Genomic DNA, 59,253 nt, shown 5'->3' with positions numbered 1-59,253 from the left:
CCGGAGGCATGCATTGCTTATTTTCAAATATTATTATTATTATATCTTTATTTCAACAAGGAACACAGACTGAGATCAAGGTCTCTTTTACAGCTGGGCCCTGCGTATACATGTTTACACATACAGTTTAGGTACAATGATTAAGAAACTACATAAGACAAACAAAACGATCACAGATAACACAAAAAAATACAGCAGCAGATTATTACATTTACACATAGGTTATTCCCCTAACAGCACAAGAACTTGCATTACCCGAAACAGTTACAAGCAATACAAAAATAAAAACCCACCAATAAATATTTAAAATGGGCAACAGGGGAACAAGAGTCTCATGTTTAAGTTTAGTCTGCAGGCTATTCCATAGAATTGTCAACATAGCACCATATTAAGGTGTGGGATGTTCATTCTATTACAAGGAACAACTAGCAGGTCAATTTCGCCCCAGCAGCATAATCTGTCCATTCACAATTCACCTGTGGGAATGAAACTCAGGGCGAAAGTTCACCTTCCAACAGGACAACGACCCTAAGCACACAGCCAAGACAATGCAGCGGTGGCTTCAGGACAAGTCTCTGAATGTCCTTGAGTGGCCCAGCCAGAGCCCAGACTTGACACCCGATCGAACAAAGGTGCTTCAGCAAAGTACTGAGTAAAGGGTCTGAATATTTATGTGAATGTGATATTTCCGTTTTTTTTTCTAAAAACTTGATTTTGCTTTGCCGTTATGGGGTATTGTGTGTAGATTGATGGGGACAAAAAACTATCGAATCCATTTTAGAATAAGGCTGTAACGTAACAAAATGTGGAAAAAGTGAAGGCGTCTGAATAATTTCCTGAATGCACTGTAACTGTTTGGGCAGGAGAAGCTGGGTCCCATGCCGCTGATTAACATTGCGCACCGCACGGGTCCTCTCTGCAACGGATCCCGGTGTATGATTGTACGAATCTAAAGTTTTGAGGTCAAAGAGGAAATTCTTCTCCTCGCAGCAGAAACGGAGGCTCTGAACTGTGCTGAGAAAACTATCAGCATCTACCCAGATCTGTGTGCCGAGCTGCTGAAACAGACCTACAACGAGGTGAGACCCCAGCAACGCAAGCTAACCCTGAGATGCGGCTTCATACACCCGGCAAAGCTCATCTTGAACTTCCAGAATGCAACACAGATTTTCCACTGTAAAGGAGGCTTCTTCGCGAAACACATCAAGCCCAACACACAAGGGGAGGAGCCGACAGATCTAGACTAACCCCAATTTGACTGGCTTAATATTCAGGTATGCTGTCCATGCACAATCACGAAGCCTATGGCTGTGATGCTGCTCTCAGCATAAGACAATGATGAGGACAACCCTTCAATGGGGTTAAAGGAACACAGTTATTACTATTATTGAACACTGGACTTTGTTATTATTATATTGCCTATGGTCACTGACATTTAGACAATGATGACACAACGAATTCATGAACAATGGACACTTATGTTGAAGTGTCATACAGACTGGGGCTGCTTCCTCGTGGGGATACAATGCATTGCATCCCTATATGGCTTAAATATGGCAATATAAATTGGAAGCTATTCCCCTACAATTTTCTATTATACTACTGTTTAGGATAGATGGGCAGTCTCATATGGGCTATCACACAATTCAATTTTCTTTTTTAATAATCTATGGCGGTCCCCCTCTGTTATAGGACATGGCCTACAGGTCATGGTGAATTATTGTGAAGATTATAGACTGCATTTGTTGCACATACCCTCTTCTTTTTTCTTGTATTTAGTAATAGAGCACCTAAAAGCTTAATACAAATTGATGATACATTTATGTTTAAGGAATTTAAACTATATTGCTGATAATAATGAATGGTTTGAAAAGGACGCACATAGAATAGAGAACCATTTGTACAAACTGTCTGCTATTTCATCAGCCCCAAACAAAACTAAAGGTGTAAAGGCAAAGACCAAGAAGGCAGAATCAATTTCCTTAAATGTACAGTGCTTTCAATGTATTCTACATTTTTTATGTTACAGCCTGAATTCAAATTATTTTTTATTTTTTTTAATGTCTCACTCATTTACACACAATACCCCCCATAATGACAAAGTGAAAACATGTTTTTAGACATTTTTGCTAATGTATTGGAAATTAAATACAGAAATATCTCAATACATATTAGAATCATATCATCTTTGGCAGTGATTACAGCTGCGGGTCTTTCTGGGTAAGTCTAAGAGCTTTGCACACCTGGATTATACAATATTTGCACATTATTATTTTTTTATTCTTCAAGCTGTCCAATTGGTTGTTGATCATTGCTAGACAGCCATTTCAAGTCTTGCCATGGATTTTCAAGACAAAAGTCAAAACTGTAACTAGTCTACTCAGGAACATTCAATGGGATCTTGGTAAGCCACTCCAGTGTAGATTTGGCCTTGTGTTTTAGGTTATTGTGCTGCTGAAAAGAGAATTTCTCTCCCGGTGTCTGTTGGAAAGCAGACTGTACCAGTTTTGCATCTATGATCTTGCCTACGCTTAGTTCTATTCTGTTGATTTTTATCATAAAAAAACTCCCTAGTCCTTGCCGGTGATAAGCATACCCATAACATGATGCAGCCACCACCATGCTTGAAAATATGAAGAGTGGTTCTCAGTGATGTGTTGTGTTGAATTTGCCCCAAACATAATGCTTTGTATTTCTTTGCCACATTTTTGCAGTTTTACTTTTGTGCCTCATTGCAAACAGGATGCATGTTTTGGAATATTTGTATTATGTCTAGGCTTCCTTCTTTCACTCTGTCATTTAGACTAGTTATCACGTTCGTTCTCCTCCTCGTCTCAGGAGGAGCATGGATCGGACCAAAACGCAGAGTGATATGAATACATCTTCTTTTATTAGAGACGAAAATGAAACGAACACTATACAAAAACAATAAACCACGAACGTGAAGCTACAAACGAAAGTGCACACACAGCTACTAACGTTAGACATAGACAATTACCCACAATCACCTAAAGCCTATGGCTGCCTTAAATATGGTTCCCAATCAGAGACAACAATAAACAGCTGTCTCTGATTGAGAACCAAACCAGGCAACCATAGACTTTCCTAAACCTCTCTACTGAACACAACCCCATACACTATACAAAACCCCCTAAACAATACACACACCCTAAACTAGACAAAACACACAAACATCCCATGTCACACCCTGACCTAACTAAACTAATAAAGAAAATCAATATAACAGAGGCCAGGGTGTGACACTAGTATTATGGAGTAACTACAATGTTGTTGATCCATCCTCAGTTTTCTCCTATCACAGCCATTAAACTCTGTAATTGTTTTAAAGTCACCACTGGCCTCATGGTGAATTCCCTGAGCGGTTTCCTTTCTCTCCGGCAACTGAGTTAGGACGCCTGTATCTTTGTAGTGACTGGGTGTATTGATACACCATCCAAAGTGTAATTAATAACTTCACCATGCTCAAAGGGATATTCAATGTCTGCTTTATTTAAAACATTTTTTTACCCATCTACAAATTGGTGCCCTTCTTTGCGAGGCATTGGACAACTTCCTTGGTCTTTGTGGTTGAATCTGTGTTTGAAATTCACTGCACGACTGAGTGACCTTACAGATAATGGTATGTGTGGGGAGATGAGATGAGGTAGTCATTCAAAAATCATGTTAAACACTATTCTGTCCATGCAACTTTTTATGTGACTTGCACATTTTTACTCCTGAATGTATTTATGCTTGCCATAACAAAGGGGTTGGATACTAACTGACACAAGACACTTCAGCTTGTCATTTTTTATTCATTTGTGAAAATTCCCCAAAACATAATTTCACTTTGACATTATATGGGTGTAGGCCAGTGACACAAAATCCGGATTCAATACATTTTACATTCAGGCTTTAACACAACAAAATGTGGAAAAAGTCAAAGGGTGTGAATACTTTCTGAAGGTATTGTGTGTATATATACAGTGCCTTTGGAAAGTATTCAGACTGTTGATGTTTTCCACATTGTGTTACGTTACAGCCTTGTTCTAAAATTGATTCAATAGTTTTTTGTCCTCATCAATCTACACACAATACCCCATAATGACAAAGCGAAAACAGGTTTTTAGAAATTGTTGCAAATTTCTTAAAAATAAAAAAATGGAAATATCTTATTTACTTAAGTATTCAGATCCTTTTCTATGAGACCCAAAATTGAGCTCAGGTGCATCCTGTTTCCATTGATCATCCTTGAGATGTTGCTATAACTTGATTGGAGTCCACCTGTGGTAAAATAAATTGGACATGATTTGGAAAGGCACACACCTCTCTCTAATGCTCTCTTTCTTTCTCTCTCTCTCAGAGGACCTGAGCCCTAGGACCATGCCTCAGGACTACCTGGCATGATGACTCCTTGCTGTCCCCAGTCCACCTGGCCGTGCTGCTGCTCCAGTTTCAACTGTTCTGCCTGCGGCTATGGAACCCTGACCTGTTCACCGGACGTGCTACCTGTCTCAGACCTGCTGTTTTCAACTCTCTTGAGACAGCAGGAGCGGTAGAGATACTCTGAATGATTGGCTATGAAAAAACAAATGACATTTACTCCTGAGGTACTGACCTGTTGCACCCTCTACAACTACTGTGATTATTATTACTTGACCCTGCTGGTCATCTATGAACATTTGAACATCTTGGCCATGCTCTGTTATAATCTCCACCCGGCACAGCCAGAAGAGGACTGGCCACCCCTCATAGCCTGGTTCCTCTCTAGGTTTCTTCCTAGGTTTTGGCCTTTCTAGGGAGTTTTTCTTTGCCATCGTGCTTCTACACCTGCATAGCTTGCTGTTTGGGGTTTTGGGCTGGGTTTCTGGTGCAGCACTTTGAGATATCAGCTAATGTAAGAAGGGCTATATAAATACATTTGATTTGATTCGATCTATATAAGGTCCCACAGTTGACGGTGCATGTCAGAGCAAAAATCAAGCTATGAGGTTCAAGAAATTGTCCGTAGAGCGCCGAGACAGGTTTGTGTCGAGGCACAGACTAGAAATCACTGGCCACTTTAAGGAATGGAACACTAGTCACTTTAATAATATTTACATATCTGGCGTTACTCATCTCATATGTATGTACTGTATTCTATACTATTCTACAGTATCTTGGACACTTAATGTTTACATATCTGGCATTACTCATCTCATATGTATATACTGTATTCTATACTATTCTACAGTATATTGGACACTTAATATTTACATATCTGGCATTACTCATCTCATATGTATATACTGTATTCTATACTATTCTACAGTATCTTGGACACTTAATATTTACATATCTGGCATTACTCATCTCATATGTATATACTGTTTTCTATACTATTCTACTGTATCTTAGTCCGTTCCGTTCTGACATCGCTCGTCCATGTGTATATAGTCTTAATTCATTCCTACTTAGATTTGTGTGTATTGGGTATGTGATGTGTACTTTGTTAGATATTACTGCACTGTCGGAGCTAGAAGCACAAGCATTTCACTACACCCGCAATAACATCTGCTAATCACGTGTATGTGACCAGTACAATTTGATGGGGAGGGTTTTCTCTGGTCGCCGGGAGGGGGTTTGGGGGAATGAGATTGGAGGTTGGGCCCACTTTTTTTTTTTTTTTTTTTTACTTCAACTCCGTATGTTATTTTCCTTTTGAGTGGCAGCCTTATATGTTGTATAAACTTATACATTGAAATTAATAATGTACTTGCAACCCCCCCCTGACAAAAATGACAAAACAAATAAAACATCATGATGTTCTCAGTGTCTGGACAAAATGTTCCTCTCTTTCATACATTTTAACAAGACACTAGTCATAAAAACAAGCTCCCACAAGGGGACTAACACACATTATTTTACATGATATATTATAGAGTTTTAGAACTTACAAACTCTGGACCTGGATATTGAACCCAAAATTCTGTTTGTTATTCATAAAAGAAATATTATTATCCTGGTCTTTGTTCTGCATTGGTGGGATAGTTTTGAAATGCATAGCTTCCTGTTACATTGAATGAGATAGTTGGAGATCACTTAACTGTCACGTGTCCATTATATGACAGCATGATCAAAAATCAGGTGTGGATTACACATACACACTGAGCTTGAAGTTTGCCCTCTGTGGATGATCTTTGGTTAGTTCTTTGCTCTGTATGCAACATCACACCCAAGTCATCCCACGGTCAGTATTTCGAAATAGTTCTCTCCCCAATTCTTATCTATCTAACCTGGAGAGTTTGCTATCTTCTATTCCAATATTGATTGGGTAAACTTTCACTGTAAATGTCTTCATTTTCACTGTAAATTACTCAATTTTCAGATGATGCAAGGCAGAGCAACAATCTTTTGGATCCTTTCAGTTTCATGTGGATAGCAGGGCAGAGTGACCATTCTGATGCTAAAGAAGTAACAGTCTAGTCTGTCTAACTCAGGTGTGTCAAACTCATTTCACGGAGGGCCGAGTTTGCGCAGGTTTTTCTTTTTTTCTTTCAATGAAGACCTAGATAACCAGGTGAGGTGAGTTCCTTACTAATTAGTGACCTTAATTCATCCATCAAGTATAAGGGTGGAGCAAAAAACCTGCAGACACTTTGCCCTCCGTGGAATGAGTTTGACACGTGGTCTAGTTGCATGCTAACTGCTCCTGTAGACTTCCAGTCATTACATTAACACTAGTTAGCGATGGCTCCAGAAACCACCTTCAACTTCCTTCATATTGCACACAGTTAATCTGCCTCTGGTGAGTAGAAGAAAGAGGGCTTCATTGGCAAAATCTTGAACTATCCCTTTAAAGGTTGATCCATCCTACAGTATAGCAGTCAAGGCCTCTGTCGTCTCTATGGGACCATGGGTGGTGACCTTTGCTAGCACTTCACTGTTTGTTTGCAAGTCTTGGCTGTCTGACATCAAATTGCAAGATAAAGACAGAAACCATTGAGGCTGACAAAGTGCACTGAAAAGTACATGCACATTGAGCCCTCACTTAAGCCAGGCCACGTGCCATGAGGGCATTTAACACACCAGAATGGCCCAAAGATATTTAAAGTGTGATTCTTTTTTGGGATCTTCCTGAAATAAAGGGTAATTTTGGGGAAGGATGTTTGGCATACCTTACAAATCTGTATCCAAAACGATTATTTCAAAATAACTAATAACATTTGGGAAATTTGTGACATTTTGGCCTTACCCATGCCTTCATTAAAACCCATAAGAGTCTAAACCGGGTACTACTAAGATATATGAAATTGTTTTAAGGTCATACCAAGGATAATATAAAGACCCCTTGATGTATCAAAAAAATATAGTCAGTAGCTATCAGTAAAGTCATTGCTTGAAGGGGGGGTCAAGTGTTGATCTGATTATTGTTTTATAATTATTTTTTTGTTGGGGGGGTTGAGGTGAGGGATTATTTAAGACACTCTTCGAAGAGGTAGGGTTTCCACATCACTACAGTGCCTTTCAAAAGTATTCATCCCCCTTGGCGTTTTTTCCTATTTTGTTGCATTACAACCTGCAATTTAAATTGATTTTTATTTGGATTTCATGTAATGGACAAAATAGTCCAAATTGGTGAAGTGAAATGAAAAAAATAACATGTTTCAAAATAAATGTTAAACGGAAAAGTGGTGCGTGCATATGTCACGTTCGTTATAGCGATGAGACCAAAGCGCAGTGTGATTTGAATATATCCTCTTTTTTTTGTTCTTTATCCCCCTTTTCGTGGTATCCAATTGCTAGTAATTACTATCTTGTCTCATCGCTACAACTCCCGTACGGGCTCGGGAGAGACGAAGGTCGAAAGCCATGCGTCCTCCGAAACACAACCCAACCAAGCCGCACTGCTTCTTAACACAGCGCGCCTCCAACCCGGAAGCCAGCCGCATCAATGTGTCACCGTGCACCTGGCTCCCTTGGTTAGCACACACTGCGCCCGGCCCGTCACAGGAGTCGCTGTGCGCGATGAGACAAGGATATCACATTGGTGCGGCTGGCTTCCGGGTTGGATGTGCATTGTGTCAAGAAGCAGTGTTGCTTGGTTGGGTTGTGTTTCGGAGGATGCATGGCTCTCGACATTCGCCTCTCCCGAGTCCGTGCGGGAGTTGCAGCGATGGGACAAGACTGTAACTACTACCAATTGGGGAGAAAAAAAAGGGGTAAAAAATAGAAAGAATACGGCACCACAACAAACCTGCCAAGAGAGGGCCGTCCACCAAAACTCACGGACAAGGCAAGGAGGGCATTAATCAGAGAGGCAACAAAGAGACCAAAGATAACTCTGAAGGAGCTGCAAAGCTCCACAGCGGAGATTGGAGTATCTGTCCATAGGACCACTTCAAGCTGTACACTCCACAGAGCTGGGCTTTCAAACAACATTTTTTTTTAACCTTTATTTAACTAGGCAAGTCAGTTAAGAACAAATTCTTATTTTCAATGACGGCCTAGGAACAGTGGGTTAACTGCCTTTTTCAGGGGCAGAACGACAGATTTTTACCTTGTCAGCTTTGGGATTTGATTTTGCAACTTTTCCTTTACTAGTCCAACACTCTAACCACTAGGCTACCTGCTGCACAGCTGGGCTTTATGGAAGAGTGGCCAGAAAAAAAACATTGCTTAAAGAAAAAAATCAGCAAATACGTTTAGTGTTCGCCAAAAGGCATGGGGGAGACTCCCCAAGCATATGGAAGATGCTACTCAGGTCAAATGAGACTAAAATTGAGTTTTTATGCCATCAAAGAAAACGCTATGTTGGCGCAAACCCAACACCTCATCAACCCGAGAACACCATCCCCACAGTGAAGCATGGGGGTGGCAGCATCATGCTGTGGGGATGCTTTTCATCGGCAGGGACTGGGAAACTTGTCAGAATTGAAGGAATGATGGATGGCGCTAAATACAGGGACATTCTTGAGGGTAACCAGAAATTTGAGACTGGGACGGATGTTCACCTTCCAGCAGGACAATGACCCCAAGCATACTGCTAAAGCAAGATTTGAGTGGTTTAAGTTGAAACATTTATTAAATGTCTTGGTATGGCCTAGTCAATATAATTGAGAATCTGTGGTGTGACTTAAAGATTGCTGTACACCAGTGGAACCCATCCAACTTGAAGGCGCTGGAGCAGTTTTGCCTTGAAGAATGGAAAAAATTCCAGTGGCTAGATGTGCCAAGTTTATAGAGACATACCCCAAGAGACTTGCAGCTGTAATTACTGCAAAATGTGGCTCTACAAAGTATTGACTTTGGGGGGTGAATAGTTATGCACGCTCAAGCTCTGTTTTTTGTCTTATTTCTTGTTTGTTTCACAAAACATATTTTGCATCTTCAAAATGGTAGGCATGTTGTGTAAATCAAATGATACAACCACCCCAAATATCTATTTTAATTCCAGGTTGTAAGGCAACAAAATAGGAAAAATGCCAAGGGGTGTGAATACTTTCGTAAGCCAGTCTAAAGACATAACATGAAGTCATGAAGAGATAACAAAAGAGCCTCTTCCCCTTCAGGAGTCTGAAAAGATTTGGCATGGGTGGGCCCTCAGATCCTCAAAGTTATTCAGCTGCACTATCCAGAGCATCTTGACTAGCTGCATCACCGCTTGTTATGGCAAATGCACAGCCCTCGAACACAAAGTGCTACAGAGGGTGGTGAGGATGACTCAGTACATCACTGGTGCTGTGCTCTCTGTCATCCAGGACCTCTATATCAGAGGAAGTCCCAATAAATTACCAAGACTTCAGCCACCCAAGTCCAGTACCGAAGCATCGGCTCTTGGACTAACAGGCTCTTTGACAGCTTCTACATCCAAGCAACAAGCCTGGTAATTAGCAATAAGACTACTAAATAGTAAATTAAATAGTTGCCTGGACTATCTGCATTGACCATATCTTTCACTGACTCTATGCACACTCACAAGACTATATTCAGTATATAAACACTATATAGGCCTACACACTCATCCACACACTATACTCACACTAGAGTACGTACATACATACAGTACATACATAACAGATTCACTACATGAAACAATAGATAGATAGCCCCCCAAACATTTTTTTTAAAGGAAGTTTGTTCTGAAGTGTCTATCCTATCTGAGAGATACAAGAAAGATCAGTAAATATATGTATATATTTTTTTACATCTATTTAACCCCTTATTTTTGTCATTAAACAGTCTCCAAATACTTCCATATTAGTGTGTAGCCCAAACTGTTGGGATGCTACAGACAGAAGATCAAATACATTTTTATTCGTCACATGCGCTGAATACAACCGTGAAATGCTTTCTTACAAACCCTTAATCAACAATGCAGTTCAATAAATAGAAACCTTTTTGGGCTAGGTGTGTCGCTAGTGTCCCACCACGACAACTTCCTGTGAAATTGCAGAGCGCGAAATTCAAAATACAAAAATCGTAATATTAAATGTTGATGAAAATACAAGTGTCTTACATCGTTTAAAAGCTTAACTTCTTGTTAATCCAACCATGTTGTCAGATTTCAAAAAGACTTTAAGGTGAATGCATTCCATGTGATTATGTGAGGACAGCACCCACACCAAAATACTTTTCCAAACCAGCACAGGCTGTCACGATCGTGTGGCGGATTGACGGACCAAAATGCAGCAGTTGGAAAATAAGCCATCTTCTTTTATTTTAAAAGATGACAAACAATAAACACGAAACACTTTAACAAAATAACAAAACGACCGTGAAGCTACAAACGTTGTGCACATACATACACAGGCTACAAACGTTCTGACATAGACAACTACTCACCCCAAATGAAAGCCTATGGCTACCCTAAATAAGGCTCCCAATCAGAGACAACCGAAATCAGCTGTCTCTAATTGGGAACTCATTCAGGTAACCATAGACTCTCCTAGACAACTAAACATACATAGACAACGCTAGACACATGTACTCAACACAAACCCATATACTACACCCAACAACCCCTTTACCATAGAATCACCCAAAAACAACAAAACACAAACATTCCCCATGTCACACCCTGACCTAACTAAAATAATAAAGAAAACAAAGAATACTAAGGCCAGGGCGTGACATAACCCCCCCCTTAAGGTGCGAACTCCGGGCGCACCATTAACCAGTCTAGGGGAGGGTCTGGGTGGGCTTCCATCCACGGTGGCGGCTCCGGCTCTGGTCGTAGTCCCCACGTCACCACAGTCCCTAACCGCCTCCTTAGCTTCCTCCAAAAGACCCCCCTCCACATTAACCCCACTGCATTAAGGGGCAGTTCCGGACTAAGGGGCAGCTCCGGACTAAGGGGCAGTACCAGGGTAAGGGGCAGTACCAGGGTCAGGGGCAGTACCAGGGTCAGGGGCAGCTCCGAACTAAGGGGCAGTACCAGGGTAAGGGACAGTACCAGGGTCAGGGACAGTACCAGGGTAAGGGGCAGTACCAGGGTAAGGGGCAGTACCAGGGTAAGGGGCAGCACCAGGGTAAGGGGCAGCACCAGGGTAAGGGGCAGCTCCGGACTGAGGAATGGCAGCTCCGGACTGAGGAATGGCAGCTCCGGACTGAGGGACTGCAGCTCCGGACTGAGGGACTGCAGCTCCGGACTGAGGGACTGCAGCTCCGGACTGAGGGACTGCAGCTCCAGACTGAGGGACGGCCCATGGCTGGCTGACGGATCTGGCTGCTCATGGCTAGCTGACGGATCTGGCTGCTCATGGCTGGCTGACGGATCTGGCTGCTCATGGCTGGCTGACGGATCTGGCTGCTCATGGCTGGCTGACGGATCTGGCTGCTCATGGCTAGCTGACGGATCTGGCTGCTCATGGCTAGCTGACGGATCTGGCTGCTCATGGCTAGCTGACGGATCTGGCTGCTCATGGCTAGCTGACGGATCTGGCTGCTCATGGCTAGCTGACGGATCTGGCTGCTCATGGCTAGCTGACGGATCTGGCTGCTCATGGCTGGCTGACGGATCTGGCTGCTCATGGCTGGCTGACTGATCTGGCTGCTCATGGCTGGCTGACTGATCTGGCTGCTCATGGCTGGCTGACTGATCTGGCAGATCCTGTCTGGTTGGCGGCTCTGGCAGATCCTGTCTGGTTGGCGGCTCTGGCAGATCCTGTCTGGTTGGCGGCTCTGGCAGATCCTGTCTGACGGACGGCTCTAGCGGCTCCTGTCTGGCTGGCGGCTCTAGCGGCTCCTGTCTGGCTGGCGGCTCTAGCGGCTCCTGTCTGGCGGACGGCTCAGTGGGCTCATGGCAGACGGGCGGCTTTGCAGGCTCATGGCAGACGGGCGGCTTTGCAGGCTCATTGCAGACGGATGGCTCAGATGGCGCTGGGGAGACGGATGGCTCAGATGGCGCTGGGGAGACGGATGGCTCAGATGGCGCTTGGCAGACGGGCAGTTCAGTCATCGCTGTGCAGACGGCAGACTCCTGCCGGCTGAGGCGCACTGTAGGCCTGGTGCGTGGTGCCGGGACTGGTAGCACCGGGCTGGGGACACGCATCTCAGGGCTAGTGCGGGGAGCAGCAACAGGACGCACAGGACTCTGGGGACACACAGGAGGCTTGGTGCGTGGTTTAGGCACTGGTGGTAAAGGGCTGGAGACACGCACCATATAGCTAGTGCGTGGAGGAGGCACTGGTGGTACTGGGTTGGGGCGGGGAGGTGGCGCCGGAAATACCGGACCGTGCAGGCGTACTGGCTCCCTTGAACGCCGAGCCTGCCCAACCTTACCTGGTTGTATGCTCCCCGTCGCCTATGTAGGCGAACCGGGGACACCATGCGTAAGGCTGGTGCCATGTACGCCGGCCCGAGGAGACGCACTGGTGACCAGATGCGTTGGGCCGGCTTCATGACATACGGCTCAACGCTCAGTCTAGCCCGGCCGATACGTGGAGCTGAAATGTACCGAACCGGGCTATGCACGCATACAGGAGACACCGTGCGCTCTACTGCGTAACACGGTGTCTGCCCGTACTCTCGCTCTCCACGGTAAGTACAGGGAGTAGGCGCAGGTTTCCTACCTGACTCCGCCACACTCCCTTTAAGGCCCCCCCCAAGAAATTTTTGGGTTGTACTCACGGGCTTCCAGCCTTGTCTCCGTGCTGCCTCCTCATATCGCCTCCTCTCGGCTTTAGCTGCCTCCAGCTCTTCACGAGGAAGGCGATATTCTCCCGGTTGTGCCCACGGCCCCTTACCATCCAGTATCTCCTCCCATGTCCACGAATCCTGTGTAGGTAGGTCCTGTTGCCGCTTTCCATGCCGCTTGGTCCTGTAATGGTGAGTAGTTCTGTCACGATCGTGTGGAGGATTGACGGACCAAAACGCAGCTTTAGGAAAATAAGCCATCTCCTTTTATTGGTGAAGAAGGCAAACGAAACAAAAACACTTGAACACTAAACAAAACAAGAAAACGATCGTGAAGCTAAACAACGATGTGCACACACTGGCTACAAACGTATCACATAGACAACTACTCACAACCAATGAGAGCCTATGGCTACCCTAAATAAGGCTCCCAATCAGAGACAACCGAAATCAGCTGTCTCTAATTGGGAACTCATTCAGGTAACCATAGACTCTCCTAGACAACTAAACATACATAGACAACACTAGACACATGTACTCAACACAAACCCATATACTATACCCAACAACCCCTTTACCATAAAAACACCCAAAACCAACAAAACACAAACATTCCCCATGTCACACCCTGACCTAACTAAAATAATAAAGAAAACAAAGAATACTAAGGCCAGGGCGTGACACAGGCGTCACAAATAGCGATTAAATAAATCACTTACCTTTGAAGAGCTTCCTCTGTTTGCAATCCCAACGGTCTCAGCTACACAATAAATTATTGTTTGTTCGATAAAGTCCTTCTTTATATCCCAAAAATGTCAGTTTAGTTGGCGCGCTTGATTCAGTAATCCACTCGTTCAACATGTATACAAACGAATCCAAAAAGTTACCAGTAAAGTTTGTCCAAACAAGTCTAACGAAGTTTCTAATTAATCCTCGGGTACTCTAATATCTAAATAAATGATCAAATTTAAGACTCAGAATAGTATTTTCAATAGGGAAGATAAATAATGAAGAGCGCGGACCTCAATCACGCACGCAACAAGACTACTTTTCTAATGGAGACACCTTGGAAAAACCTTGGAAGAACTTTTTGAGGATCTGTTGGCAGATCGGCTGTACCAACTTCAGACGACGCTTGTTGGGGTCGTAGAGCAAAACACCATTGTGTTCGTGAGAGTCTCATCTTTCCATAGAGGGGTCATAATACTTTGTCGGCCGAGCCGTTCGGACGCTACAGAAAATTGTGAGAAGACCGATTTTTAGGATGTCTCATGGTCGGACAAACACTGCTCTAGCTCTGTCACCATTCACTGCAGATGCGGAAGTGTGACAGGCGGATGTGGTGGATTGAGACTCATCCAATGCAAAAACAAACATATCTCTAGCTTAAACTGATGGATTTTTCCCTTCTGTAATAAGCAGCCAATGAGGTATTTTCCTTTATTCATGTGTTTAATCTGATACTGTTATCTCAGGCTAAACTGTTTTTATGTTCTGTATGTAAGCACTTCAGAGTTATATCAAGCTAATAAGTCACTCATAAGACAAAGATGTAAGAGTGTGCTTAACTTTATTTTCATTTACTTTATAGTTCTCACGGAAGGTGATAATTCTGACTAAAACACTTACTGTGTGCTCTGAAATATGAGTAGTGTTTAGAATAAGAATACAAATTCTTTACATCAATCTATGAATAATTACAAAAATTAACATAAATATCTAAAAAGTAACCTTTTTGCTTTTGTAATTTTAGCTTTTTTTTTTGCATATTATTTTAAACAATATACTCTACATGTACATCACATTTCCAGAGGACATTTCTATGGTTTTTATTTCCAGAAGATCCAAAACATCATAAATATCTTTGGGCCATCCTGGCATGGTTTTGCCCACGAGTCCAGATCACTTGACTGTTCCTTTTTCTACTGGCCCCTGATAGGAAAAGCTCAATCAAAGGAGATCTTGTCTCAGCGGAATCATGCATTCAACACAAAAATGAAAGATATAAACAGCAACCACATATTGTGTTCCTACATTTTGCTGTAAATCTTCACATAATCTTTTGGTGGAGCACTGGCGGGGGAGGGATTTACTTGAATAAAAAATCGAATCAAATTTTATTTGTCACATGCTTCGTAAACAACAGGAGTAGACTAACAGTGAAATTATTACCTACGGGTCCTTTTCTAACAATGCAGAGTTAAATATAAAGATAAGCAGCTTACAGATCATTGCACCTGTACATAGCCCATCTGTAAATAGCCCACCCAACTACCTCATCCCCATATTACATTGCTATATACAGTACAGGGAGTACCAGTACCGAGTCAATGTGAACTAAGAATAAGGGTTGTGTCATGCAGCTTCCACCCATTAAATAGTCATAAATATTTATAATAGCCTCAGGACACAAAACAATGTAACCAAAGGGATTGAAAACTATCCACAGTGGGACTTATAAAGAGGATCTAATTCATGAACCGTGTTTTGTCTCACAAACTGGGTCCATTACATTTTGGGATGTTTTTAGGTCATCATGCTAACAATAGGCTTTCATATCATGCTTAATCATACACAGTACCCCAGACCAATTCTGTAGAACAGCCTATTTCAATTGACTTAGGTGGCTATCTCTCCATGTAGCTGTGAAAGTATTGAACTGATGAATTCACTTATCATATTGTTTTCACTTCATCCTTTGACCTCATTGGTTCAGATGAAACAGAGGTGCCAATGAGAGGTCACTAGAATACAGATGCACTGCTGACAAAGTCTGACTTGTTCTGCTGAGAAATAGGGTACACTAGGATTGTAACTATCACCATTGTCTGTTCACTGTTTCTCTTTGAGCAAACAAGGACTCTAAAAATAGGTTGTTGGTTTTGAGGAGTCATTGAACCCTCTATGCTTGCTGAGAGTACATGTTTGAAGAAATAAAAAACTTACTGCCATTGCTGAACTTTTTTGGGAGTGTAGTTTGATACACTGTCATCTGCATACATGGACCCATTCCATTATAACCCAGTTTTAAACATACAGTTGAAGTCGGAAGTTTACATACACCTTAACCAAATACATTTAAACTCCGTTTTTCACAATACCTGACATTTAATCAGAGTGAAATTTCCCTGTCTTAGGTTAGTTAGGATCACCACTTTATTTTAAGAATGTGAAATGTCAGAATAATAGTAGAGAATTATTTATTTCAGAATTTATTTATTTCATCACATTCCCAGTGGGTCAGAAGTTCACATACACTCAATTAGTATTTGGTAGCATTGCATTTTAAATTGTTTAACTTGGGTCAAATGTTTCGGGTAGCCTTCCACAAGCTTCCCACAATAAGTTGGGTGAATTTTGGCCCATTCCTCCTGACAGAGCTGGTGTAACTGAGTCAGGATTGTAAGCCTCCTTGCTCGCACACGCTTTTTCAGTTCTGCCCACAAATTTTCTATATGATTTAGGTCAGGGCTTTGTGATGGCCACTCCAATACCTTGACTTTGTTGTCCTTATGCCATTTTGACAACTTTGGAAGTATGCTTGGGGTCATTGTCCATTTGGAAGACCCATTTGCGACCAAGCTTTAACTTCCTGACTGATGTCTTGAGATGTTGCTTCAATACATCCACATAATTTTCCCTTCCTCGTGATGCCATCTATTTTGTGAAGTGCACCAGTCCCTCCTGCAGCAAAGCACCCCACAACATGATGCTGCCACCTCCGTGCTTCATGGTTGGGATGGTGTTCTTTGGCTTGCGAGCCTCCCCCTTTTCCCTCCAAACATAACGATGGTCATTATGGCCAAACAGTTCTATTTTTGTTTCATCAGACCAGAGGACATTTCTCCAAAAAGTACGATCTTTGTCCCCATGTGCAGTTGCAAACCGTAGTCTGGCTTTTTTATGGAGGTTTTGGAGCAGTGGCGTCTTCCTTGCTAGCGGCTTTCAGGTTATGTCGATATAGGACTCGTTTTACTGTGGATATAGATACTTTGTATCTGTTTCCTCCAGCATCTTCACAAGGTCCTTTGCTGTTGTTCTGGGATTGATTTGCACTTTTCGCACCAAAGTGCGTTCCTCTCTAGGAGAGAGAACGGGTCTCCTTCCTGAGCGGTATGACGCTGCGTGGTCCCATGGTGTTTATACTTGCGTACTATTGTTTGTACAGATGAACATGGTACCTTCAGGTGTTTGGAAATTGCCCCCAAGGATGAACCAGACTTGTGGAGGTCTAAAAAAAATTCTGGGGTTTTGGCTGATTTCTTTTGATTTTCCCATGATGTCAAGCAAAGAGACACAGAGTTTGAAGGTCGGCCTTGACATACATCCATAGGTACAGCTCCAATTGACTCAAATTATGTCAATTAGCCTATCAGAAGCTTTTAAAGCCATGACATCATTTTCTGGAATTTTCCAAGCTGTTTAAAGGCACTGTCAACTTAGTTTATGTAAACTTCTAACCCACTGGAATTGTGATATAATGTGATATAATTGTGAAATAATCTGTCTGTAAACAATTGTTGGAAACATTACTTGTGTCATGCACAAAGTAGATGTCCTAACCGACTTGCCAAAACTATAGTTTGTTAACAAGAAATTTGTGGAGTAGTTGAAAAACGAGTTTTAATGACTCCAACCTAAGTGTATGTAAACTTCCGACTTCAACTGTACCTGTTTGGGGACGAGCAGTAGCATGTCATAGCCACCAGAGGGTAACCTTGTCTAATTTAGCTACACCTCTACATCTGTTGGAAACACAAAACAAATGTCAATATTTTAACATCCTTTTTTTAAACATCCTTGTTTGCTACACTGATGGGTTAAATAATTACTTTAAAACTATTATCTCCATTTTGACGGGTTACCAAAGTATTAACCAGAGTCTTTGGGAAAATAAAGGAATAATCAATCACCAATTAACTGATCAGCATTACGCAGACCAGCTGGCAAGTGTCTTCACTGACATTTTCAATCTCTTCTTGTCCCAGTCTGTAATCCCAACATGTTTCAAGCTGACCGCCATTGTCCCTGTTCCCAAGACCTCCAAGGTAACCTGCCTAAAGGACTACCACCCTGTAGCACTCACATCTGTAATTATGAAGTGCTTTAAAAGGCTAATCATGACACACATCAACACCATCATCCCAGACATCCTGGACCCACTCCAATTCATATACTGCGCCAACAGATCTACAGGAGACACAATCTCAGTTCCACTTCACACTGCCCTCTCCCACCTGGACAAAAGCGGAAATAACTATGTGAGAATGATGTGCATAGACTACAGCTCAGCGTTCAACATCATAGTCCCTTCCAAGATCATCCCCAAGCTCGGGAGCCTTGGACTGAACACCTCCCTCTGAATCCTGGACTTGCTGACCGGCCGGCCTCTGGTGTTGAGGGGTTTAGTCCCTCGGGTGCATGCTTAGCCCCCATCTGTACTCCCTGATCAACCACGACTATTTGGCCACGCACGACTCCAACACCATCGTCAAGTTTGATGATGACGGTGGTAGGCCTGATCACCGACGATGATGAGACCGCCTACACGGAGGAGATCAGAGACCTGGTGCCATGACAAAAAACTCTCCCTCAATGTCAGTAAGACAAAGAAGCTGATCGTGGACTACAGGAGAAAGAGAGCACAGCACGTCCCCATCCACATCGACAGGGCTGTAGACGAGTGGGTGATGGGTTTAAGTTCGTTACAAATTTAGTAATTTAGCAGACCCTCTTATCCAGAGCAACTTACAGTTTGTGCATTCATCTTTTGATGGCTAGGTGGGACAGTCACATTTCACAGGCACAGTAAGTACACTTCTCCTCAATAAAGTAGCTATCAGCAAAGTCAGAGCTAGAAGGGGGAGGGCAAGTGTTGGATCAGGATTTTATTTTTGTATTTTGTGTGAGGGGGATTATTTAAGACGCTCTTTGAAGAGGTAGGGTTTCCTTGGCGTCCACATCACTAAGGACTTAGCAAGAAGATATGAAGAGGGAACGACAGCGCCTCTTCCCCCTCAAGAGGCTGAAAAGATTTGGCATGGGTAGGCCCTCGGATCCTCAAAGTTCTTCAGCTGCACCATCAAGAGCATCTTGACTAGCTGCATCAACGCTTGGTATGGCAAATGCACAGCCCTCAACCTCAAAGCGCTACAGAGGGTGGTGCGTACGACCCAGTACATCACTGGGGCTGAGCTCCCTGTCATCCAGGACCTCCTATATCAGGCGGTTTCAGTGGAAGGTCTGGAAACATTACCAAAGACTTCAGTCACCCAAGCCATGAACTGTTCATTCTGATACCATCCAGCAAACGGTACTGGAGATTCGATTTTCAGACAGCTTCTACCTCCAAGCAACTAGCCTGCAAATTAGCCATAAGACTACTAAATGGTCAATTAAATGGTTGCCTGGGCTATCTGCATTGACCTTATCTTGTACTAACTCTATGCAGTCACGAGACTATATATAAACACTGTATAGGCCTTCACACACACTACACTGACACACAAAATCACACATTCATCATGGTTGCTGCTGTTGCTACTCTGTTCTGTTCTCTTACTCTTATTAGTATCTATCTGATGCCTTGACACTTCATCTACCTTAATTACCTCACACCCCTGCAAATTGGTACTGGTACTCCCACTATGTAGATTAATTGTGTATATTATTCCTCTTTCTATTACTATTTTTGTTATCATTAATAGATTCTGCATTGTTGAGAGGCTGTATAAGCAAGCATTTCATAGTAAAAGTCGGCACTTGTTGTATTTTGCGCATGTGACAAATAAAACATTATTTTATTTGATTAGCATCTGGTTGGGGAGGGGGTGTGGAAGGGTTTTGTGTTTAATTTATTTATTTTCGTGAAGAAGATGATCACCTGGGATCAGCTCTCAATGTATGTCGCAACAGGAAGTTGTTGGCATTCGGGTCAGACAACAACAATAACATTAGCAGAACAGCAGAGTTCTCAGTCGAAGTCCATCCGACAAAGTAATAACGACTTTTATATTAATATGATGTCAGTAATATGATCTTGCATATGAACCTCTCGGGTTTCTCTGGCTAATGTTAATCTTGCTTGCAATTGTTATGTGAGTGTGGCTGCGCTTTGTGCTAACTTGTTAGTTAGCAAGTTAGCTAACGCGTTAGCTGCCTTGGTTGGAGACACTATTGTCGATGTCAGTCGGTAGCTAACGCTAGCTAACCACAAAAGCCAGTCGAATATGATAACACATTTAAAAACAAACAGAGCTAGCTAACTAGCCAATGTTAGTCCGATTTATTATCTAACTAACGTTAGCTCACATAGCTAGGGCCCCGAGAACATTAGTGTAGCTATCCAGTTAACGTTAGGTGGATGATTCCTTTGCTTTGAACTCTTTGCTTTTGGACCATGACCTCATTCTGTGTGTGTGTGTTCCTTCAGTATTATCGATGGATAACACCGGATATTGCAACGATAGCTTCAATAGCATACGAAGTAGCACAAGTGACGAGGACATGGTGGAGATAGCAGGGTCGACATTAGACTTCTCTAACACGGAGGATGTACCACCCTTGGACCGAGACTATGGTTCTGGTAAGACCAAGGCCCATGTCTCTGTTGTAGTGTTTACGCGCGCACACACAAATCATGGATTTGTTAATGTGTGTCTTGTTTTGATAGGTGTGTTGTCTGCTCAAATGTCTATTAGTTGTGAGTAAACGGTAACATATTAATCTAGGCCAGCCTACATTGCTGGGATTTAATATAAGTGAGAACAAAGTCCTCTGCATTTCTTCCTTTGTTTTGATTTGGTTTCATTTGACACCAATTGCATTTGGAATATGCAGTTATTAGGCCTAAACTATTCTGATCGCATCCCAAACCTCACACTCAGTGAGGTGCCACTGTTTTTCATCAATATTTTCCAGCAATTTTATCTGTAACACATTGTTCCCTTTAGGTATGTGTTATTGATATGCAAGTAAAACCTTTGTTATTAGATAAACACTAAGGGGTAGTTTCCCAGACACTGATTAAGCCCAGTCCTGGACCAATGGATATTCTCCATTAAAAAAAAATATATATATTATTAGTCGAAGACTAGGTTTAGCCTAATCTGTGTCTGGGGAAACTGCCCTTCAAGCAATGCCAGCTCTAGAATGTGTTTTCCCTCTGTCCTTTGAATCTCTTCAATTCCTCACATCTCTTCTTCCTCCCTTCTCCTCCAGGGGATAACCCAGGTATGGAGGAGGTGAACGGGGTTCCTAAACTGATGGACCTGCTTGATGAGCCTGTGCCTGGGGTGGGCACCTATGAGGACTTTAACACCATAGACTGGGTGCGGGAGAAGTCCAAAGACCGTGACCGGCACAGAGAGGTGACCCACATCCTATTTATCTCCTTGTCCTTTTAATTCTTAGTCTTAACCCACTTCTCAACCCATAACAAAACGCGTGTCTCAAACAGGCTTCAGATCAGTATCCATGTATACTTGTCATCATTATTAGGTGTAATAGCAACACCTGTATACGTTACATGGCATTACTGTCTGAATCAAACGCATCATAGTATTATAACAATAACATTTATGTCACCTATCTGATGTGTAGATTACCAGTAAAAGCAAAGAGTCTACATGGGCACTGGTGAACAGTGTCTGTGATGCTTTCTCTGGATGGCTGCTCATGCTGCTGATTGGACTCATGTCAGGTCAGTCTAATTGTATACAGATTGATGATACATAAATGCTTTTTCATTTGATTCCCTCTACTAAGACCCACACAGCAATGCACCTGGGAGCCATTGGTAGTGTTAGTAATTTACCCTGTGGTCTATTCCAGGCGCGTTGGCAGGTGGGATTGACATATCAGCCCACTGGATGACCGACCTGAAGGAAGGGGTTTGTCTGAACGGGTTCTGGTTCAACCATGAACACTGCTGTTGGACCTCCAACGAGACCACCTTCCAAGAGAGGGACAAGTGTCCACAGTGGAAAAGCTGGGCTGAGCTCATTATCGGCACAACAGAGGTGTGCTAAAATATTACTACTTGACCCATTGTGTTTATTGTATGTGATTATTTTGGTCACAGTCTGATTGTGAAATGTCTGTCTGCAGGGTCCCTTTGCGTACATTATGAACTACCTAATGTACGTGTGCTGGGCTCTGCTATTCTCCTTCCTGGCCGTGACACTGGTCAGGGCCTTCGCCCCATATGCCTGTGGTTCTGGAATCCCAGAGGTAAGATTACTTAATTTCTTTACCCTTATTTGATATGTCTTCTTTTGAATGAGGACAAAGGATGTGGTTTATTTTCCCATGCTATTTATTTTCTCTCCCAGATCAAAACCATATTGAGTGGTTTCATCATCCGAGGGTATCTGGGGAAGTGGACCCTGGTGATTAAGACCATCACCCTGGTCCTGGCTGTGTCGTCGGGGCTCAGCCTGGGGAAAGAGGGGCCCCTGGTCCACGTGGCCTGCTGCTGTGGCAACATCCTCTGCCACCTCTTCACCAAGTACCGCAAGAATGAGGCCAAGCGCAGAGAGGTGAGAAATGGGGCCTAAAATTAACATTTTGGTCCAACAGCCACTGGCAGGTAGATGGAAAAATATACCAGCCACTCAGATTTTCTTTTACCAGCCAAAATATTTTTTGATTTTATTCCAGAATTACCTAAAAAAACAAGATGACCATGCTTACTGTTTCTAAAACAAGAAATGTATTAGTAAGAAGCATTGTGATATATATTATGATCTATTGCTCAATTTCATTTCATTTTTTGTGACCTGAGTATTTTAACCAAAATATTCGATGAGACATAATGTTAAGCTACCCTTTTAAGGGTGAGAGGTTACCGTGGTAAGGGGCCACTGAGTCGTGTGTCTGTGTGAGAGATTTGGGGATCTGACTTGTAGTAGACAGCATATCTTCGCTATCAGTTGAAGCAGCAGACTCTAACTATCATTGAAAAAAGACTGTCCTTGTGAAAAAAAACAATGTAAATAGCCAAGAAACACGAGGACAAAGTCCCACTTTGTAGACTTTCGCGTAAGTTAGACTGACTTTTATGCCTGTACACTTGGCATCCAAAAATGTATCTATCAGCACAATGCACAAAGCTCCCCAGAGAGCAGGCAGCGTTGCTATGCGAGGTGGGTTAGAGATTGGTATTTATTTGTGCTATAAGCAGCTATAAAACAAAATAGAAGAAAACAGCTACTGCAGCATTTTTTCCTACTTGACTTTTCACTGTTTTATTAGCAAATGTAATGCTCGCATTGTAGAGCCTTGCAGATTGGCTACCCGCCAGCGTGGCTGGGGAAATAAACAGTCTTACCCGCTAATACCTAAATCTACCTGCATTTGGCGGGTGTTCATTTTATGCTGCCCTGGGCTATTCACAAACGTCTGAACCATTTTTTAAATGGATGGATGCAATACTGGTTAACCTTTTAACTCTTTTTTTAAGGAACTGGCACAAATTGCAAAAGCTAGGACCACTGATGTTGTTTTGACTCAAATCAAGCTGTATCAAGAGTGAGAGCCTCAAGTCAAATTCTGCAGGAAAACCCCATTCAACTATAAATAGCCTGTGGCTGGTTTCATGATTTCAACAAACACATACCCCAAGGTGATGTTTTTGCTCCTCTGCTACAGTGAGATGGTATTAATGGAAGTACAAAGCCACAAACATGCGGTGACTCTGTCTCCCTTCGGTAAACATTGTGCCTGAGATTTATTTTCCAACACAGAGATATTTTGCATTGAGTCATCGTGTTATATTATTTGTTATTTAGCCGTGTTGCTGAGCTGTGTTGTAAAGCATTAATGTACGGACACATTGATTTTAGCTGTGTTGTAAAGCATTAATGTACGGACACATTGATTTTAGCTGTGTTGTAAAGCATTAATGTACTGGCGCATTGATTTTAGCTGTGTTGTAAATAGAGGTCGACCGATTATGATTTTTCGATACCGATTATTGGAGGACAAAAAAAGCCGATACCGATTAATCGGCCGATTTATTTAAAAAAATATATATGTATATATATCATACACACACACACATTTTTGTAATAATGACAATTGCAACAATACTGAATGAACAATGAACACTTTTATTTTAACTTAATATAATACATAAATACACACACGCACACAGCTCTGAAATGACAATGATACTGAAGAGTCTGCTTAGGAGACAAATGCTCTCAACTGTTTGAATAAAAATAGAGTAAGTTACCTGTGAGGAATGTTGAAAACAAAAACTTTACCTTCTAAATGCAGGAAATCCTATTTTAATAATGGGCATGGTAAGAATTGACAACCAAAGTGCGAGTCATAATTCCCTTGACACCTAGCAAAATCTGAAAAGCGGTTCCTTCATTTATTCCATAGGATATTTTTTAGATTCACTTAAAATAAGGTCTGTGTTTCGTGTAGGCTTACATCACCGTGCCAATTTTATAACTGTTATATTTTATAACTGTGTAGATATCCATAGGACAAGGTAACTCTGATCAATATTGGCTAAATATAAGCGAAGATTTAAAAAATTGTAGAGTGGATTTATGAAAATATGTTGACAAACGTTACATTATCCTAGTGAGATTTACACGGGTATCAAAACGTCGAGGCGGTTTAAGCCTGCACGAAACACAGACCTTATTTGAAGTAGATCAAGACATTCTCTATGGAAGACATGAACGGTAAAATAACGAAGGAACCCCTTTCAAATTCAGCCGCAAGTTATTACAGGAATTATAACGCGTCGACTATTTCTCTCTAAACCATATACCTTTGACTAATCCGGAAACTATCACCTCGAAAACAAAACGTTTATTCCGTTCCGTATTTTATCTAACGGGTGGCATCTATGAGTTTAAATATTCCTGTTACATTGCACAACCTTCAATGTTGTCATAATTATGTAAAGTTCTGGCAAATTAGTTCGCAAAGAGCCAGGCGGCCCAAACTGTTACATATACCCTGACTCTGCGTGCAATGAACGCAAGAGAAATGACACAATTTCACCTGGTTAATATTGCCTGCTAACCTGGATTTCTTTTAGCTAAATATGCAGGTTTAAAAATATATATTGATGTATTGATTTTAAGAAAGGCATTGATGTTTATGGTTAAGTACACTTTGGAGCAATGACAGTCATTGATTGATTGTTTTTTATAAGATAAGTTTAATGCTAGCTAGCAACTTACCTTAGCTTACTGCATTCGCTAACAGGCAGGCTCCTCGTGGAGTGCAATGTAATCAATGCAAGATTGGATCCCCCGAGCTGACAAGGTTAAAAATCTGTCCTTCTGCCTTTCCTAGGCCGTCATTGAAAATAAGAATGTGTTCTTAACTGACTTGCCTAGTTAAATAAAGATTAAATAAAGGTGTAAAAAATAAATAAATCGGCGCCCAAAAATACCGATTTCCCGATTTGTTATGAAAACTTGAAATCGCCCCGATTAATCAACCTCTAGTTGTAAAGCATTAATGTACTGACACATTGATTTTAGCTGTGTTGTAAAGCATTAATGTACGGACACATTGATTTTAGCTGTGTTGTAAAGCATTAATGTACGGACTCATTGATTTTAGCTGTGTTGTAAAGCATTAATGTACGGACTCATTGATTTTAGCTGTGCTGTAAAGCATTAATGTACGGACTCATTGATTTTAGCTGTGCTGTAAAGCATTAATGTACTGACACAGATCACCTTCTTCCTTTCTTTGCTTGGTGGTTTGTGTGGCAGGTTCTGTCTGCCGCTGCAGCAGTTGGTGTGTCTGTGGCTTTTGGGGCCCCCATAGGAGGAGTGCTCTTCAGTCTGGAGGAGGTAACGTGCCTTATCTTCCTCCTTGTGTAAATCTTTGGGCTCTATGACTGTCAAGTTGAAACACTCTTAAAGGTAACTATTGAATGTAGTAAAGTTGACTATGATCACTGTGTAACTGTCCGTCTCCTCATGGCCCTGTCAGGTGAGCTACTACTTCCCTCTGAAGACCCTGTGGCGGTCGTTCTTCGCAGCCCTGGTGGCAGCCTTCACCCTGCGCTCCATCAACCCGTTTGGCAACAGCCGCCTGGTGCTGTTCTACGTGGAGTTCCACACCCCCTGGCACCTCCTGGAGCTTGTACCCTTCATCCTCCTGGGCATCTTCGGGGGCATCTGGGGCGCCTTCTTCATCCGCGCCAACATCGCGTGGTGCCGGAGGCGTAAGACCACGTGGCTGGGCCACTACCCGGTCCTGGAGGTGCTTGTTGTCACTGCGGTGACGGCGGTGGTGGCTTTCCCTAACAGCTACACCCGCACTAGCACCAGTGAGCTCATCTCTGAGCTCTTCAACGACTGTGGCTTGCTGGACTCCTCCAAGTTATGTAACTATGACAATGCCAACGTCACCAAGAGCAGCAACGAGCTGCCGGACCGCCCGGCTGGAAATGATGTTTACACGGCCATGTGGCAGCTGTCCCTGGCCCTGGTCTTTAAGATGCTCATCACCGTGGTTACCTTCGGCATGAAGGTACTGGAGAACCTCCGTCACATCTGTATGGCACATCTGTGATTTGAGCGTTAATATAAGGATGTCGTTCCTCCAGGTTCCCTCTGGTCTGTTCATACCCAGCATGGCGGTAGGGGCGATCGCAGGCAGGCTGCTGGGAATAGGCATGGAGCAGCTGGCCTACTACCACCATGACTGGGCGATCTTCAGGGGTTGGTGTTCTCCTGGTGCTGACTGCATCACCCCAGGCCTCTACGCCATGGTGGGGGCTGCTGCCTGCTTAGGTAAGGCCTGCGTGGCTACTGTATGTTGGCACCTTGCATGTTTAACAGCTTTTCCTTCATTTGTTTTGTCCGTATTCTAGGCTTCTTTTTCCTAGTTAAATGTTGTCTTGTGGTTAGAGGTCGACCGATTATGATTTTTCAACGCTGATACCGATTTATTGGAGGACCAAAAAAGCTGATACCGATTAATAGGCCCTTTTTATTTTTTATTTTTTAATAGGTTTTTATATATATATACACTGCTCAAAAAAATAAAGGGAACACTTAAACAACACAATGTAACTTCAAGTCAATCACACTTCTGTGAAATCAAACTGTCCACTTAGGAAGCAACACTGATTGACAATAAATTTCACATGCTGTTGTGCAAATGGAATAGACAAAAGGTGGAAATTATAGGCAATTAGCAAGACACCCCCCAAAACAGGAGTGATTCTGCAGGTGGTGACCACAGACCACTTCTCAGTTCCTATGCTTCCTGGCTGATGTTTTGGTTACTTTTGAATGCTGGCGGTGCTCTCACTCTAGTGGTAGCATGAGACGGAGTCTACAACCCACACAAGTGGCTCAGGTAGTGCAGTTCATCCAGGATGGCACATCAATGCGAACTGTGGCAAAAAGGTTTGCTGTGTCTGTCAGCGTAGTGTCCAGAGCATGGAGGCGCTACCAGGAGACAGGCCAGTACATCAGGAGACGTGCAGGAGGCCGTAGGAGGGCAACAACCCAGCAGCAGGACCGGTACCTCCGCCTTAGTGCAAGGAGGTGCACTGCCAGAGCCCTGCAAAATGACCTCCAGCAGGCCACAAATGTGCATGTGTCAGCATATGGTCTCACAAGGGGTCTGAGGATCTCATCTCGGTACCTAATGGCAGTCAGGCTACCTCTGGCGAGCACATGGAGGGCTGTGCAGCCCCACAAAGAAATGCCACCCCACACCATGACTGACCCATCGCCAAACCTGTCATGCTGGAGGATGTTGCAGGCAGCAGAACGTTCTCCACGGCGTCTCCAGACTCTGTCACGTCTGTCACATGTGCTCGTGTGCTCAGTGTGAACCTGCTTTCATCTGTGAAGAGCACAGGGCGCCAGTGGCGAATTTGCCAATCTTGGTGTTCTCTGGCAAAATGCCAAACGTCCTGCACGGTGTTGGGCTGTAAGCACAACCCCCACCTGTGGACGTCGGGCCCTCATACCACCCTCATGGAGTCTGTTTCTGACCGTTTGAGCAGACACATGCACATTTGTGGCCTGCTGGAGGTCATTTTACAGGGCGCTGGCAGTGCACCTCCTTGCACAAAGGCGGAGGTAGCGGTCCTGCTGCTGGGTTGTTGCCCTCCTACGGCCTCCTCCACGTCTCCTGATGTACTGGCCTGTCTCCTGGTAGCGCCTGCATGCTCTGGACACTACGCTGACAGACACAGCAAACCTTTTTGCCACAGTTCGCATTGATGTGCCATCCTGGATGAACTGCACTACCTGAGCCACTTGTGTGGGTTGTAGACTCCGTCTCATGCTACCACTAGAGTGAGAGCACCGCCAGCATTCAAAAGTGACCAAAACATCAGCCAGGAAGCATAGGAACTGAGAAGTGGTCTGTGGTCACCACCTGCAGAATCACTCCTGTTTTGGGGGGTGTCTTGCTAATTGCCTATAATTTCCACCTTTTGTCTATTCCATTTGCACAACAGCATGTGAAATTTATTGTCAATCAGTGTTGCTTCCTAAGTGGACAGTTTGATTTCACAGAAGTGGGATTGACTTGGAGTTACATTGTGTTGTTTAAGTGTTCCCTTTATTTTTTTGAGCAGTGTATATATATATATATATTTGTAATAATGACAATTACAACAATACTGAATGAACAATGTACACTTTTATTTTAACTAATATAATACATAAAGAAAATCTATTTAGTCTCCAAAAAATTATGAAACATGCTCAGTTTAGTTTAAATAATGCAAAAACACAGTGTTGGAGAAGAAAGTAAAAGTGCAATATGTGCCATGTAAAAAAGCAAATGTTTAAGTACCTTGCTCAGAACATATGAAACCTGGTGGTTCAATATTCCCAGTTCTTCAATATTCCCAGTTAAGAAGTTTTAGGTTGTAGTTATTATAGGAATTATGACGCGTCGACTATTTCTCTCTATACCATTTGTATTTCATATACCTTTGACTATTGGATGTTCTCATAGGCACTTTAGTATTGCCAGCCTAATCTCGGGAGTTGATAGGCTTGAAGTCATAAACAGCGCTGTGAATCAAACATTGCTAAGAGCTGCTGGCAAACACAGTAAAGTTTGAATGAGTGCTTACGAGCATGCCGCTGCTTACGAGCATGCCGCTACCTACCACCGCTCAGTCAGACTGCTCTATCAAATCATAGACTTAATTATAATAAACACAGAAACACAAGCCTTTGGTCATTAATATGGTCAAATCCGGAAACTATCATTTCGGGGGAAAAAAACGTTTATTATTTCAGTGAAATACAGAACAGTTCTGTAATTTTTAGAACGGGCGGCAATCCTAAGTCTAAATATTACTCTTACAATTCAAAACCTTTAATGTTATGTCATAATTATGTAAAATTCTGGCAAATTAGTTCGTAACGAGCCAGGCGGCCCAAACTGTTGCATATACCCTGACTCTGCGTGCAATGAACGCAAGAGAAGTGACACAATTTACCTAATTAATATTGCCTGCTTAACATGAACTTTTTAACTAAATATGCAGGTTTAAAAAAATATACTTCTATGTATTGATTTTAAGAAAGGCATTGATGTTTATGGTTAGGTACATTCGTGCAACGATTGTGCTTTTTTCACAAATGCTCTTTTGTTAAATCATCACCAGTTTGGCGAAGTAGGCTGTGATTCGATGATAAATTAACAGGCACCGCATTGATTATTTGCAACGCAGGACACGCTAGTTAACCTAGTAATATCATCAATCATGTGTAGTTAACTAGTGATTATGTTAAGATAAGTTTAATGCTAGCTAGCAACTTACCTTGGCTCCTTGCTGCACTCGCGTAACAGGTGGTCAGCCTGCCACACAGTTTCCTCGTGGAATGCAATGTAATCGGCGTCCAAAAATGCCGATTACCGATTTGTTATGAAAACTTGAAATCGGCCCTAATTAATCGGCCATGACGATTAATCGGTTGACCTCTACTTGTGGGTATGCCTAATGTTTTCTGCCTCCACCCCTCTCTCTGTGCCACCCACTCCCTCCCCACTGGCTTTGTGCCCACAGGTGGGGTGACCCGTATGACCGTGTCCCTGGTGGTCATCATGTTCGAGCTGACCGGAGGGCTGGAGTACATCGTGCCCCTGATGGCTGCGGCCATGACCAGTAAGTGGGTGGCGGATGCTATCGGGCGCGAGGGGATCTACGAGGCTCACATCCGCCTCAACGGTTACCCCTTCCTGGAGGCCAAGGAGGAGTTCAGTCATAAGACCCTGGCCATGGACGTGATGCGGCCGCGTCGCAGTGACCCGCCGCTCTCCGTACTGACCCAGGATGGCATGACGGTAGAGGACGTGGAGACCATGATCACTGACACCACCTACAGCGGCTTCCCCGTGGTGGTCTCCCATGAGTCCCAACGCCTAGTGGGATTCGTGCTGCGAAGGGACCTCACCATCTCCATAGGTAGGGATGACAGATTATCATCATGCTGAGGTGCTGGCTTTTGACCCACATGCTCTGTCACCTTTGTCAAAACAATGTCATGTATTCTTAATAATAATACATTATATTTATATAGCGCTTTTCAAGGACCCAACGTTGATTCTTATTTGGTCTTATCCCACTGCCAGCCCTCAGTAACCCCTCCCTCTCCTCTCAGATAATGCCAGACAGCGTCAGGATGGGATAGTGAGCACATCAAGGGTCTTCTTTACAGAGTACACGCCCCCTCAGCCCCCCAACAGCCCCCCTCCTCTGAAGCTCAGAGGCATCATGGACCTTAGTCCCTTCACCGTCACAGACCACACCGCCATGGACATTGTGGTGGACATCTTCAGGAAGCTGGGCCTGCGCCAGTGCCTCATCACACACAATGGGTAACACACCTGCTACTGAGAACTAGCTACAGTGGGGCAAAAAAGTATTTAGTCAGCCACCAGTTGTGCAAGTTCTCCCACTTAAAAAGATGAGGGAGGCCTGTAATTTTCATCATACGTACACTTCAACTATGACAGACAAAATGAGAAAAAAAAATCCAGAAAATCACATTGTAGGATTTGTAATGAATTTATTTGCAAATTATGGTGGAAAATAAGTATTTGGTCACCTACAAACAAGCAAGATTTCTGGCTCTCACAGACCTGTAACTTCTTCTTTAAGAGGCTCCTCTGTCCTCCACTCGTTACCTGTATTAATGGCACCTGTTTGAACTTGTTATCAGTATAAAAGACACCTGTCCACAACCTCAAACAGTCACACTCCAAACTCCACTATGGCCAAGACCAAAGAGCTGTCAAAGGACACCAGAAACAAAATTGTAGACCTGCACCAGGTTGGGAAGACTGCAATAGGTAAGCAGCTTGGTTTGAAGAAATCAACTGTGGGAGCAATTATTAGGAAATGGAAGACCTACAAGACCACTGATAATCTCCCTCGATCTGGGGCTCCACGCAAGATATCACCCCGTGGGGTCAAAATAATCACAAGAACGGTAAGCAAAAATCCCAGAACCACACGGGGGGACCTAGTGAATGACCTGCAGAGAGCTGGGACCAAAGTAACAAAGCCTACCATCAGTAACACACTACGCCGCCAGGGACTCAAATCCTGCAGTGCCAGACGTGTCCCCCTGCTTAAGCCAGTACATGTCCAGGCCCGTCTGAAGTTTGCTAGAGAGCATTTGGATGATCCAGAAGAAGATTGGGAGAATGTCATATGGTCAGATGAAACCAAAATAGAACTTTTTGGTAAAAACTCAACTCGTCGTGTTTGGAGGACAAAGAATGCTGAGTTGCATCCAAAGAACACCATACCTACTGTGAAGCATGGGGTTGGAAACATCATGCTTTGGGGCTGTTTTTCTGCAAAGGGACCAGGATGACTGATCTGTGTAAAGGAAAGAATGAATGGGGCCATGTATCGTGAGATTGAGAGAAAACCTCCTCCCATCAGCAAGGGCATTGAAGATGAAACGTGGCTGGGTCTTTCATCATGACAATGATCCCAAACACACCGCCCGGGCAACGAAGGAGTGGCTTCGTAAGAAGCATTTCAAGGTCCTGGAGTGGCCTAGCCAGTCTCCAGATCTCAACCCCATAGAAAATCTTTGGAGGGAGTTGAAAGTCTGTGTTGCCCAGCAACAGCCCCAAAACATCACTGCTCTAGAGGAGATCTGCCTGGAGGAATGGGCCAAAATACCAGCAACAGTGTGTGAAGACTTACAGAAAACGTTTGACCTCTGTCATTGCCAACAAAGGGTATATAACAAAGTATTGAGATAAACTTTTGTTATTGACCAAATACTTATTTTCCACCATAATTTGCAAATAAATTCATAAAAAATCCTACAATATGATTTTCTGGATTTGTTTTCCTCATTTTGTCTGTCATAGTTGAAGTGTTCCTATGATGAAAATTACAGGCCTCTCTCATCTTTTTAAGTGGGAGAACTTGCACAATTGGTGGCTGACTAAATACTTTTTTGCCCCACTGTATGTAATTAGGGACCTGTACTTACATCTATAGTGGACTGATTTCATAAGTAGAATAGAGCAGCCCCCCCCTAAGACGGACACAAAAAATGACTTGAAATTGATAACATGTTTTATAAAAAAATGCCACTGAATTGGCTTATACATTTTTCTTTTTTTTATAATTCCTAAAGTTTTGTTGTATTATGGTAAGAAGTCCAGACCTCTTTGACATTTTGTCCCTCTTTTTTATAGCCGCTTGCTGGGTATTATCACAAAGAAGGACATTCTGAAGCACGTTGCTCAGATAGCCAACCGGGACCCAGACTCGATCCTCTTCAACTGATGGTATAGTACCAGCTGCAGCACCGTGGGCCAGACATCACTGTGGAACCACTGCTTTCTCCCAGGCCTCTCTACACTGCACTATGTTCATGTCTAGTGGACTCCTCCCTGCTGTGACAACTGGCCATTCCATTAGAACTCTAGTGGATTCCTCCCTGCTGTGACAACTGGCCATTCCATTAGAACTCTAGTGGATTCCTCCCTGCTGTGACAACTGGCCATTCCATTAGAACTCTAGTGGATTCCTCCCTGCTGTGACAACTGGCCATTCCATTAGAACTCTAGTGGATTCCTCCCTGCTGTGACAACTGGCCATTCCATTAGAACTCTAGTGGATTCCTCCCTGCTGTGACAACTGTCCATTCCATTACAACTGGAAAGGTAGAGGATTCGTTGTTCTTCAACAGCAAGCTGGCTTTCCAGGATTGGCCCAAAAGATGAGTTGGATTTAGAAAAGATGTATGACTTCTTAAATGAGCGTCAGTAACTGGGAGAATATTTTTTCTTGGCTCTGTTGGCAGGAGTGGTCTTCCTTTTCAGTTGACAGATGAGAACAGGCATGCTGGGTAGGGCATGTGTCTCTGGAGAGATCAAGGATTGTAAATGAGCGGAGACCAAGTCTGGAGTCTGAGATATAAACCACACCACTGCCAAGACATACTCTACCCTCCCTCCTCCACATAGACATCTTAACCCATACAACCACTAAGCTAGGAGTGAAAATGATCAGTTTCTACCTATCAAAGTATCATGAAGAAATGCACCGTTTAAATTGTGATGTCTGCCTGAAATATTTGTCATGAATGAGCACTTGCATATGGCTGTCAAGACTAAATGTATTTTCTCTGGTGTTTCTTTCCTTGGAAATGTCATATTCCTCATAGTTTTTTTCATGTAATTGGTTGTGGTTTAACACAGACCTGGAGATGATGTCCTCTTCGTACAGGGACACTGTAAGGCAGCATGGTTTCTTATTCACCAGGATAAAATAAGCCCCGTAAATAACCCTCCTCTGAAACCTGCATGCTCTGGTTCTCTTTCACCACATGGAGGTGCTACTGTGCACCACCCAGCTGTGGATACAGTCACATTACTATACTTTATTACCAGGTCATCCGTAACAAACACTCAAAGGATGAATTGTATTACTCATTTAGAATATGCATCTCTATATATTTCTGGTTTGTATGACCTTTTCTGTGAATATTATGTATTGTATAAGTTTTTGGATCACTTTATCCAGCACACTCTAGAATCCTCAGTGATGAACAGCCTAACAGACTGCCTGCCTGAGTACAAGGTCAAAGAGAAGAGTAGTGTTGGATGAGGTGATGGGATGATTAAGGGAGAGGACTCCAGTGTGTCACATCTCTTTTCATTTCCAGCTATTATCTCTCCTCTCGCAATGTCTATGGATCTGCATGGCCTTACCTGCTGGCCAGGGCAGGGGATCTAGAGACAGGACTGGCCTGTCAACAGTCTAGTAAAGAACTCTGGATCTCTTCTCCCTTTTACCTCATGCTCTTGCTGTCTCACGAGACCCTCATGCTCTTACCCTCCCTACAACAAAGTCTACACTAAGAATGAGCAATTGAAATGTAGCATATAATGTCTCTTATACATGAACAAAGCCAAGGAACCTCAAATCTCACTTTTATCTAGAGCAGATACCCTTGGAGGTTGAAGGTGGACATTCTTAAACTAGATTAATGTATTCCTGTCAATCATGTCTTATCCTTTAAGGACAAGTGTGACTTCAACCAAGTTCTAACCATTTCTTTTGTGTTGTATACAGTAGTTCATTACATCAGTAAAAGGTTTGACTTTGGGGTCTCAAAGGTAAACACATTATCACTTAAAAAGCACTCCATTTCAAAATAACATGCTTATCGGTTGTGTTTGGAGATGCAGCTACAGTTAAGATCAACAAACCATGTCTATTTGGATTTCTGCTAACTGCAATGGGTTTGTATCACTACCGTCTTATGTTAACATGCAACTGAGATTCAAAAACATTGAAATATCAATTTATTCCCCGTCATTTCATATTTGCCTTGTATTAAAACAACGTTGACTTTCACATGAGTAAATTTGTGCTCATTGTGCCCAGTTACTCACCAATAAGTATTATACATACACGTTTGGAGTCATTCTCACTCCAACATCATGAACCCATTGAATCCCTCCCTGAGGATCTAACCATTATGACTCACTGCTGTGGGCTGAGGGCTGTGTGTGGGTGGCCCTGTCATGCCTTTCATGAGAAAGTGACAGGAAGATGTCTAGACAGTAAATGTTTATAGTTTCAAACAATAGTCAAATACACAGTCAGAGTCACTCTTTTTAGACATTGCAAACAGTTTTACATCAAACCCAAACAAACCAATAATACATTGTCCATTAGGATGTGGCCCTGAACAGTGCTTAACAGGAAGTTCAAAATTGGCTCTGACAATACTTAATATCCTTTGTATTTTTTTCCCACAGGTATGTTGCCTATAAAATTAAAACGGGCAAAATGGGTTTTTTAATCCAATTCATACAATCTCATTTTTACCACATTCTTGCCGAGATAGGCCTTTTAAAAAAAAAACATCGCCTGTGCACATGCCGGCAAGTTCAGGAGTGGGAGTAGATGTGGGTGGGCATCTACAGTATTTTAATAAATCCACTGAATATAGACTACACCGTCACAAAGAAATCCATTATTAATTCGTTTTTAGGCAAATCGTAAAAAACATAAGACGAATAAAATGTTTTTTCAAAAGAATAGAATGGAATATATTGGGTTTAATTATGTGACTGGTATGTGCAGTCTATGGGCTACATCATGCACATGAAATCCATAGTTATTTTGTTTGTTAAACAGACCAGACACATGTAGGCTACCCTGATCACAATCAACATACATATTTTACAGTAGGCTAAGAATATAATGAAATACAACAGGATAAAATACAAATAATATTTTTGCCACACAACATGTGGAACCGCTGTCATGAAACAAGTGATATTTTGAAAACAGCCCAAGGCAAGATCATGCTTTTTACATTTTTTATCCATGTTTCAGCTCTTACCATCCCTCCGCTTTGTTAGGGAGCAGACTTAGGGTCTTACATGGAGTATCTTGGCTAACATTACAACAGTTTAATTGTAGAGGCTTTGTCGCATACATGGTCTCAGAGCAATTTGTATTATTCTGTATTTAGTATGTTATGTTTCGTATGGTGTGTTAATTAGTGGGATGTCCATCATCCATTTCGTATGACATGTTAGGAATTGCAATTTTTTGTTGCGGCTAACGTTAGCGAGGTGGCTAGTTGGCTTCCGCTAATGTTAGCTAGTTGGCTAACATTAGCTCTAGGGATTATTGGGTTAAGGGTAGGGGAAAGGTTAGCTAAACGGGTTAGGGTTAGAGTTAGCCAACATGCTAAGTAGTTGCAAAGTTGCAAAAAAAGTAAGTAGTTGCAAAGTTGCTAATTAGCTAAAATGTTAAAGTTGTCAGAGATGAGATTCAAACAAGCAACCTTTGGGTTGCTAGATGTTTGCGTTATACTTATTATTATAGTATTATTAGCTAGTCGTCTACAGTAGTACAAAGTTACTGTCCAGTGCTGAACCTCTGTTCCACTGGGCACACACTGTTTGAATCAAACAGACGTTAAATTGATGCATATGTCCAGTGGAGTATGACTGAAGACTAGTACTGGTATCTGGTTAACTGCAGTAATCAGTAATACCTCCACCCACAGCAAACAATCAAAAGTTGTTGCTGAAAAAAGCAGTTCATTGCTATTTTATTTATTTTATTTAACTAGGTACGTCAGTTAAGAACAAATTCTTATTTACAATGATGGACTACTTGTAAAGCCCCCCCAGCCAAACCCTCCCCTACCTCGGGCGACGCTGGGCCAATTGTGCGCCGCTCTATGCTAAACGGAATAAATAGCAGAATAATCAGTATGATGAAGGAATTCCAAGAGGCCCATTACCAAAATCCCGTCGAGCCTTACCGACGCCCATTAAATAAGGTTTTGTATAAATTAGAAGATTATGCCAGGATCAAGAAGAACTTTCACCATTCCTTGTGTTTACCCCTCGAGCCCATTGTTTGTTAATCATCCATAATTAGCTATATTTATGAAACCACAGCCACTCAGAGCTTGTAATGATATTCTCAATAGGTACATTCAACACTAAAATAACGCCCTGATGCAAGAGTGCTTGTTTAAATCAAAAACAAATGTTAAAATTTAAATCAAATTTAGTGTAAGTTACAAGTCACATCAGAGCTAGTCTTGGAAATCCCAGACCTAGGGCAACAAGTACATTGTGGGAAGCAACCGGTATGTCTAGAGAGATCAGGGCTGAAGAGTGGTTCCATATGGACACCAGAGCTATAGTTATCGTTGGTAGTTGGTAGTGCTGCATGCCATACTGTATATCGAAGAATTCACACATTACTTAGTCTTATGCATTTCCACTATCCCTCTCAGTGCTGAAGATTCTTATTTGTGATTGTGCTACAGTACCAAAGCGGGATGCCAATTAGTCCGCACCACTCTATTCAAATATATAGTTCTAATGTAGCCATCTGTGAGCCAGTTTTATTAATGGCCTGTGCACCAGTCTGTGGCTGGCTATGTCAGAACCATGATGATTTGTAGTCTATGTACAGTATGTTTAGTATTCTCTTGTGTGAGAGAGCTTTTTCCCTCCTTAACCTCCATGCTCATGGGTCAAATCGGAATGCCCCAAAATAGCTGGATGAGTCCTCTGCGTGCACGGCTGTAGGCGACGACACAGAAACAAAGATCTCATCCCCGGCCCTCAGCTCAAACAGGCCTCCCTGGTAGACAGAGTGGAGGGCATACTCTGTGTCAGGCGCCCAGCACTTGGTGCCCACCCCCTTCAGCAACTGAAGGGGCTTGGCGTATGACGTCTTCTTGTAAACACACTGGACCAGCTGGTAGCTGGAGGTGCCCCCATGGTGGTTACCCCCCTCGTGGGTGAGGGAGGGATAGCGGAAGTACACCTGGGCATACAAGTAATAACGTCCGGACCGGGGGATGCGTAGGCGTCCATGAGACAGGGTCATGTTGTGGAGATGGGAGCCGAAACTCTGGTTGCCCCAGGACCGGACCGGGTGGCGGCAGGACTGATGCAGGTCTTTCTGAGGGGCCAGGGATATAGGGCCTATAAGGAGGACAAAGGAAGATATTTCACTACAGACAGTCCATTCAAAGCATTACTACTGTAGATGTAAGATGAGAGATGAGATGAATCGAAGATGAGTCGGCCTATACAGTGGCTTGCGAAAGTATTCACACCCCTTGGCATTTCTCCTATTTTGTTGCCTTACAACCTGGAACTAAAATAGATTTTTGGGGGGGTTTGTATCATTTTAAGGGGGTTTGTATCATTTAAGTTACACAACATGCCTACCACTTTGAAGATGCAAAATATTTTATCTTCTGAAACAAACAATAAGACAAAGAAACTGAACACTTGAGCGTGCATAACTATTCACCCCCCAAAGTCAATACTTTGTAGAGCCACCTTTTGCAGCAATTACAGCTGCAAGTCTCTTGGTGTATGTCTCTATAAGCTTGGCACATCTAGCCACTGGGATTTTTTCCCATTCTTCAAGGCAAAACTGATCCAGCTCCTTCAAGTTGGATGGGTTCCGCTGGTGTACAGCAATCTTTAAGTCATATCACAGATTCTCAATTGGATTTATGTGTGGGCTTTGACTAGCCCATTCCAAGACATTTAAATGTTTCCCCTTAAACCACTCGAATGTTGCTTTAGCAGTATGCTTAGGGTCGTTGTCCTGCTGGAAGGTGAAACAGGTTTCCCTCAAGAATTTCCCTGTATTTAGCCCCATCCATAATTTTCTTCAATTCTGACCAGTTTCCCAGTCCCTGCCGATGAAAAACATCCCCACAGCATGATGCTGCCTCCACCATGCTTTACTGTGGGGATGGTGTTATCGGGGTGATGAGGTGTTGGGTTTGCGCCAGACAAAGCGTTTTCCTTGATGGCAAAAAAAATCTATTTTAGTCTCATCTGACCAGAGTTGCTTCTTCCATATGTTTGGGGAGTCTCCCACATGCCTTTTGGTGAACACCAAACAGTTTTTTCTTTAAGCAATGGCTTTTTTTCTGGCCACTCTTCTGTAAAGCCCAGCTCTGTGGAGTGTACAACTTAAAGTGGTCCTATGGACAGATACTCCAATCTCTGCTGTGGAGCTTTGCAGCTCCTTCAGGGTTATCTTTGGTATCTTTGTTGCCTCTCTGATTAATGTCCTCCTTGCCTGGTCTGTAAATTTTGGTGGGTGGCCCTCTCTTGGCAGGTTTGTTGTGGTACCATATTCCATCCATTTTTATTTTTATTTTTTATTTTTACCCCTTTTTCTCTCAAATTTTCGTGGTATCCAATCGCTAGTAATTACTATCTTGTCTCATCGCTACAACTCCCGTACGGGCTCGGGAGAGACGAAGGTCGAAAGCCATGCGTCCTCCGAAGCACAACCCAACCAAGCCGCACTGCTTAACACAGCGCGCCTCCAACCCGGAAGCCAGCCGCACCAATGTGTCGGAGGAAACACCGTGCACCTGGCCCCCTTGGTTAGCGCACACTGCGCCCGGCCCGCCACAGGAGTCGCTGGAGCGCGATGAGACAAGGATATCCCTACCGGCCAAACCCTCCCTAACCCGGACGACGATAGGCCAATTGTGCGTCGCCCCACGGACCTCCCGGTTGCGGCCGGCTGCGACAGAGCCTGGGCGCGAACCCATTCTTTCCATTTTTTTTTTTTCAATTTAAAGTTTTATTAAGTTTTCAATCAACCAACCAAACACATTCCACATTCACAGATGTGACTTAAAAAAATAAAATAAAAAATAATAATAATAAAAAATTGTTTTAGATATGTATGTATATATATATATACACATATATATATATATATATATATATATATATATATATATACATACACACACACACACACACACAAATAATAATTATAACAAAATTTAAATTATAGAACTTGCAGCAGTACTATCAAGGTTCTTATTAGCTATTTCCAGCCTTAGCTGAGATGACGAGCCAATAATTAGTTTTTAGATTTTACAGCACCTTACACACCACGCATCTGCTCATCTCCCTGATTCCCCCATTCACTCTGTCCAATTTGAAATATAGTTGAGTAGTGGAGACCAGAGTCTATCAAACTTGGGCTGTCTCTTGTGGAGGTCATAAGTGAGCTTTTCAAAAGGGAGAAAGTCAACAATCTGGTCAATCCACATTTTAAATGTAGGAGAAGTATTAGAGGCCCACAATAGAAGAATACATTTCTTAGCAAAGTATGTAATGGTCATGAGCAAATTTTCTCTGTCAGGATCAAGAACAAAGTCCTGCTGGGCATTAAGAAGATAGAGACACGGGGTCATATCAAACTGTACATCTAGTATTTTCTGTGCAGCAGTATGTATAGATTGCCAAAATCTGGCAATCTCTCTACAGCTCCAAAATACATGCATATAGGTTCCACTTTCAGAGGTACATCTATTACAGTTAGGAGAAATGTCTGTTTTCATTTTATGGAGTCTCAGGGGAGTGTAATAAAATTTGTACAAAAATTTGTAATTAGATTCTTTCATTTTTACATTAGTAGAGGAGCAGTATACCCTGTCGCAAACCTCCGCCCATAACTCATCACTGATAGTCAGACCAAGGTCCTTTTCCCATATTATTTTCAAAGGAGTAAAGGAGGATCCTCCTTTCTCAGAAAGGAGTCTATAGATATAGGATATTTTGCCTTTAATGGATTGTGCTGTGACAAGAAGGGTTTCAACTTCATTCAACTGAGTTCTAAACCTCCTCTTGGAAGTAAATGAGGAGATGACATGTCTAATTTGTAGATATTTAAAAAAAAATGGGATCTTGGCACATTGAATTCATTGCAGAGCTCTTGAAAGGATTTCAGTGTAGTGGTCTTCTGATGAAATAGGTCTGAAAAGGTCCTGATTCCTAGAGTATGCCAAAGATTAAAGTTGGCATCTCTCAGGGCTTTTGGCAAGTCTGGGTTGCCTACTATAGGCGAGTGAGAACATATTTGGGAGGAGATGCCCAGGTATTTCTTACAGTCCCTCCACGCTCGTAGGGTACTGTAAATCACAAATGTTTTGGCTATGTTGCCCACTTCACTAAAGTTATCAATGAATATAGTTGAGCTTAGTGGCAATGAACCACAAGATTGGGCTTCTATCTGGCTCCACATTGACTCTTGTCTGTTTGTGATCCATGTTAGCATGTTGCGGATTTGGGCAGACCAGTAGTACAATTGAAGGGAGGGAAGGGCAAGACCACCCTTAGATTCAGGTTTCGATAGAGTGGAAAGCTTGATCCTAGGTTTTTTATTGCCCCATATAAATTTGGTGATGCTTTGGTTAATTGTTTTGAAAAAGGAAGCTGGGAGATAGCATGGGAGCATCTGAAATAAATAGTTCAGTCTAGGGAGGATGTTCATACGGATTACATTAATTCTTCCTACTAAGCTAATTAGGAGGGAGATCCAGGTTTGGAGGTTGTTCTTGATTTGATCCAGGAGTGGAAGATAATTCTCTTTGAAAAGCCTATTCAGATCTGGTGTTATGAATATCCCAAGGTATTGAAACCCCTGTGTCTTCCATTGGAATGGGCATAGTGTCTTCATAGAACTGGTGAGTGTAATATTGAGAGGGCAGACAGTGGATTTGTTAAAATTAATCTTATAACCTGAAAACGTGCCATACTGAGCAATTGTATCTAAAATGGGAGGAAGGGATTTCTCAGGGTTGGATATGTAGAGCAAGACATCATCCGCGTAAAGCGAAATCTTGTGCTGCAGGCCGCCTGCAGGAACACCCATAATACTTGGATTGCTCCTTATCAACTCTGCCAGAGGCTCCGCCCCCAACAAGTAGAGCAGGGGGGACAGCGAGCACCCTTGTCTTGTGCCCCGTCCCAAAGGGAATCTGTCAGAGTTCAGTCCGTTAGTAGTCACCATGGCATTTGGATGAGAGTATAGTGATTTGATCCATTTAATAAAGTTTGGGCCCATGTTGAACTTCTCTAAGACTGAGAACAGAAAGCTCCACTCCATCCTGTCGAACGCCTTCTCAGCATCCAGTGAAGCCAGCAGGACAGGGGTCTTCTGTGCGTTTACTTGATCAATAATATCAAAAAGACGGCGAATGTTATCAGAAGAGTATCTGTCTCTAATAAATCCCATCTGGTCCGCTTTTATTATTTTGGGAAGAAGAGTGTTTAGTCTTTTGGCGAGCAATTTGGTAATTATTTTGTAGTCTAAATCCAACAAGCTTATGGGCCGGAAGGAGGAGCAGGATAGGGGGTCCTTGTCTTTTTTGAGCAACACTGTAATGCGAGCTGTGTGCATTGAGTCTGGGAGAACTCCGTTTTTGCAAAAATCCTCCAGCATTGGCATGAAAATAGGGCTAAGCTGGGGCCAAAAAGCTTTGTAGAACTCTCTGGGGAATCCATCTGGGCCTGGGGACTTGTTAGGTGGCATGGAGGTAATTTCCTCCAGGATCTCCTCAGGAGTGAAGGGGGAGTTGAGATCTTCTTGGTCGGTCTCTGATAGTTTAGGTAGCGAGATTCCCTCTAGGAAGGAGTGGAGTTCTGCCTCCGTGTGTTTTCTCTCAGAGGTATATAGTTTGCAGTAAAAATCATGAAAAGTTAAATTGATCTTTTTTGGATCATATGTGACCTCATCCTCTGCTGTTCGGATAGCCATAATTGTACGCTCTGACTGCTCTTTTTTTAATTGATAAGCAAGCAATCTACTAGGCCTATTGCTATACTCATGGTATTTCTGTTTAGTAAAGAAAACTTTTTTTTTAATCTCCCGAGTATAGTCCAAATTCAGTTTGGCTTTGGCTGCTTTAAGTTGACTCCAGGAGGTGCTGTCTGGGGATTGTTTATGTACTTTTTCACAGCGTTCCAGCTCCCTCTCCAGATCTAGCCTGTGTGCTTCCATTGCTTTTTTCTTAGAGGAAGCATATGCAATTAGATGACCTCTTAGTGTGGCTTTAGCAGCGTCCCACATTGTGGCCGGAGAAACAGGAGAATCTTTGTTGTCTTGTGTGTAGTTGTCTATCCATGTAGTTACCAATGTATGGAATGCTTCGTTTGATAGCATGGAGGTGTTGAGTTTCCAGCTCTTTGATCTCGGGATGTTTTTGCAGAGGTCAAAGCGGAGGTGGACAAAGGCGTGATCCGAAAGCGCTATGGGTCCGATTGTACACGTGGCTGAATTTATGAAACTCTTTGGGATAAAAATGTAATCTATACGGGAGTAGGTGTTATGGACATTAGAGTAGTATGTATAGTCCATAGCTGAGCTATTAGTCTCTCTCCAGATATCTATCAGTCCCATCTCTTTAGTAAGAGAGTTCAACATCTTTGCAGATCTAGGATTTGTGGTGGTGGCTTGAGATGATTTGTCTAGGGTTGGGTTCAGGGTACAATTAAAATCTCCGGCCAACACTCCAAAGGAAACACAATGCTTATTGAACAGGGTTATCATTTTTGACATGAAAGCAGGAGTATCTGTGTTAGGGGCGTATATGTTTAAGATAGTAATTGGTTGCCCATACAGTGACCCAGTTATCAAAATAAATCTCCCCTCCGGATCAGATATGTTTTTGTCAATTATGAATGGAACATTCTTATGGATAAGTATTGCTGTACCTCTACTGTTGGATTCGAAAGATGAGAAATACACCTGTCCCACCCAAGCTCTGCGGAGTTTGGCATGTTCAGCATCACAGAGGTGTGTCTCTTGCAATAGCGCGATGTCTGCTTTTTCTTTTTTTAGAGCACATAGTATCTTTTTCCGTTTTATTGCATGGCCTAGACCGTGGCAGTTCCATGTCAATAGATTTAAGGTACTAGTCATCGTCATCGAACAGTAATCGAACTTTAGTGCAAGTCATCTCTGGGTAAAGGTGGATAGTAGTTACAGCTGCGTTCACATAAAAGGAAAATAAATAGTTTACATAAAATAACAATCTCTGAACACCCCAGCCGAGTTCCCAAACAACTCGACATATCCCGTTGGATCTATTACCTCCCCGCTCAGTCACAATTCTGTGTTCCAACAAAAAAAAAGACCGGGAACAGTTAGCAACGCACAACGTCTCCCCCTCCCCACCAAAGAAATGCCTCATCCTCTCTGCCCGCATTGAGTAACTGACAACGTAGCCCCCGTCCAGACCACATTAAAAAAGGGAGAAAATAAAAATCAATAGCCCAGCCTACATACAGTAGGCCTAGGTTATAATATGGGGCCTATCCCTCTCAGCTAAAGGAACATAAATATAGATTGGACGGCTATAATGAAATTTAGCAGGGCGGTGGGTCTTTGGATATCGGCTATATGTTGTCTTACCTCCTTTAGTAATAACAGTAATCGCATTTAGTCAATGGTCCATTTCTCATTGACCGGGGTTGTCTTTCAAAAAACGTTTTGCCTCTTCGGGAGTTTTGAAGTGTCGCAGGGCTCCTTGGTGAAGAATCCTGAGCTCGTTTGGGTATTTGAATCCCCTAAAGATGCCTCGGTCAATGGAGCATTTCTTCACCTCGTCAAACTCTCGGCGCTTTCGGCGTATTCCAGCTGACAGGTCCTGGAGTAAGATGAGTTTGGCGTTTCCCACTGTAATGGTGTTGGTTTTCGCCGCCTGTAGGACTCGTTCCTTGTCGGTGAATCTCAGGAAACGTATGGTGATTGGGCGCGGTGGTTGTCTGGCTGCTGGTGGGGGCCTCAGTGCTCGGTGAGCTCTCTCGAGTTCTATGGGCCTGTCGGTGGACAGGTGGAGCCACTCGGGAAGTTTGTCTTGCAGGTAGCGGATCAGTGGCATGTTTCCCTCTTCTTTTTCGCCCAGATTTAATAGAACACAATTATTCCTTCGCCCCCTGTTTTCCAGGTCCTCTGTTTTCTCTTCCAGCTGCTCTAAAAATTTTTTAGCATATGCTATTGTTTCCATGGCGTCTGTCAATAAGTTTTCCGTGGATAGGATTCGCCCCTCTGCCTCGTCCAGGCGCCCCGCGTTTATGGTTATCTTGTTGTTTATGTCAGGCAAAGCATTTTCCAGGATTGTCACCTTGCCCCCTATCGCACTGAGCTGAGCGTAATGGCATCTAGTTTAGTGTTGAGTTCTGTACGTTGGGATCTCAGCTCAGAAAGGATGTCTTCGACAGAGTGCGAGGTTGGCATTCGTTGGGCCTCGGGGGGGGACGGGTCCTCTTTCTCCTGGCTAATGGCGCTAGCTTTTTCTGAAGCTAGCTGCTTCTTGGAGGCTTTTTCCGTCGCTAGTACTCGAGTCCGGGTAAAAATGTCACCTGTAGTGTTGCCTTTTGAAGCCGCCATGACTTTTTGACTAAAGCTAAATGAGTTTAAACTTGAAGTGGAGGTAAGATTAGGAATTGGAAACTACTTGTGCGGAGCTCCTAGTTCATGCGGCCATCTCGTTCAAGGGTCACGTGATCCCCCCTTCTTTCCATTTTTTAATAATTAATTTAATGGTGCTCTGTGGGATGTTAAAAGTTTCTGATATTTTTCATAACTTAACTCTGATCTGTACTTCTCCACAACTTTGTCCCTGACCTGTTTGGAGAGCTCCTTGGTCTTCGTGGTGCTGCTTGCTTGGTGGTGCCCCTTGCTTAGTGGTGTTGCAGACTCTGGGGTCTTTCAGAACAGGTATGTACATTGAGATCATGTGACATATCATGTGACACTTAGATTGCACACCGGTGGACTTTATTTAACTAATTATGTGACTTCTGAAGGTAATTGGTTGCACCAGATCTTATTTCGGGACTTGATAGCAAAGGGGGTGAATACATATGCACGCACCACTTTAAAAAAAATTTTTTTTTTTAAATTTAAACAAGTTATTTTTTTCATTTCACTTCACCAATTTGGACTATTTTGTGTATGTCCATTAAATGAAATCCAAATAAAAATACATTTAAAATAAAGGTTGTAATGCAAAAAAAATAGGAAAAACGCCAAGGGGGATGAATACTTTTGCAAGGCACTGTAGGTAATTGGATTCCTTTAACTTTGGCGAAATCTGTGCAGTAGGGAAACAGCATTAAGGTGGATGGATAGGAGAAAGAGAAAGCAGCAAGCAAAAATTCAGTCAAGAAACAAATAAGTATCGCTATTCTGACGTATTTGTTAATGAGGACAACATTACTGCGTTCCTGGATACATGATCAGAGATTTCTGGTGATCTGAATATGAAAACAGCGCCCTGTATGTGAAGTCTGAGGTTTATGTGAAATCATGACATAGTTTCAGTGAATTGGTTTCAGAGATGAGCGATGCAATGCCTTTATTTGCTCAGATAGTCTTTGAAGATGTTCAGGTTCGGTTCCAGGCATAAGCGGTCGCTTCGGACCCCCGGACGTTAAAAGAAATATTTTAAAGAAATTAGTCAGGGTCTCAACTTACAATTGAGAGTAAGAATAGTATGTAATTTTTTTTTAAATTTGGATGTGCATCAGCAGTTTTTCTCTTGTTATGTCAGTCACTCAATTGGCCATGTCAGCTAACAATGTTAGACTGGTAGTTAGTCTAGCCAGCTATCAAAACTTGTAGTAATCGGCCAGATACCGACCGGGCCCACATTGATTTTCTAAGTCATTCTCACACATTAATCATATTAACATGGTATAAGTCATTAAAGAATGTGTAGAATTGCAGGAAATTTGCAATAAAATTGCAAGGTTTTCATTCCGATCCATGGCAAAATGTGTAGAATTGCAGAAAACGTACTTAAAACTGCAATATTTTCTCTACGTTCCATGGAAAAATGTGTAGATTTGCATGAAATTAACTAAAACTTAAATATTTCACTACACCGTCAAGAGGGGTGCCAACAAAATATTTGCTGTGAGTTGGGGAGCGACCCAATCAAATTGCTTAGGGCCCCCAAAAGGATAGAGCTGGCCCTGCAGATGTTTGATATTAGTAGAGTGTTTTTAAAGCTATACTGTTGAAATAGACTGACATTCTGCAATTTTATCCCAGCATAAAAACATTAGATTACATTAGATTAAACAAAATCAAAACAACTGAATGTCCCACCAAAAGAACAAGCAAGCACAAACATACTAGTCTCCCATACCTTGTAAGCTACTGTCTCGGAGTGTGAGGTGAGCAGAGGGCTTCTGATGCCCTGCAGAACTGACGGGCTTGGTTCTGGGCTGGGCACTGGGCTCTGAAAAGGAGCATAGCAGTGAGATAACAGTAGCACCAGGAGTGGATATTAGATAGATAAGATATGCTATAATGATGATGATGACTGATGGATGGATGGATGATTACCTGGAACGGCGTGTTTTGAAATAATATTTTCTGTCACCTGAAAGACAAAACCCCTTTTTAAGATGTGGCATAGAGCTCAATAGTGAACACACAGCATAGGATTAAGTATAGTTACAGCCTATGACATGCAGTGCAGCATTCTTCTTGAGCAGTTGCAGCATTCCAATTTCATGCTGAACACAATTCTTTTTTTTACAAACTCTTTTGACAAAGTCGAGAGGGTACACATTTTATTGGGACCTGGACACATCCCAGTAAATTATCTCACTCCCTATATTTCATGGAAAAACACAAGGAGGAGACAGACCAGATGTGCGACTGCCTCAATTCGTTTTTCAACTGAAATAATGAAAAACAGCTGTGCTCTTTGAAGATGAATCACCATGCACTCTCAAATGCTACTCCCACTCACCCCTTCATCAGGATCTACACTACCGTTCAAAAGTTTGGGGTCACTAAGAAATGTCCTTCTTTTCCATGAAAACATACATGAAATGAGTTGCAAAATGAATAAGAAATATAGTCAAGACGTTGACAAGGTTATAAATAATGATTTTTTATTGAAATAATAAGTGTCCTTCAAACTTTGCTTTCGTCAAAGAAACCTCGATTTGCAGAAATGACAGCCCTGCAGACCTTTGGCATTTTAGTTGTCAATTTGTTGAGGTAATCTGAAGAGATTTCACCCCATGCTTCCTGAAGCACCTCCCACAAGTTGGATTGGCTTGATGGGCACTTCTTACGTACCATACGGTCAAGCTGCTCCCACAACAGCTCAATAGGGTTGAGATACGGTGACCGTGCTGGCCACTCCATTATAGACAGAATACCAGCTGACTGCTTCTCCCCTAACTAGTTCTTGCATAGTTTGGAGCTGTGCTTTGGGTCATTGTCCTGTTGTAGGAGGCTCCAATTAAGGGCCGTCCACAGGGTATTGGCTCCAATTAAGGGCCGTCCACAGGGTATAGCATGGCATTGCGAAACGGAGTGATAGCCTTCCTTCTTCAAGATCCCTTTTACCCTGTACAAATCTCCCACATTACCACCACCAAAGCACCCATAGACCATTACATTAGCTCCACCATGCTTGACAGATGGCGTCAAGCACTCCACCAGCATCTTTACATTTTTTCTGCGTCTCATGAATATTCTTCCTGATCCGAACACCTCAAACTTAATTAGTCTGTCCATAACACTTTTTTCCAATCTTACTCTGTCCAGTGTCTGTGTTCTTTTGCCCATCTTAATCTTTTCTTTTTATTGGCCAGTCTGAGCTATGGCTTTTTCTTTGCAACCCTACCTAGAAGGCCAGCATCCCGGAGTCGACCCTTCACTGTTGAGTTGAGACTGGTGTTTTGCAGGTACTATTTAATGAAGCTGCCAGTTGAGGACTTGTGAGGCATCTGTTTCTCAAACTAGACAATCAAATGTACTTGTCCTATTGCTCAGTTGTGCACCGGGGCCTCCCCCTCCTCTTTCTATTCTGGTTAGAGACAGTTTGCTCTGTTCTGTGAAGGGAGTAGTACACAGCATTGTACGAGATCTTCAGTTTCTTGGCAATTTCTCGCATGGAATAGCCTTAATTTCTCAGAACAAGAATAGACTGACGAGTTTCAGAAGAAAGTTATTTTGTTTCTGGCCATTTTGAGCCTGTAATCGAACCCACAAGTGCTGATGCTCCAGATACTCAACTAGTCATAAAGAAGGCCAGTTTTATTGCTTCTTTAATCAGAACATCAGTTTTCAGCTGTGCTAACATAATTGCAAAAGGGTTTTCTAATGATCAATTAGCCTTTTAAAATTATAAAGTTGGATTAGCTAACACAACATGCCATCGGAACACAGGAGTGATGGTTGTTGATAATGGGCCTCTGTACTCCTATGTAGATATTCCATAAAAAATCTGCCGTTTCCAGCTACAATAGTCATTTACAACATTAACAATGTCTACACTGTATTTCTGATCAATTTGATGTTACTTTAATGGACAGTTGTTTTTATTTTCTTTCAAAAACACAGACATTTCTAAGTGACACCAAACTTTTGAACGGTAGCTTCCTGCCATCCAGGACCTATATAATAGGCGGTGTCAGAGGAAAGCCCATAAAATTGTCAGAGACTCCAGTCACCCAAGTTATAGACTGTTTTCTCTGCTACCGCACGGCAAGCGGTACCAGAGCGCCAAGTCTAGGACCAAAAGGCTCCTCAACAGCTTCTACCCCCAAGCCATAAGACTGCTGAACAATTAATAAAATCGCCACCGGACAATTTACATTGACTAACACCCCTCCCTTTTGTACACTCCTGCTACTCGCTGTTTGTTTGTTATCTATGCATAGTCATGTCGCCCCCACCTACATGTACAGATTACCTCAACTAGCCTGTACCCCCGCACACTGATTTGGTACCGGTGCCTCCTGTATATAGCCTCGTTATTGTTATTCTTATTGTGTTACTTTTTATTTTAGTCTAAAGTAAGCATTTCACGGTAAAGTCTACACTTGTTGTATTCGGCACGTGTGACAAATAAAGTTTGATTTGATTCCATTTTTTTTATGTGTATGACAGAAAGAGACCATAACGGATGATTCTTACAGCTTTACCTAATTAGTGCTGCAAGAATTTATTCTTAACTGACTTGCCTAGAAAAGTTAAATAAATAAATAAATACATTTTTTAAAGATCACGTGAAATTCATGTGGTTTTTCGTAAGAGTGAACTAGAGAATTGAGTATGATGCAATGTGGACCATTGCTTTGTCTGATATTTGGGTTTAAGCTGAGGTTAGACCTCCATAAACAACGATGCTGATGAGGGTGATGCATCAGAGAGGAAGCTGATGTACTTAAGGCTCTGAAGAATTCCATCACTGGACTAAGCTCTGAGATCAGAAAGGTCAATACAGCATGTTACGAGTAAGGCAAAAGTGAATGCTATAATAACTCTCTCCCTTGTTAATAATTCCATAACCATGTGTATGTAGTACCTCTACAAACATCGTCGGTATTTCAATAGTTTGTAATGAACAAACGTTCATGTAAAAAATGATGACTGTGTAAATGAGACATTGACAGTTAAGCTCCTGCAGCCCTCCCACTCAAACACATTATGGATGACGGAGTGGGTGCTCCCCTCATCCAAGAATTAGATTGCCCACTGGGCACACACTGGTTGAATCCATGTTTCCTCGTCATCACAATGGAATTACGCTGAACCAACGTGGAACAGACATTGAATTGACGTCTGGCCCAGTGGGCGGGCTTTAACGGAAACTCAGATCAATTCAAACCTGTCGTTGAACAAAGACATACATCATGGCGGCATCAAACAGAAGGTGGTACCCACCTTGGTGACATAGGCCCTTATTCCCTGGGCCAGTTTGATGCAGGGCTCCCCAAACAGTTGAACCAGAGACTCCGGTATCTCCTGGTCTTTCTCCAGGGCATTAAGGAGCCCCAGGCAACGTAACTCCTCAGCCACCCCTTGACTCCTCACCTGCACAGCACAACCCACACAGGACAGGGATAAGTAGGTATCTTTGTCTGTATCTGTATTAGAGGACAAGGATGCAACTACTTTGTTTTGGGTTTCCCCCATAAAAATATAGACCTAGTATCGCCATAACATCTGTGATGTAATTCTTTGAAATATTATTGTTCTATTTTCAAAGGATTAACTAACAGGCTTGATGGCACAGACCAGAAAGAGCGTGCTGCTTTTCATAAATACTATATATTTAAAAAAAATACTATATATTATATATTTATATATACTATTTAAATACTATATATACTATATATAAATACTTCCTGACTGATGTCTTGTTGCTTCAATATATCCACATAATTTTCCTTCTCATGACGCCATCTATTTTGTGAAGTGCACCAGTCCATCCTGCAGCAAAGCACCCCCACATGATGATGCTGCCACCCTCGTGCTTCACGGTATGGGTGGTGTTCTTTCGCTTACAAGCCTCCCCCTTTTTCCTCCAAACATAATGATGGTCATTATGGCCAAACAGTTCTATTTTTGTTTCATCAGACCAGAGGACATTTCTCCAAAAAGTACAATCTTTGTCCCCATGTGCAGTTGCAAACCGTAGTCTGGATTTTTTATGGTGGGTTTGGAGCAGTGGCTTCTTCCTGCTGAGCGGGCCTTTCAGATTATGTCGATATAGGACTCGTTTAACTGTGGATATAGATACTTTTGTACCCGTTTCCTCCAGCATCTTCACAGGTTCCTTTGCTGTTGTTCTGGGATTGATTTGCACTTTTCGCACCAAAGTACGTTCATCTCTAGGAGACAGAACGCGTCACCTTCCTGAGCGGTATGACGGCTGCGTGGTCCCATGGTGTTTATACTTGCGTACTATTGTTTGTACAGATGAACGTGATGCTTTCAGGCGTTTGGAAATTGCTCCCAAGGATGAACCAGACTTGTGGAGGTCTACAATTTTTTTTCTGAGGTATTGGCTGATTTCTTTTGATTTTCACGTGATGTCAAGCAAAGAGGCACTGAGTTTGAAGGTAGGCCTTGAAATATAACCTTAGGTACACCTCCAATTGACTCAAATTATGTCAATTAGCCTATCAGAAGCTTCTACAGCCATGACATAATTTTCTGGAATTTTCAAAGCTGTTTGAAGGCACAGTCAACTTAGTGTATCTAAACTTCTGACCCCCTGGAATTGTGATACAGTGAATTATCTGATATAAGTGAAATAATCTGTCTGTAAACAATTTTTTGAGAAATTACCCGTGTCATGCACAAAGTAGATGTCCTAACCGACTTGCCAATACGATAGTTTGTTAACAAGACATTTGTGGAGTGGTTGAAAAACGAGTTTTAATGACTTCAACCTAAGTGTATGTAAACTTCCGACTTCAACTGTATTGACGTATGCTGTGCTGTTAGTCACACTGCTGCAGTTGTACTTTTTCCAACACGATAACAACAAATGGCAAACATTCCCAGAAACTTGTTTTTGTTTTTATAAGTAATGCAGTACAAGATCAGTCATGTACATGATTTGATCGCTCTGCTTGGGTGCAAGTGAAACAACACCTTTCCATGCCCCCATTGCCAACACCTCTACAGAACTTTGCTGACTCTAAACGTGGCAGCTTTTGTAACTTTGTACAATACTTAATGCATTGTTAGTCAGGCCTTATGATAAAGTTTGACATAGCATTGAGTTGCAGTGAACTACAAATCCCTTCCCTCTCAACTAGTATTTGCCTGGTGACTAGCAGTTTCATAAACTTGAATTGTTACTTCCAATGTGAGTGTTTTATTTCCTGAGGGATGTGGTTACTTTGGGTTTGTTTCTTCGACCCCAGACTCATATTAGTGACTCACTGGCTCTTTGTTTGTGCTTCTAACAGGCTCTGCCATCATTGTAACAAACAATCCCATGCCAGACTATAGAAAGAGGAGAATTTGACCCATGTAATTAGTACACTGATTAGACCTGACAGCTCCAGACTACATTGATTATTACAGTCATATTAATCTACATCCAATTACAACGTCTTCAGTGTATGCTGATACTTTATGTAGACAGATTTCACTTTTAATCAGCAGATATCATACAATCTAAATGGGAAAGTGTACTGTCTTTATAAGTACGCATTATAGTTCTGATTAGGAGGTGAAGAATAATGTAGCCTACTGTATATGTATTTATTATCTGTAGCTAGAATACTGCTTTTTAGAGTATTTGTAACAGGTTTATATAGGGTAGTTAGTTCATATACTCTTAATTATTAGATACGTGCTATTTTATTGGCAGACTGATTTGCATCACCTCAAGAAGACTATATAGGCAACTACATACTTAGTAAATGTTTTTATGCATGTACTCTGAATGTGTTGGCATAACTTTCCTGACTGGAGAACCAACTGTGAGCTGGAAAAAGAGAGCCTAAACAGAAGTTTTCTGGTTGTCATGCGAACATCAGCTGTTTTGTAAAAGAAAACGCCTTACCTGAGCAACTGACATGTTCAAGAAGACGAGGAGTCCAGTTGTCGAAGCTACTTGCAGTACAACCACGACAATAACGATCATTGGGACCCATAACTTTGACTGGACGTCTCGTCGGCTGTTTGATGCGACCATGATATGTCTTTGTTCAACGACAGGTCTGAATTGATCTCGAGTTGCCATAAAATACAATTGGTGGATGAGGGGGTGGCCACCAACTCCGTCATCCATAACACTGTCAATATTTTCTCTGTTGAGTGGGAGAGCTGCAAGGGCTAAACTGTCCAAATTCAACATCGCCCACGTGTCATTGTTTTGCCGAACACAAAGGCGCTTTTTTTTCCTGAGCGTTTTTATACTAATTTCCCGTGGAAATTTCTGTAGCCTAAAGCCTGCTACAAGTACTCGGTTTTCTAATTTGAACAGTCAATCTCACTATTTTAGTTGGCTCTAATGCTATATTTTTGAATCTGCTTTTTGCAAATAGGTAGGCTAAGTTTGGCATGGTTGGTTTATTGATGCTTGATTTGTGTTCATCTAAAATGTAGCCTGTTTTTGTGGTCCTACGTGTTCAGTAGGTTATTGATATTGAGCTTTATTTGTAACACTCAAAGGCTCACATTCCCTCAGATAGAGTGAGAAGAAGACATTTTGTCTGTCCACAAGCCAAACTGGCAGCCCCCAGTTTCCTCACTGGTCCAGTAGACTCTAGCTGCAGACCTCATCTTTCAGGCCCCTCTCTATACTGACACCTACTGGAGACCTCATCTCTCAGGCCCTTCCCCTCATCTCTCAGGCCCCTCTGATGAACCGCACAGGGAAAACGAACCCCCCCTTTCAATTGGCTCCTGAATGCTTATCATTTCATTGGCTCCTGACTCCTTCCTCATTCTATAGGTCACAGTAGCAGCCGTTTTTTTAAACTTCATTTTGATTTGTCTACCTGAATAGAAATAGCCTATTGTTGCTGCTTTATATGATTATTTATGTATTTTAGTTCATGGAATGCTGCTCGTGTCACTATCCCAATTTGTTTAATTTACTTGTTTATTTCATTCTATTTGGGAGACAATGAATTTAAACATATTTTGCATTATTGAAATATTATGAATTATGTTGGATGATGACAACAATCCTGTCTGACAGAGAGTTCAGTCCTATGGCAATCCTGTCTGACAGAGAGTTCAGTCCTATGGCAATCCTGTCTGACAAAGAGTTCAGTCCTATGGCAATCCTGTCTGACAGAGAGTTCAGTCCTATGGCAATCCTGGAAAATGAAGATGGGTTCTAGATGACTCCTGCCGGGAATTATATATTTGAACTAAGCCTACCTTTCTCTTCAAGACTGTAGGTTCTATGTCAACATTTCTGACTGACTGCCGAAAGAATCTCTCCTCTCGTGCACATGACATGGTTCTGGTCGTAGAGGCCGGTGCGTAGCAGAGTTTGGAAATATGAAAAGGCTGACATCTCCCCTCACCCAGTTCATATTGGACATAGACGGCTCAGATTTTATTACACTGTGTTTCCATAGGCCTACCTCTGCAGTGTTTTAACCTGTCACAAGCAGTGGCTCAATTAAACTCAACCAGGGTATTTCTTCAAGACTAACGCTTCGATGTAGCAAGCGCAAAAGAGTGGGTATTCAGCCCTGTTTCCCAGCGCCGCCCACGGTTTGTCCAAGGAAGAAGCGGAGTCTGTTTGGCTACGAGGTAGAGGATGAGCATGTGACTGACTCAGTAGAAATTCTAAGTGCATTTTTTTAATCAGATTCTTGATTCTGCTATCCAGTCCACCAACAAGCGCTATATGCAGTTTGAGGAGCACAGAAGTGTTTTCAGCATCCTGTGCATCCCTACCATCATAGGCATGGACATTGCGACGCTTACCAGGGACTGCGCAAAGCTGGAAATGGCTTCCAAGGACATCGACACAAAATACTTCTGCGGTTAGCTCAAAGCCTTGAGCAGGAGACTGGGCAGTGAGGCTGAACCAATCGACGCATTGGAGCACATCTCCAGAAACCAAATTGCCTCCTTGTACCCCAATGCCTTTGTTGCCCTGAGAGTTTGCCTCAGACACCCTGTGATAGTGGCAAGTGGAGAGCGCCCCTTTTCCAAACTCAAACTAATCAAAAACTGCCTGCGCTCTACTACACTCTAAAAATAAAAGGTTCCTGGAGTATCCTTTAGGGGTTCTTCAAATTGAAACTGTGGGGTTATTTTTCAAAGAACCCCTTTTAATTAAATATCCAGCCCTTTTTTCAAAATGTTGGCCTAAAATGACATACCCAAATCTAACTGCCTGTAGCTCAGGACCTGAAGCAAGGATATGCATGTTCTTGATACCATTTGAAAGGAAACATTTTGAAGTTTGTGGGCATGTGAAATGAATGTAGGAGAATATAACACATTAGATCTGGTAAAAGATAATACAAAGGAAAAACATTTTTTTTTTGTACCATCATTTTTGAAACGCAAGAGAAAGGCCATAATGTATTATGCCAGTCCAGGCACAATTTAGATTTTGGCCACTAGATGGCAGCAGTATATGTGCAACGTTTTAGACTGATCCAATGAACCATTGTGTTTATGTTCAAAATGTTGTATCAAGACTGCCCAAATGTGCCTAATTGGTTTATTAATAACTTTTCAAGTTCATAACTGTGCACTCTCCCCAAACAATAGCATGGTATTTTTTTCACTGTAATAGCTACTGTAAATTGGACAGTGCAGTTAGATTAACACGATTTTAAGCTTTCTGCCAATATCAGATATGTCTATGTCCTGGGAAAGGTTCTTGTTACTTACAACCACATTAGCCTATGTTAGCTCAACCGTCCCGCAGGCGGACCCACCGATCCTGTAGAGGTTATCTAACCTCTTCAATGAATATCCCATAGGCCGCTACATTATGGACAATGTGTGTGTATGAAAACCATTATCAAAACATTTTTTTTCATTCATATTTACCACAAAAACCAAGGTATGAATACTGTTGTGTGCATGTTTTGTTAATCATCTGTATAATTAAAATGTTTTTTTTTTATTCATAGACTTCACCCTCCCTACACCTCTGATGAATATAACAGGAAACCTGTTCGATCACCATGCACTGCAAAATCATTCTGACTGGATACGGAGAACATCAACATCAACATGCCAGAGGATATACCCCTTGTACTTGGGGCTCTGCTGGGAGTTTAACTCATATTTGATTTTTTTAATTCTGTTTTGTCACTAAAATCATAAACACTGACAACTAAAATATGTTGTTATTGTTATGCATATTATTAATAATAATAATAATGGGGAAGGGGGGGTAGTTAAAAAAATTACCCCCAAAAGGGTATTCAAAAGGTTCTTCGAGGAATGATTAAAAGGGGTTCTTATTAGGGAGGAGGATGGTAAATGTGCAAAATAAAAAATGTGCAAGAAATCCTGGTTCAGTCTGCTTTCCACCAGACACTGGGAGATGAATTCACCTTTCAGCAGGACAATAACCGAAAACACAAGGCCAAATCTACACTTGAGTTGCTTACCAAGAAGACAGTGAATGTTCCTGAGCGGCCGAGTTACCGTTTTGACTCAAATCCACTTGAAAATCTATGCCAAGACCTGAATATTTTATTCAGCAATGATCAACAACCAATTTTGGTAAAAACTCAACTCGTCGTGTTTGGAAGACAAAGAATGCTGAATTGCATCCAAAGAACACCATACTTACTGTGAAGCATGGGGGTGGAAACATCATGCTTTGGGGCTGTTTTTCTGCAAAGGGACCAGGACGACTGATCCGTGTAAAGGAAACAATGAATGGGGCCATGTATTGTGAGATTTTGAGTGAAAACCTCCTTCCATCAGCAAGGGCATTGAAGATGAAACGTGGCTGGGTCTTTCAGCATGACAATGATTCCAAACACACCGCCCGGGCAACGAAGGAGTGGCTTCGTAAGAAGCATTTCAAGGTCCTGGAGTGGCCTAGCCAGTCTCCAGACCTCAACCCCATAGAAAATCTTTGGAGGGAGTTGAAAGTCTGTGTTGCCCAGCAACAGCCCCAAAACATCACTGCTCTAGAGGAGATCTGCATGGAGGAATGGGCCAAAATACCAGCAACAGTGTGTGAAAACCTTGTGAAGACTTACAGTAAACGTTTGACCTCTGTCATTGCAAACAAAGGGTATATAACAAAGTATTGAGATAAACTTTTGTTATTGACCAAATACTTATTTTCCACCATAATTTGCAAATAAATTCATTAAAAATCCTACAATGTGATTTTCCGGATTTTTTTTTCTCATTTTGTCTGTCATAGTTGAAGTGTACCTATGATGAAAATTACAGGCCTCTCTCATCTTTTTAAGTGGGAGAACTTGCACAATTGGTGGCTGACTAAATACTTTTTTGCCCCACTGAAACTGTCTTGGAAGTGAGGGATCTAACATTAAGTAGCCCTATTTTGAGATGTGAGATATCACAATCTCTTTCAATAATGGCAGGAATGGAGGAGGTCTTTATTCTAGTGAGATTGCTAAGGCGAACACCGCCATGTTTAGTTTTGCCCAACCTAGGTCGAGGCACAGACACGGTCTCAATGGGGATTGCTGAGCTGACTACACTGACTGTGCTAGTGGCAGACTCCACTAAGCTGACAGGCTGGCTAACAGCCTGCTGACTGGCCTGCACCTCATCTCATTGTGGAGCTAGGGGTGTTAGAGCCCTGTATATGTTCATAGATAAGATGAGAGCACCCCTCAAGCTAGGATGGAGTCCGTCACTCTTCAGCAGGCCAGGCTTGGTCCTGTTTGTGGGTGAGTCCCGTAAAGAGGGGCAATTATCTACAAATTCTATCTTTCAACCAGCGATTGAATTGTGAGACCCTGCTGTAGAGCTCATCACTCCCCCTAACTGGGAGGGGGCCAGAGACAGTTACTCAAATGCTGACACATCTTTCTAGCTGATTTACACGCTGAAGCTATGTTGCGCTTGGTGACCTCTGATTGTTTCATCCTAACATTGTTGGTGCCGACGTGGATAACGATATCCCTATACTCTCTACGCTCGCCAGTTTTAGCCTTAGCCAGCACCATCTTCAGATTAGCCTTAACGTCGGTAGCCCTGCCCCCTGGTAAACAGTGTATGATCGCTGAATGATTAATTTTAAGTCTGCGGGTAATTACTGTGGGTAATGGAGTTGCCAATGACTAGGGTTTTCAATTTGTCAGAGCTAATGGTGGGAGCCTTCGGCGTCTCAGACCCCATAACGGAAGGAGGAGAGACCAGGGAAGACTGATTCTGACTCATTGCTTAATGGGGAGAACCGGTTGAACGTTTCTGTCGGCTGAGCATTCCTACAGCATTTCCCTCCAGAAGCCATGAGAAAGTTGTCCGGCTGCAGGGACCGTGCGAGGGGATTTATACTAACGTTACTATCTGTACTTACTGGTGGCACAGACGCTGTTTCATCCTTTCCTACACTGAAATGACCCTTGCCTAACGATTGTGTCTTCTTCTGGGCTTGCAGCACAGCTATTCTCGCCGTAAGGCGATCGTTCTTCTGTATATTATGAGTATAGCGACTGCAATTATAAGGCATCATGTTAATGTTACTACTTGGCTTCGGCTGGTGGAGGTCCTGACGAACCACATCCAGATAAAGCATCTGGGGTGAAAAAGTTGAATGAAAAAAGTGGGGAAAAAATAAAAATATAAAACGGTAATTCAAAAGTAAAAACCGTAAAGTTGGCAACAAACCATACAGCAGCGCATAAACAAGTCTACAAGTTGTGACCGAAAATGACAGATAAAATCTGCAAATCTGTGTATGAGACCAATACACTTTGATTTGATTTACACTCACACAAGCTGGGCAGAGAAGGCACACAGGCCCTCTCTCCCTGTCAACTAATTCAACATAGGTCATACTGACCCAGACTCACTCTTAAGCACAATAACAGGATGCATTT

At 42.5% G+C, this 59,253-nt stretch overlaps 2 protein-coding genes across 2 annotated transcripts; one reads left to right on the top strand and one right to left on the bottom strand.

Annotated features, from left to right (window-relative positions):
- Positions 1–19,955: 19,955 nt before the first annotated feature.
- On the top strand, positions 19,956–34,984 carry LOC129863481 (H(+)/Cl(-) exchange transporter 5-like). The gene is made up of 13 exons (XM_055935508.1): positions 19,956–20,112; positions 20,549–20,701; positions 21,337–21,485; positions 21,718–21,817; positions 21,949–22,136; positions 22,225–22,347; positions 22,449–22,655; positions 25,869–25,949; positions 26,092–26,634; positions 26,711–26,897; positions 30,155–30,553; positions 30,750–30,966; positions 32,815–34,984. The coding sequence occupies exons 1-13, from the start codon at positions 19,992–19,994 to the stop codon at positions 32,903–32,905; spliced, it is 2,559 nt and encodes an 852-aa protein (XP_055791483.1). The 5' UTR covers positions 19,956–19,991; the 3' UTR covers positions 32,906–34,984.
- A 203-nt stretch (positions 34,985–35,187) lies between these two features.
- tnfsf10l3 (tumor necrosis factor (ligand) superfamily, member 10 like 3) lies at positions 35,188–53,544 on the bottom strand. Its single transcript, XM_055935521.1, has 5 exons — positions 53,292–53,544; positions 50,651–50,800; positions 47,306–47,342; positions 47,106–47,198; positions 35,188–38,100 (listed from the first exon to the last, which is right to left on the bottom strand). Exons 1-5 carry the CDS (start codon positions 53,517–53,519, stop codon positions 37,637–37,639), a joined length of 972 nt encoding a protein of 323 aa, XP_055791496.1. The 5' UTR covers positions 53,520–53,544; the 3' UTR covers positions 35,188–37,636.
- Positions 53,545–59,253: the final 5,709 nt, after the last annotated feature.

This window comes from Salvelinus fontinalis, chromosome 10, assembly GCF_029448725.1.
Source record: "Salvelinus fontinalis isolate EN_2023a chromosome 10, ASM2944872v1, whole genome shotgun sequence".
Lineage (NCBI taxonomy): Eukaryota > Metazoa > Chordata > Actinopteri > Salmoniformes > Salmonidae > Salvelinus > Salvelinus fontinalis.
Note: the sequence above shows the minus strand (reverse complement) of the source record. Positions and strands in the feature narration are given on the sequence as shown.

Bases quoted from the DNA above. Each gene is read 5' to 3' on its own strand.
- LOC129863481 (XM_055935508.1), top strand. From the start codon at position 19,992: ATGATCACCTGGGATCAGCTCTCAATGTATGTCGCAACAGGAAGTTGT. The intron at 22,348-22,448 runs GTAAGATTACTT...TTTCTCTCCCAG, and splicing joins GTGGTTCTGGAATCCCAGAG to ATCAAAACCATATTGAGTGG. The intron at 30,554-30,749 runs GTAGGGATGACA...CTCTCCTCTCAG, and splicing joins GGACCTCACCATCTCCATAG to ATAATGCCAGACAGCGTCAG.
- tnfsf10l3 (XM_055935521.1), bottom strand. From the start codon at position 53,519: ATGGATGACGGAGTTGGTGGCCACCCCCTCATCCACCAATTGTATTTT. The intron at 47,343-50,650 runs GTGGGTACCACC...TTTGTCTTTCAG, and splicing joins TAAGGGCCTATGTCACCAAG to GTGACAGAAAATATTATTTC. The intron at 47,199-47,305 runs GTAATCATCCAT...GCTCCTTTTCAG, and splicing joins TTCAAAACACGCCGTTCCAG to AGCCCAGTGCCCAGCCCAGA.